This window comes from Megascapheus bottae, chromosome 13, assembly GCF_031878675.1.
Source record: "Megascapheus bottae isolate mThoBot1 chromosome 13, mThoBot2.hap1, whole genome shotgun sequence".
NCBI classification, from domain to species: Eukaryota; Metazoa; Chordata; class Mammalia; order Rodentia; family Geomyidae; genus Megascapheus; species Megascapheus bottae.
Genome location: NC_143521.1, coordinates 28,988,805 through 29,059,615, shown reverse-complemented (window position 1 = coordinate 29,059,615; position 70,811 = coordinate 28,988,805). Strand labels below are relative to the sequence as shown.

The 70,811-nt window shown below is 43.4% G+C and overlaps 2 protein-coding genes and 1 pseudogene across 4 annotated transcripts in view; 2 read left to right on the top strand and 1 right to left on the bottom strand.

The window, feature by feature from the left end:
- Positions 1-2,805, bottom strand: part of LOC150055726 (sperm microtubule associated protein 2-like) — a 5,938-nt gene extending 3,133 nt beyond the window's left edge. The window contains exon 1 of one of the 2 annotated variants that reach the window (XR_016537456.1): positions 2,741-2,793. Coding sequence is in view for 1 of the 2 variants with exons in the window: in XM_090344063.1 (XP_090200189.1) it covers positions 2,741-2,766 (26 nt within the window). In the remaining variant the exon portion in view is untranslated. Of the gene's footprint in view, positions 1-2,740 lie in introns of both variants that reach the window. The other variant, XM_090344063.1, reaches the window with a different exon arrangement.
- A 16,985-nt stretch (positions 2,806-19,790) lies between these two features.
- On the top strand, positions 19,791-20,599 carry LOC150055725 (E3 ubiquitin-protein ligase CCNB1IP1 pseudogene; annotated as a pseudogene).
- Positions 20,600-41,768: 21,169 nt separating this feature from the next.
- Positions 41,769-65,270, top strand: LOC150055724 (RE1-silencing transcription factor-like). 2 transcript variants are annotated; one of them, XM_090343531.1, is made up of 4 exons: positions 41,769-41,872; positions 45,139-46,057; positions 53,443-53,526; positions 62,509-65,270. In XM_090343531.1, exons 2-4 carry the CDS (start codon positions 45,148-45,150, stop codon positions 64,599-64,601), a joined length of 3,087 nt encoding a protein of 1,028 aa, XP_090199657.1. In that variant the 5' UTR covers positions 41,769-41,872; positions 45,139-45,147; the 3' UTR covers positions 64,602-65,270. The 2 variants fall into 2 exon arrangements, with proteins under 2 accessions (XP_090199657.1, XP_090199658.1); XM_090343532.1 differs by lacking the exon at positions 41,769-41,872 and adding an exon at positions 43,642-43,715.
- The last annotated feature ends 5,541 nt before the right edge of the window (positions 65,271-70,811 follow it).

The following is a 70,811-nucleotide window of genomic DNA, read 5'->3' as shown; positions in this document are numbered from 1 at the left end:
AGGCCCTAAGGGTTAATCCAATGAGGTTTTTCCTTCCATTGTGCTCTGTGATGTAGATATTAACTTTAGTCTGAAAGTCTTATTAGTGGAAATTTAGAGTAGCTAATCAACCTTGGTCCTTGCATTTGACATAACAAGAATTCAGGCAAGTCTCCGTTATAGTAAAAATGATGAGAAAATTTCATTAGGGAAAAAATGTGGCAGAGAAAGGAAATTACATGTCATGATGCTATAGGAAGATGGAGCCTTAGCTCATCTTCAGCCATGTTCAGGATACAAACCTGGGCACTGGGTTGAATACAGGAAGAATTAGGGACAAGGGGACAAAGGTTTGCAAAACTGAAGATAGGTTACAGCTGGCTGGCTGTTATCTCAGTTCTCATTCTTCTAGGCCTTGGAGACTTGGTCAGCGTGTGAGGGAGCAATCTGGCTCCCATGAGATAACTTTCACAGGCTCCAGGGTACAGCTGGGTCTTTATCAGTGTTTATTTTCATCTGGGAGCTATTTGGCCTGCAACACTCTACTGTCCACAAGATGTTATAGTCAGTCCTGTCTTTGCTGCAGTGACTATGAGAGAATGCCTTAGAATAATGACAAACACAAACAGCATGCACAGAAATCAGGGATTACTCCTGCTTTCAGCTTAAGGACCCTTTTGTCAGCATCAGGCTCTGTTATAAATATACTTTCAATAGACTTTCTAGAATGAGAGCAGCGCCATTAGGCTTGGTAGTTTGAGTATTTATGGAGACTGCCATGAAGCAATTCATATCACTGTGTCCAGTCTACAGGATTTTGGAAGACCCACAGAGGAAAAGATCAGCATGACTTTCAGGTAAAGGTGAGGTTACTGGTTCACAGATCTGTACTTTGGGTGAAAGGGAGTAGGCTAGGACAAAAGTGTCTATGGAAAGATCTAGATCAAGAACTGTGTGGAGGGCTGGAAAGGTAGCTTAGTGATAGAGTAGAAGAAACTTGGGACATGTGAAAGGGTATTGATGTATGTGAATTAATGCACCTTCTATATGGCAAATATCATGTAACCCTTTTATTAATTATAATAAAAATATATTAAAAAAAGAAAAGAAAAGAAACTTGGGAGTGTTATATTCCAGCCATTTTGGGGTCCTCGAACCCCCAGCAAAGGAGTAGCTAGCACTCAGTGACTGGAGCTAGGAGTCAGTTTAATAGCAGCACAGGGGCTACTCTCCACCTTCAGGCTGACAGAGAGCTGCCTTGGCCTTCCGTGAGACTGAGCTTTTAAAAGAGAGCACCACCTCCAGGTGATCCTGCTCACTAGGAAAACACTACACCCCCGTGGTCACCCAGTGTAAGTAGTTTTACATAAAACAGAATTAGACAGCTAATCCTGACAGGTTACTACAAGGAACAGTGCCCAAACCTTGACTTTAAATATAATAGGCTTTAGAATGCGAATACTCTTCTAATAGGGTCTCACTATGTACCCCAGGCTGGCGTCAAACCCCCTGCTCAATTCTCCTGCTTCTGCCTCCTAAGTGTTGGAATATATAAATAGGCATGTACTGAATCAAAAGGAATCATTTGGGGGCCGGGAGTTTGGCCTAGTGGTAGAGTGCTTGCCTGGCATGCACAAAGACTCAGATTCAATTCCTCAGTAGAATATATACAGAAAAAAAAAAAAAGTGGTGCTGAGGCTCAAGTGGTAGAGCTCTAGCCTTGAAAAAAGCCCAAGGTCAGTGCTCCCGCTCTGAGCTCAAACCCAGGACTTGCAAAAAAAAAAAAAAAAAAAGAATCATTTGTTTGACACACGCATTAATCAAAAACATTCCTAAGAGCAAGTAAATGTTTCACTTCTTTGAAATAATTTATGAAAACCAGCCAGCATTCAGTGTTACAGAACTAAGGCAGTCTTCTAAAAGCTAGTTGAGCAAATCTCTACTTGGTGATATCTACTCCCACCTAGTGGAAATGAATTGATATAAGTACAACTTCAGTTTTATGCACTATGGCTTTAGTTTGGGGTTTTTTGCAGTCATGAGGCTTGAACTCCTGGGTGTTGCTCAAGGCTAGAATGAGCCACAGCTCCAGTTCCACTTTTCTGGCAATTAATTGGAGATAAGAGTCTCACAGCCTTTTCCTCAGATCTCAGCCTCTTGAGTAGCTAAGATTACAGGTGTGAGCCACCAGTGTTTTGCTTGGCTTTAGTTTTCAAATGGCTCTTCTTTTTTCTCCATAGCTATGAAATAGTTATAAATTCCAATTTTTAGTTTTATTTGTTTGTTTAGGTCACAGAGCTTGAACTTCAGACCTAGGGACTGTCCCTGAGCTCTTAGGCTCAAAGCTAGCAACCTACACGTTTAAGCATCAGCTCCCCTTCCAGTTTCCTGGTGGTTAATTGGAAATAAGAGTCTCACAAGGACTTTCCTGACCAGGCTAGCTTCCAACCGAAATCAGATTTCAGCCTCCTGAGTATGTAGGATTATAGGTGTGAGCCACTGATATTCAACTTTAGTTGAGGTTTTTTTGGTCCCCCCCCAATAAAACCCCAGGCCCTGTGCCAGCTCAGACGTACCTCCATGGGAAGGTCTGTGCCCCTCACTGTTCCTCAATGAACAGTTCTTGCCTGTTGACAATGGACTCTAGCCTATTCCGTTTCTGTTTTCCATTTTCTTAACATTTCTTAACCCAAGGGAGGAAAAGTCCCAGGAGTAATTGGGTCCCCTTCACTGCCTGGCCAACTCTCATCGAGCCTTTTACCTTCTCTTTCTGAGGCCTTTCTCCATTGGGAGTGCAGAGTCCACAGAGCTTACTTTTGGGCTAAACAGCTGCCAGACATGATGTCATAGACGTTGCCTATGTAAACAGCACAATGCCTTGTGGCCACCCCACATGACTTGAGGATCATAGTTTAAAGCCAGCCCCAAGCAGAATCTCCAATAAACGACTCAGAAAAAGCTGGAACTGGTGCTGTGGCTCAAGTGGTAGAGTGCTAGCCTTGAACACAAAGAGGCTTAGGAACAGTGTCCAGGCCCTGAGTTCAAGCCCCAGGACCTCCCTACCATCACCATCAAACAACAAACAAAAAATTCATGAAACAATCTGAGTGCTGATGGCTCACACCTATAATCCTAGCTAGTCATAAGGGTAAAATCTGAGGATTTTGGTTCAATCCCAGCCCAGGCAGGAAAATCCATGTGACTCTTATCCCCAAGTAACCGCTAAAAAACTGGAAATAGAGCTGTGGTTTGAACTGGCAGAAGGCTAGCCTTGAGTGACTGTGCCCAGACCCTGAGTTCAAGCCCCACAACCACTTTAAAAAAAATTCAGGCGGGCGTGATGGCTCACACCTGTAATCCTATCTACTCAGGAGGCTGAGATCTGAGGATCAAGGTTCAAAGTCAACCTGGGCAAAAAAGGACCTGAGACTCTTATCTCCAATTAATCTTGATAATGGGAAGTGGGGCTTGGCTCAAGCCTAGGGCGATAGCCTTGAGCTGAAATGCTTAGAGACAATGCCCAGGCCCAGGGGTAGGGTGGTAGCCTTGGGCCAAAGAGCTCAAGTCCCATGACCCACCAAAAAAAAAAAAAAAATCCAAGCCTAAGAGTTTGGCCTAGTGGTAGAGTACTTGCCTAGCATGCACAAAGACCTAGGTTCAGTTCCTCAGTATCACATACATAGAAAAGCCAGAAGTGGTGGTGGCTCAAATAGTAGAATGCTAGCCTTGAGGAAAGCCCAAGAACAGCACTCAGGTTCTGAGTTCAAGCCCCAGGACTGGCAAAAAAAAAAAAAATCCATGAAACTAAGAAGTGGGAGAGAGTTTCTCATAATGCTTTCATTTTCCATGGTGGTATAGGAGTTTGAACTCAAGAGCCTCAAGCTCTCATTTGGCTTTTCCCATTCAAGGCTGGCACTCAGTATTACCTACACACATAGCATGAGAGGACAGCAGTGTGTCTCTAAGGAAATGATGACCAAGATGAGGCCATGGGATAGTATGTGGGGGTAAGTGAATGGGTCTACACATAGAGGCAGAAAAGTGATTTTTGAGCTGAATAATTTCTGCCTCACCCTAATTGGGTTACATTTGAAGACAGGATGCCAGTGGGCCAAAATTTCCTCTTGAGGTGAGGGAGCTAGGATGGCTGCAACAGTGATCTGTGTCTGGAATGATTTAAGAGTTGAAGAGTTGAAGGGAGGACCAGAGGATCCCTTACACTGAAAGTGGGTCTTTGTGAAGGAGCATGTGTATACGTAACAGTTTTCCAACTGTATCTATCCCCACAATTCATTGTTATGACAGCAATGAATGCAACACATAAATGACACCTTAATGACAGGCTTCTCCTAAAAGTTCACTTAAGGACAGACAAGTGTAATACTGTACAGGAGCCATTGAGTTTTATTTTGCTGAGCAAGCATCTTGTCATTGTTCTCAGGCACAGGCTGCCCACTTGTCTGGCCCTTTAGACACTCATTTGTTTGTTTTTGTCAGTAGTGGAGCTTGAACTCTGGGCCTGGGCACTATCCTTTAGCTCTTCAGCTCAAGGCTACTGCTCTACTACTTGAACCATAGTGCCATTTCTGGTTCTCTGGTGATTAAGTGGAGATAAGAGTCTCACATTTTTGGGTGCCAGGGCTGGCTTTGAACTACAGTCCTCAGATCTCAGCCTCCTGGGTAGCTAGGATTATAGGCATCAGCCACCAGCACCAGCCTATTAGTATTTTTTGATCGTCTCAAGATGAGTATTTAGGAGAGGTCATGAGGTGGGCCTTGGGCAGGGGAGGATTTCTGGGCCAGTCCTCCCAGACTGACAACCAACATCCAGTTTTACCTGCTTGCCTCACATTTGCCTGATAAATGACACATTCTCCACTGGCCAGCATAGTTGACTATAGCCCCAGGACAAACGGTAAAAGGAGTGAAAAGAAGGAGAGCATAAATTTTGGAACAAGTTCTTCCTCTGCCAAGTACTGGTGGTTTGTGCCTGTAATCCTAGCTACTTGGAAGGTTGAGATCTGAGGATTGAGGTTCAAAGCCAGCTGAGGCACAAAAGTCTGTGAGACTCGTATCTCCAACGAACCACCAGAAAACCAGAAATGGCACTGTGGCTCAGAGTGGTAAAGTACTAACCTTAAGCTGCCTTGCTCAGGGACAGGGCCCAAACTCAGAGTTCAAGCCCTACAACCGACAAAAGAAGGAACCCCTTTCTTGATTTCCCCTAATATAGAGACCCCTTTGAGGCCCCTCTTCCATCCCCTATAGGCATTTCTCATCTTCATGACAAAGGAGTAACTTGACTCTCAAGCTGGGGGCTGTAAATTCCCTGATAACAGAGCTCAGATTACTAGAACAGCTTAACTGGGTGGTTACCAGAATTCCTCCCCCACCCTACTCCCTTCACCTGCCAAGAAACTCCCTCCCTTTCCTTTGTAGTCAGAGCAGTGCACCAGAAGCCCACTGAGATGGTAGGTCAGCTCAAACAGCAAAGGTGTCAATGGTTGCCCCAGCCATCACTCAAGTATGTTGAGATTCCATTGGTCACCTGTGCATGGCCAAGCCCAACCACATGGCTGGTGGCCTGTAAAAGTAGCCTATCTGATTAGACGGGGCTGCTCTCTCACTCACATCTTAGAGATGGCCCTGACCAGTCAGTATGATTCTCCATGCTAGGTGCAGAATAAAACTGTTTAACTTACGCTTTTGTGTCAGACTCATTCCTTTGATCACGGACGCTAATATTGGGGGACTGGACCCTAATACTTTTTCCAGAAAAACCTGGACACTCCTTTCGTATATTAGCTTCCCATTCCATCATTTCTTTTCTTTCTTTTTATTTTTTTTTCTCCATTCATCCATTTTATTTTTCCATTGAAACAGGGTCTCTCCAATCCAGCCCCAAACACTAGGTCTTCCTACCTCCACCTCCAGAGTATTCCAGGTAGGGTCTATAAATTCCCCAGCATCCAAGTTGACTTGCAAGTCTACTTCTATACTTGACCAAGAATAAAACTTCTTAGCCAGGAGTTTGGCCTAGTGGTAGAGTGCTTGCCTAGCATGTAGGAAGACCTGGGTTTGATTCCCCTGCACCACAAAGATAGAAAAATCCAGAAGTGGTACTATGGCTCAAGTGATAGGGCTCTAGACTTGAGAAAGCCCAAGGAAAGTTCTTAGGCCCTGAGTTCAAGCCCCATGACTGACCAAAAAAAAAAAAAGACTTCTTAACAGGTCAACTGGCTCGGTGTCATTAATGGTTACAAAATCAGAGCTTCAAAAAGAACTCAGCTTTTGGTTAAATATTGGTAACAATTCGGCATTGGGGCACATTTACAGATCAGGAGCAACCACAAAATCTCCAACCCCTTGGTAGTAACTGAGGAGAAGTTCTGCCCTATTGGTGACAGACTGGGGGTTCAGAGGTAAAGGAACAGTAGGGAGACTTAGAGTAAGGGAAGGAAGGATTCAAGCAAAAACCTGATAATTTCACTCTCCCTAGTCTTCTCAACCTACACACAGCAAAAAGAGAATACAAATAAGCCATCATGGATAGCTCATGTCTTAATCCTAGCTTGAAGGCAGCCCAGGCAGAAAGTCCCCATGAGAATCTTATCTCTCATCACCAGGAAACTGGAAGTGGAGCTATGGCTAACGTGGTAGAGTTCATGTCCAGACCCTGAGTTCAAGCCCCACAATGGGCCCCAAAATAAGTCAGGCCCCACAGCCCACACAACAGTCCAGTCTATTAAATCATTCAGGAACTTCTCAATGAGTAAACCCCCTGCAAATCCGAGCCCACCTGGGAACTTGAATAACCAGGATCTTTTCTGTGTCCCTGCCATCTACAGATATTCTGAAAAGTAAACTCTGAGCAGATCTCTAGTCAAAATGCTCATCTCCCCTCCGTAGCTTTCACAGTGACTGCATGCTTACAGAAACACTAATAACAGATTCCAGCCATTCATCTTCCTGAGACATTCCTGTAGGTCCCAGTCAGCCCTACTCTGCCTTGCTCTCTGAGCCATTCTCTCCAGAATTGCTTCCCCTTCTCACCAATTATCCGTGGCTGGGGCAGGTTGGCCATCTAAGGGAAACAGGCCCACAAAGGAGCCGTGCGTGCATGGGTGTGTGTGGGGTGGGGGTGGGGGTGTGGGGGGGTGTGGTGTGTGTGCAGGGCCCTAGTTTTTTTTTTTTTTTTTTTTTTTTTTTGCACACGACTCTATGACTTTGAGACCCATCTCCACTTTCAGCTTTTTCTGGTGGTTAAATGGGAAGTCTTAAGGACTTTCTACCCTAACTGGCTTTGAACTTTGATCCTTAATTCAAGTCTCAGTTCCAGCTCTCCCCCCAACACACACACACACACACACACACACACACACACACACACACACACACACACAAGCACACACACGAACACATCTGAGAGCACACTCCATATGTAAAGGTTTCACTACAAATTCCAAAATGGGCTGGGCGTGGTGGCTCACACCTGTAATCCTAGCTACTCAGGAGGCTGAGATTTGAGGCTCAAGGTTCAAAGCCAGCCTGGGCACAAAAGGACTTGAGACTCTTATCTCCCATTAACCTCTAGAAAATGGGAAGTGGGGCTTAGCTCAAGCGTAGGGTGGTAAACTTGAGCAGAAGAGCTCAGGGACAGTGCCCAGGCTGAGTTCAAGCCCCATGACCCACAAAAAAAAAAAAAAAAAAAAAAGGACATTCCTACTTTTTAGGAACTTAAGTTTAGCAAGAGAAGAGTGAGGAAATATATTACTATATGATCAACGCTATGGGTCAAATTGTCTAGGAAAAAAAAAATGTTGGCCCTTTACATTGCTTTGCAGACATGCAGATCTAGAATACAAACAGACCTTTGACCATTTGTCAATCTCTGCTGACCGGTACAACAGAAAGCCTTCCCCCAACTGCCCAGAAATGGGATTGCATCTAATTCCTTTGTTACAAGTTAGTTTAGTATTTGCCAGTTCCTGACTAATTCCTGACTAACAAATGATGTCATTGCTGATTCCTTTAGGTTTAAAGAGATAAACACCTTGTAAAATGTCAGAACACATGTTCAAGATTGCTTGAATCTGTACTTTCCCAATTGCAATCTTAATTAGCCCCTAAATAAATGTCATTTTCAGCTGGGCACTGGTGCTCTCCCCTGGAAAAGCTACCTACTCAAGAGGCTGAGATCTGAGGATTGTGATTTCCTTGACAGGAAAGGCTTAGAGACTCTTTGTTTTTGTGCCCATCCTGGGACTTGATCTCAGGACTGGATGCTGTCACTTAGCTTTTGTGCTCAAGGTTAGTATTCTGCCACTTGAGCCACAACTCTACTTCTGCCTTTTCGCTAGTTAATTGGAAATAAGAGTCTCAGAATTTCCTGCCTGGAATGGTTTTGATTCTCAGATCTCCATTTTCTGAGTAGTTAGGATTAGAGACATGAACCAGAAATAGAGCTGTGGCTCAAGTGGTAGAGCACCAGCCTTGAGCAAAAGAACCAAATGACAACACCCAGACTCAGTTCAAGCCTCAGTACCAGGCTCACACCTGCAATCCTAACTACTCAGGAGGCTGAGATCTAAGGATTGAGGTTCAAAGCCAGCCAGGGCACAAAAGGACCTGAGACTCTTATCTCCAATTAATCCCTAGAAAATGGGAAGTGGGGCTTGGCTCAAGGGAAGGGTGGTAGCCTTGAGCTGAAGAGCTCAGTGACAGTGCTCAGGCAAAGTTCAAGCCCCATAACCCACAAAAAAAAGAGAGAAAGAGAAAGAGAGAAAAGAAAAAAAGAATAATTTCCTTTGTTCTCAACCTAATTGATTTTATTCTGCATTGGTGTTTTCCAAATACCAAAAAGTCCAGGATGGTCATACAAACCTGTAATCTCAGCAATTGGGAGTCTGAGGTAGGAGGATTAAGAGTTCAAATCCAACCCTGACTGTAGAGGAAGACTCTACAGAAGAGGGGGGAAACATACCATGGAAAGCCCTCACAGACTTGGGGATCTTGGAAGAGGAAAGGGGAAGGACATCCTAGGTGGGCAGAATAGTCTGAGAAAAGACTGGAGAGAGGCTTGGCCTACTCAAGGAAGAGCAGCAAGTCAGCTCTCCTGGAGGGTAAAGGTATCCTGGGCGTTCTCTGATGGTTCAGGAGCCCTGGGACCAGAGCTTAGGGGCGTGCTAGGAAGTCAGGCCTGACACTCTTGGGCAGAAGACAGCCCTCTGTGGCCTAGTGATGCAGTGGACGGGGGAGGCCCTCGCAGGGTCAAACACATATAGGAGCTAAGTCGTAGCTCTTGCATGAGGAAGCAGCCAGAAGGATGCTAGTTATCCAGATGAGAGTGTGTTCGGCTGAAGCTAAACGGACGACTGTCATTGGAGCGACAAGCTTTATCTCTCTAGTTCTATGGAATTTGAACACGTTTTGGTTGTCCTTTGGCTCAGGATGTCACACAAAGAAGCAATGATGGGATGGGGTCACTTAGGGCTTCAGTCATCTGAAGAATGGACTAGGAAAGGACCCACCTGTTTAAAATTAGTATACAGAGGCCGGGAGTTTGGCCTAGTGGTAGAGTGCTTGCCTAGCATGCACGAAGGCCCAGGTTCGATTCCTCAGTACTACATACATAGAAAAAAAAGCCGGAAGTGGTGCTGAGGCTCAAGTGGTAGAGCTCAAGCCTTGAGAAAGTCCAAGGACAGTGCTCAGGCCTGAGTTCAACCCCCAGTACTGTCAAAAGAAAAACCAAAACATTACATCATAGCTCTTCAAGAGTCTGGGATCTGAGTCTGCTCATGGCAGCTTGGGCAGGAGAACCCAGGAGACTCTTATTTCTAGTTAACCACTGAAAACTGGAAGTGGCTCAAAGGGGTAGAGTGCTAGCCTGGAATGAGGAAGCTCAGGGACAGCGCCTAGTGCCTGAGTTCAAGCCTCACAACTGAGAAAAACAAAACAAAAGTTCTCTCTTGAATCTGTAGGTAGACAGGCCTCCGCAGCCAGTTAGCTAAGAGGCGTCAGTTCTTATCACGGAGGCCTTGCTATGTGCTGCTCATAGCATGGTAACTGGCATCCCTCTGCCCCCCAACAGTTGTAGCCAAGACAGAGGAAGAAAAAGGTGGAAGCCACAGAGTCTCCTTTTGCATGATAATGTTACAGGCTTAGCTGCCAAATTGTTTTTGTTTTTGAAAATAATGCTTAACCTGCTCGACCACCCGCCAGTGGTTATGACCACCTGAGTATAGTCTCGTCCTTGTGGTTATTGACTGTGGGCATCATAAAGTGACATCTTACGACAGTGACTACCCACCTGCATGTGGTGTTTACCCTTTTGTTTGGTCAGTCATGGGGCTTGAACTCTAGGCCTGGGTGCTGTCCCTGAGCTCTTCAGCTCAAAGCTACCACCCTCTTCAGCTACAGCACCATTTCCAGGTGTTTACCTTTAAAAGCTCAGCCCTACTGAAGCATGGAGCTGCTCTCTATCAGCCCGAAGGTGGAAAATAGCCACTGTGCTGCTATTCAACTGACTCTTAGCTCCGTTCACTATGAGTTGGTGACTTCATTGTTGGGGGTTCAGGGCCCTCCAAATGGCTGGGATACTACACAGTAGACTCTGGACAGAATGGAATATACAAGAGGATGGGGGATGGGACTGTGGCCTAGTGGTAGAGTGCTTGTGTACCATTGCAGGAAGTCCTGGGTTTGATTCCCCGGTACCACATACATAGAAAAAATTGGAAGTGGTGCTGTGACTCAAGTGGGAGGGCTCTAGCCTTGAGAAAGCCCAAGGACAGTGCCTAGGCTCTGAGTTTTAAGCCCAGGACTAGCAAAAAATGAAAAAAAAAAAAAAAGCCAGAAGTGGAGTTGTGTCTCAAATGGTAGAGCACAACTCTTGAGCACAGAGGAACTCTGAGACAGAGCCCAGGCCCTGAGTACAAACTCCAGGACCACCAAAAAAAAAAAAAAGTAAGGCCCTTAGTTCAAGCCTCAGTACTGTCACCAAGGAAAAAGATACTTTCTTGTGTGGTCAGACTTTCTGTGCTCCTTGAGTCTTGTGCACTTAATGACAAGTTAAAAGTATATTTTATATAGCAATTAATCTATACACTCACAAAATATAACCGAAAAAAAGCCTATTTCTTTGATTATTTTGATGCTAGAGGTCAAACCCAAGGCCCCAACACATATTGGCAAGAGCTCTACTACTGACTACACAGAAAGTCACGAAGTACAAGGTTTATGAAAATAATACCTATCCTGATTATGCACTGTATTCTCATTCAGATGTGTATAGTGCTAGGGATTAAACCCAGAGCCTATGTATACTACATCGAAGTTCTACCATGCTTACTATGAAGTGAGATACATTCTAAGGTGCTAGATTTTTAAATTCTCAGTCTAATAATTAGAAACATATATCCTCAACAAGGTATTTTTTTGTTTATTGTTCTCTTTTCTTTTTTTCTTATTGGTTCATTTATCTGTCTTTGGGAGAGTAATCAGAGGCACACAGAAACAGAGAGACCCTTTAAAAAAAAGACCTGTCAGGGCCGAGAGTTTGGTCTAGTGGTAGAGTCTTTGCCTAGCATGCATGAAGACCCGGGTTCAATTCCTCGGTACCACATACATAGGAAAAAAGCCGGAAATGGTGCTGAGGCTCAAGTGGTAGAGCTCTAGCCTTGAGAAAGTCCAAGGACAGTGCTCAGGCCCCGAGCTCAAGCCCAGGACTGGCAAAAAAAAAAAAAAAAATCTGTCCTTAATGTACTATGTTATCTCTCATCTCTTTTGCTATCCCTTGGTTATCTCATATTGTTACAGTATTTTACCTTGTTAGCTGATATATTGTATATATGCTTATTTGGTTATTTGAAATAGGATAGGGAAGGGGACAAAACAAGATGGGGGTGAGGGTTGGGGGAGGGAAATGGGGACCAAGATATGAGAATGGGTATCAATGTTTGTGAAGTAATGCACCTTCTATCTGGTAAATATAAAGTAACCCTTCTATTAATTACAATAAAAAATATATGGAAAAAAAAAACTAAAAAAAAAACCCCAAAACCTAAAGTTTTAGAGTCATGACTCAAGTGGTAGAGTGACTGTAGACCCAAGATTTGGAATTCAAATTTCAGTACCATAAAAAAAGGCAGAATTTTTTTTAAAACTTCAAAGACATAAAGAACAAGCATGGAGAATACCTTTCATTCCTATCCTATGGCCACCATTGTCCTCAGGAAGTAACCAGTATTACACATTTCTCCCAGGCCTTCTAGAGATAGGGTAGGCATTATCTTAGCTCAGGTAAGTAAAGACTTTAGCATATAGACATCAGAGTTGGGTCCTGAAGCCGGGAAGTCCAGGATAAAGGCATTGGCAGATGTCATGTTGCAGGTTCATTGTGAACAGTTAGAGCCTTGTCCTAGAGCCACTCAGTTGTACATAACAGCCACTCTCTCTGGCTGTGATCTGTCCTGAGTGACTCTATTCACAAAGCGACAATTTTTGCTCCGTTTTAGAATGACTTGACATTTTGTTGGTGTTAATGAATAACCAACTTCCAGTGGCTGGACACACAGAACTTATTTCTTTTATTAGCATATACTAACTGAACGAAGGGATTTCATTGTGATATTTCTGTACACACGATCAAATTCAACCAACCCTTCTGTTACTCTTTCTTTCTTTCTTCTTCTTTTTTTTATTTTTTTGCCAATCCTGGGCTTGAAGACCAGAGCTCTACCACTTGATCCTCAGCACCACTTCTGGCTTCTTTCCATGTATGTGGGACCAAGGAATCGAACCTGGGTCTTCATGCATGCTAGACAAGCACTCTACCTCTAGGCCAAACTCCCAGCCCTCCCCCCCCCTCTTTTTCTTTGCCAGTCCTGAGTCCTGAACTCAGGGCCTGAGCACTGTCCTTGGACTTTCTCAAGGTCAGAGCTCTACCACTTGAGTCACCACTCCACTTCTGGCTTGTTCTATGTATGTGGTACCGGGGGATGGAACCTGGGTCTTCTTGCATACTAGGCAAGCACTCCACCACTAGGCCAAACTCTGGCCCGTCTGTTACTCTTTCCTATCTCCTACTCCCTTAATTACAAGGCAGAAACTAATAAATTAGTCATGGCTAGGGACGTGATTCAAAGTGGTGGTAGAACCTACCAAGTATGAGTCCTCGAATTTAATCTCCAACATTACAAAATAAATAACTGGAGCATGGTGGTTCACCCATACCATCCAAACTACTTGGAAAGCAGAGATTGGAAGGATTGTGGTTCAAGGCCAACCTAAGAAAGAATTCATGAGACCTTCTCAACCAATGAAAACCTGGGCATAATCCAGGAGCCACCGGCTCATACCTATAATTCTGGCTACCCAGGAAGCTGAGATCTGGGGATTGTGGTTTGAAGCCACTCTTACCTCTGATGAACCACCAAAAAGCTAGAAGTGGAGCTGTAGCTAGCATTGTAGTGAGCCATCTTTAGGTGAAAAAGTTAAGGGAAAATGTTAAAGGAAAGAAAGAAAGCTATGGATAAAGATGACAGAAAAATAAACATACAAATGCAAAGAAAGATTGTAACTTTTAGTCCTGAGTGTGATGCCCTAACATTAAGAAGAAAAGTTTAAAAATTCATAATTTGGGGGCCAAGAGTATGGCCTAGTGGTGGAGTGCTTGCCTAGCATGCACAAAGCCTTAGGTTCTATTCTTCAGAACCATATAAACAGAAAAAGCTAGAAGTGGTGCTGTGGCTCTAGTAGTAGAGTGCTAGCCTTGAGCAAAAGAAACTTAAGAACAATGCCTAGGCCCTGAGTTCAAGCCCAGGACTGGCAAATACTCTCTCTCTCTCTCTCTCTCTATATATATATATATATACATAGATAGATAGATAGATAGATATAGATATAGATATAGATAGATAGATAGATATAGATAGATAGATAAATAGATATAGATATGTTATATATATATTACATATATATAGTGTGTGTATGTGTGTGCTGGGAGTAGGACTTGAACTCGGGGCTTGAACTTGTCCCTTAGCTTTTTCACTCAAATAAGGTACTCGATCACAACTCCATTTTCAGCTTTTGATGGAGAGAGTATTCTCATGGAGTTTTATTTCTAGTTGGCTTTGAACCTTGACCCTCTCAGAGAACAGCCTCCCGGGTAGCTAGAATTACAGGCATGGGCCATTGGCTCACCAGGCTTGTGCTCAATTTTTCATAAAGCTCAGGAGATAAGACTGGGGAAGGGTAGCAAATAAATTATCTGCTTTACAGACCTGAGCCTGGTAGGAGAGAGGCAGCAAAGGTTTCTTGGCTGGATCCCCTCCTGCAGGTTCTTCCTGTCCTTGGGACATTTTTCTTGCTCAAATAAGAAGGAAAAGCATTTACCAGTTTTACATGGAGTGCAGAAATTATTCTTGGAATCACTTCCTTAATCCGTGAATTTGTTTTCATGGGGGTTTGGCAAAGGAAGCCAGACCTTCACTGTGACAACTAGAAGAACTTGATTGCTCCCACAGACAGCTGGTTTGGAAAAACTCCTTGCAAGGAAATTTCGAGAGAAACACTGGAGACCTAGCACTGCGTTCTGAAGCCCTGACTAGAGTATCACTAAAGTGCTAAGGGCTAGCAGAGATCCGAAGGTCTGAGTCATGTTCAGGGAATTCTTACAGAACACTAGACAGCAATCAAGTCCAGAAAGTTTTCTGAATGTTAGTGTCTAGTTCACATCTCCCCTTCTCTGTTTTCATTGTCTTTACCTGAGTGTGCTAGTCAAAGACCTGGGCCACCCGGCCTCTTCCTAGCTTTGTTCCTTGTTGGATGGGAGGACAAATAACATTATCTTCATTATACTGTCAAAATGAAGATTCAAGAAGTTTCAAGAAGATTCAGTAGCCAGACACTGGTGGCTCACGCCTGTAATCCTAGCTACTCAGGAGGCTGAGATCTGAAGTTCACAGTTTCGAGACAATGAGTGCAGCTGGGGCGCAAGTGGTAGAGCCTTGAGCAAAGAAGTTCAGTGAGGTCCAGGAGTATCGCTTAGTGGTAGAGTGCTTGTCTAGCATGCATAAAGCCCTGGGTTCATTCCTTGGCACCATATACACAGAAAAAGCCAGAGGTGGTGCTGTGGCTCAAGCTGTAGAGTGCTAGCCTTGAAAAAGTTCAAGGATGGTGCCCAAGCCCAGAGTTCAAGCCCCACGACAGGCAAAAAAAAAAAAAAAGCAGGAAGTGGAACTATAGCTCAAGTGGTTAAGCAGAAGAGCCAAGTAGGGCCGGGAGTTTGGCCTAGTGGTAGAGGGCTTGCCTAGCATGCATGAAGATTGGGGTTTGATTCCTCAGTACCACATGCATGAAAAAGTCAGAAGTGGTGCTGTGGCTCAAGTGGTAGGGCTCTAGCCTTGAGAAAGCCCAAGGACAGTGCTCAGACCCTGAGTTCAAGCCCAGGACCAGCACACACACAAAAAAAGAGCCAAGTAAAGCCAGGGGTGTGGCCTAGTGGTAGAGGTCTTGCCTAGCCATGCACAAAGCTCTGGATTTTATTCCTTGGTACCACACACACAGAAAAAGCCAGATATGGTCCTATGGCTCAACTGGTAGAGTGCTAGCCTTGAGAAAAACCCAAGGTAAAGCCTAGGACTGGCAAAAAAAAAAACACCAAAAAACTTGAAAACTCCAATATGGAGCTTGCACATACATACACACACACACTGCCTAGCCTAGTCCTAGGTATCCTTTAATTTGTGGTTTGCCCTCCAATGCCAATTACCTGTGATCAATTGTGATATGAACAATATTAAATGGGAAATTTCCAAAGTAAATCATTGTAAGTTTGTTTTGGTTTTTTTTTTGTCAGTCCTAGGCCTTGAATTCAGGGCCTGGGCACTGACCTTGGGCTTTCTCAAGGCTAGAGCTCTACCACTTGAGCCACAGCATCATTTCTGGCTTTTTCTATGTATGTGGCACCAAGGAATCGAACCCGGGTCTTCGTGCATGCTATGCAAGCCCTCTACCACTAGGCTAAACTCCTGGCCAATTGTAAGTTTTTAATTACAAATGATTTTGAGAAGCATGAGAAAATCTATGCCATTTCACCCATGACATGAAATCTTCCCTATGTCCAGTGTATCCACAGGATATATGCTATAGCCCCCAGTAACTGAGGTGCCTCCTGTGAAAAAGAATGGGCCATGTTCACATAAATTGTATTTCAGTGGATTGTAACCATTGCTCTATTATTGTATATCATTCATTGCTGATCTCTTATTGTGTATAATTTATAAATAAACTTAGGATAAATATAGATGGATAGGAAAAAGAAAGAATGTTGCATATATAGGAGTCAGTATCTTTTACTGAATCAGGTATCCACTGGGGCCTGTGTTGTGTGTGTGTATGTGTTGCCAGGAATTGAACCCAGGTTCTTGCACAACCACTGATAGCACTAAGATTCTTTTTTTTCTTTCATATATTTTTATTGTAATTAATAGAAGGGTTACATGATATTTGCCAGATAGATGGTGCATTAATTCCCATACATTGATACCCTTTCACATGTCTTGGTCCCCATTTCCCTCCTCCCTACCCCCACCCCTCATCTTGTTTTCCCCCGTTCCCTATCCAATTTCAAATAACCAAATACAAATATACCCGATATATCAGGTAACCAAGTGAGATATTGTAACAATATGAGATAACCAAGGGACAGCAAAAGAGATGAGAGATAACATAGTACCTTAAGAACAACAATCATTCATTATATGGCTTATGTTTCTATATCCTGGAGATCCTTTCATTTAGCGTCCTACTATATGGCCTTTTGTATCAAGGTTTTGCTCTGTTGCAAATCTCTGCTAGGAGAGCCCAAGGTTTCTACTGATTATGACAAATGAGGGAAACCATTGAGCCTAAGTTCCTTTGAGTCTGGCTTATTTCACTTAATATGATCTTTTCTAAGTCTTTCCATTTCCTAACAAATGGGGCAATGTCATTCTTTCTGATAGCAGCATAGAATTCCATTGTGTACAAATACCACATCTTGTTAATCCACTCATCAACTGAGGGACATCTAGGTTGGTTCCATATCTTTGCTATGGTAAATGGTGCTGCAATGAACATTGTTGTGCTGGTGGATTTAGTATGTCTTTGTTTCTGGATGATTGGGTAAATGCCAAGTAGTGGAATTGCTGGGTCATAGGGGAGTTCTATGTTTAGTCTTTTGAGGAACTGCCATACTGCTTTCCATAGTGGTTGAACGAGTTTGCACTCCCACCAACAGTGTAGTAGTGATCCCTCCTGGCCACATCCCCTCCAGCATCTGTTGTTACTAGTTTTCTTGATCCTGGCCATTCTAACTGGAGTGAGGTGGAATCTTAGAGTTGTTTTGATTTGCATTTCTTTTATGACCAGAGATGTTGAGCATTTCTTCATGTGTCTATAGGCCATTTTTGTTTCTTGTTCAGAGAAGACTCTCTTTAAGTCTTTGGCCCTCTTTTAATGGGATGGTTGTTACTTTGGAGATTAGTTTTGGACTGATTCAATTTTTTGAGCTGTTGACATATTTTAGATATGAGGCCTTTGTCTGTTGTATGGTTGGTGAAGATCTTCTCCCACTCTGTAGGCTTCCTAATTAGTTTACTAGCTATGTCCTTTGCCATACAAAAGCTCTGCAGTTTAATGCAGTCCCACTTATCCAGCCTTTCTCTGGTTTGTTGTGATTCTTGGTCCTTATTAAGAAAGTTTCGACCTGTGCCAAGGAGGTCTAGTGTATCTCCTATTCCTTCTTTTAAAGTTTTCAGAGTGTCGGCTTTTACCTCAAGGTCTTTGATCCATTTGGAGTTAATTCTAGTACAGGATGACAAAGAAGGATCCAACTTTAGTTTTCTGCAGGTGCTTAACCAGTTCTGCCAGCACAACTTGTTGAAGAGGCTATCTTTCTTCCATTCTATTTTTTTGGCTCCCTTGTGAAAGATTAGGTGGCCATAGGTCTGTGGTTTAATATTTGGGTCTTCAGTTCTATTCCATTGGTCTTCAGGCCTGTTCTTGTGCCAGTACCAAGCTGTTTTGATAATTATATCTCTGTAATAGAGTCTAAAGTTTGGTATTGAAATTCCTCCTGTGCTGTTCTTTCTGCTAAGAAGTGTTTTTGCTATACGGGGTCTTTTATTATTCCATATGAAATTTTGGATTGCCTCTTCTATTTCTTTTTTTTTTTTTTTTGCCAGTCCTGGGCTTGAGCTCAGGGCCTGAGCACTGTCCTTGGACTTTCTCAAGACTAGAGCTCTACCACTTGAGCCTCAGCACCACTTCTGGCTTTTTTCTATGTATGTGGTACCGAGGAATTGAACCTGGGTCTTCATGCATGCTAGGCAAGCACTTTAACCACTAGGCCAAACTCCCGGCCCCTGCCTCTTCTATTTCTTTAAAAGAATGACATTGGGATGTTGATGGGTATTGCGTTGAATTTGTAGATAGCCCTTGCCAAGATTGTCATTTTCACGATATTGATTCTTCCAATCCAGGAGCATGGGAGGTTTTTCCATTTCCTTAGTTCTACTTCAATTTCCTTTTTCACGATTTTAAAGTTTTCATCAAAAAGGTCCTTTACATTCTTAGTTAAGGTAATTCCTAGGTACTTTATTTTCTTTGAGGCTATTGCGAAAGGAGTTGCTTTCCTGATTGTTGCCTCATTCCTCTCACTGTTGGTGTAGAGGAAGGCAGTTGATTTTTGAGGGTTGATTTTATAGCCTGCTACCCTTCCAAAGTTTTGAATCAGCTCAAGGAGCTTGGGAGTAGAGTCTATAGGATTCTTTAAATACAGGATCATGTCATCTGCAAAGAGGGAAGGTTTTACTTCCTCTTTCCTTATTTGGATCCCCTTTATGCTTGCTTCTTGCCTTATTGCACTGTGATAGCACTAAGATTCTATAAATGAACATTTATCAAATCTTCTAGCTAATGATCTAAACTCATTCTTCTGGATATTAATCTCTGTTTCTGTCTCTGTCTCTGTCTCTCTCTGTCTGTCTCTCTCTGCCTCTGTCTCTCTTTGTCTCTCTGTCTCTCTCTTTCTCTTTCTCTCTTTGTAAGTCCTGGGGCTTGAACTCAGGGCCTGGGCACTGTCCCTGAACCAATTTAGCTCAAGGCTAGTATGCTACCGCTGGAGCCACAGTGCTGCTTCCAGCTTTTTCTGTGTATGTGGTACTGAGGAATCAAACCCAGGGCTTCATGTATGCTAGGCAAACACTCTACCTCTACCACTAAGTCACATTCTCAACCCCCAAATTGTGAATTTTTTGTCAGTCCTGGGGTTTGAACTCTGGACCTAGGCAATGTCCCTGAGCTCTTCAGCTCAAGGCTAGTGCTCTACTACTTTGATCCACAGTGGCACATCCTCCCTGAGCTTCTTTTGCTTAAAGATAGCACTCTGCTCTTCTTGATTTTGGTGGGCTGGTGGAAGATGAAAACTACTGAGGAAGACCTGGATCATCTGTGCCTGAGATGACACTTGATGGCTTATCTGTTTTTCAACCTGATTTCTGGACTGGAGCTGAATTTGTTGGCTATCAGAGAAGAGACCAGAACTGGAAGAACCACATATGAGTCACATTCCCATTATGGATTTGTTCAGAACCAATGACTGACTTTTTTTTTTTTTTGCATTTTTTTATTGTAATTAGTAAAAGGGTTACATGATATTTGCCAGATAGAAGGTGCATTAATTCACATACATTGATACCCTTTCACATGTCTTGGTACCCATTTTGACTTTTTCTTTTATGGACTTCTCAGCATCTGGCAACCTCCTTATGTCTTTGTGTGAAGATATGCTGCTGTGTAATTATCGAAAGTGCCGCTGCAAACTCTCTGGGTATGAATGGGTTACTGCCTGCTCTCACATCTTCTGTGATCAGCATAGTAGTGGTGAGTTTAGTCGTTCACCAGCTATTTGCCCTGCCTGTAACAGTACCCTTTCTGGAAAGCTAGATATTGTCCGCACAGAACTCAGTCCATCAGAGGAATATAAAGCTATGGTATTAGCAGGCCTGAGACCAGAGATCGTGTTGGACATTAGCTCCTGAGCACTGGCCTTCTGGACGTATCAGGTACATCAAGAACGTCTCTATCAGATGGAGAAGATATATATATTCAGCAAATACAGAGCAAGGATGTAGAATTGACCGCTATGAAAGGGGAGGTCACTTCTATGAAGAAAGTGCTAGAAGAATACAAGAAAAAATTTAGTGACATCTCTGAGAAACTTATGGAGCGAAATCGCCAGTATCAAAAGCTCCAGGGCCTCTATGATAGCCTTAGGCTGCGAAATATCACTATTGTTAATCAAGACAACACCCTTGAGCCATCTATGATTGCACAGTCTGGTGTCTTTAGCTTCCCAATAGGGAACAATTCCAAATTTCCTTTGGACAATACACCAGTTCGAAATCGGGGTGGTGATGAAGATTTTCAGTTCAGACCATTTTTTTGTGGGTTTTCTCACAGCACCTGAACCCAGTAACAGCTTTTTTAGTTTTGCATCTCAAAGTCATGAGTCAGAGCAGCAGCAAATGTCTAGTAGGGCCTTCAAAATGAAAAGAATTTAACTTACTTTATAGAGTGTTTCTCTGCTTTCAGTTGTTATGATCTTTATTGTAAATAGAAGTAACCCACTTTTTTGTGCTATTAAGTCTTTGAAGTTGACTTTACTTTTCAGTTTCAAGAAATTCACTGTTAGTGGGAAGGATGGCTGTAGTTTCTGGTTTTCTTGTCTTTAAAACACGAGCATTCTATTAGACTGTTTCTTCACTTGTTGAATTCAATTTTCATCACTGCTGAAAAGGTCACAACATGGTATGTCTTTATCAATCACTGTTTCAGCTTGGCAGGTTTTGGCCCATTTGTGTGTTAATGCATATGTGTATTAGCACCGGTGTTATGTCTATGTATCTTTGGTTGATGTTGGTATTTATGCACATATGTATATATTTGCCAGTACATTTATGTGAAGGTTTGGCCTTGTAAAATGATGGTTATTTGATTGAATCACTGTTTCCGTGTGTTATTTGATATGTTTATATAGTTGCGTTTTTTTGATGGTGTATTCATGCCAGTGAATGATGTTTGATATGTGTATGTTCAGTTACTGTTTGTATATGAAAATAATTTACACTGGTAGTTCTAAAGGTTTTGTCATTGTTTTAAAATAAAATTTGCAGTTATTTTAAGTAAAAAAAAAAAAAGATAGCACTCTGCCACTTGAGCCATGTTGCCATTTCTGGCTTTTTCTGTTTATGTGGTATTGAGGAACCAAACCCAGGGCTTCATGCATGCTGGGGAAGCACTCTACCACCAAGCCACATTCCCAGTTGTGGAGATGGCACTCTTGACCAGTTTTAAATTTTATAAAGAAGCTGGGGTAGGACTCAGAGATAGAACTTCTCATTTATGAGATCCTAGGTTTTATACCCACAACCATGCTAAAGAGAGGGAGATGCCAGGTGCTGGTGTGACCTAAGGATCACAGTTCAAAGCCCAAAACTCAGTGAGACTCTTATCTCTACCAAAACAGAAGTGGACCAAAAGTAAAAGCTCAAACACAGGGCACAGGCCCTGAGCTCAAGCCCCAGGATGAGCACTAAAATAAATGAATTGAAGCAAGAGCAGAAGGCCCTGCTTTATAGCTCCAGTATGAACACATACATACACACACATGTACTCATGCACACACACTTAAGCAAAAATACAAAAATATAACTCATAGTCTACAAAGCTAAAGTCATTCAGAATGATTACTGTTATCATTGTTGGTTTTTCATTTTCCTTCTGATCTTTGCTTGTTATTCTGAGATTTCTTTGTTCCCCCACAAGAAACAAAGGAAGAATACTGTTCTCTGTTCCTCATGTAGAGAGATCTATAAACACATTCTTAAGAAGCTACAACTTCAGCCCTTGCAGCTTGGTAAGCAACAGTGCCTGTACTCAAGGGAGGATTCTGAGCTGGACACAAAGAAGTTCATGTTTGTGGACGAGCAGTAGGAGCCAGGGAATCTTTCATGGAGCTGGTTGCTACAAGAGTCTAAATCTTTTTTATTTTTATTTTTTATTGTTGGGGTTATGTATAGAGGGGTTACAGTTACATTCTCCAGATAGTAGGTGCATTACTTCTCACACATTGCTACCCCTTCTCAGGTTTCTGTCCCTATTTCCGTGCCCTCACCCCCTCCCAATCATCTTGTTTTCCTCCCTTCCCTTTCCTATTTCAAATAAACATATATACAATATACCAGGTAACAAAGTCAGCTATAGTTAATATGAGATTAATGAAAGGGCAACAAAAGAGAAGAGAAATAACATAGCACATTAAGAACAACAATCATACAAGATAAAGCTCTTGTTTCCATATCCTAGAGATCCTTTCATTTAGTCTCTTCAAGAGCCTAAATCTTGTGTCTGTTCTTTTCTGTCCTTTTTTTTTTTTGTCAGTTGTGGGGCTTGAACTCTGAGCCTGGGAGTTGTCCCTGAGCTCTTTAGGTCAAGGCTACTGTCCTACCTCTTGAGTCACAGCACTGCTTCTGGTTTTTTGGTGGTTTATTGGAGATAAGAGTCTCACCGATGTTAGTGCTGGGCTGGCTTTGAACAGTGATCCTCAGATCTCAGCCTCCTGAGTGGCTAGGATTACACGCAGGAGCCACGGCTTTTTCTGCTGCCTATTATTATTATTATTATTATTATTATTATTATTATTGCTAGTCCTGGGCCTTGAGCTCAGGGCCTGAGCACTGTCCTTGGGCTTTCTCAAGGCTAGAACTCTACCACTTGAGCCACAGCACCACTTCTGGCTTTTTCTTTACATTTTAGTCATGAGAAGATTTCAATCATGATTTTTTGAAGAGAGTGTGTTATTTTGGGGCTGGGAATTTGGCTTAGTAGTAGAGTGCTTGTGGCATGCATGAAACCTTTGGTTCGATTCCTCAGTACCACATAAACACAAAAACCCAAAAGTGATGCTGTGGCTAATGTGGTAGAGTGCTAGCCTTGAGCAAAAGGAGATCAGGGTCAGTGGTCAGACCCTGAGTTCACTCTGAGTTCAAGCCCCAGGACTGACAAAATACAAAAGAAAAAATAAGTAGAAGAATATGTTATTTCTGGGATTGTTCAAGTTCACTTTATTAGAAGACCTCTCTTTTTTTGGCAGGGGAGAAGGTCGTCCTGGAGACTGAATTTAAGACCTCAGGTACACTCTACCCCAAATCAGCTTTTGTAAATGAATTTTTTTCCTTTCCCTAATTTATATTCAAAATTATTTCAAGGCTTTTTCTTTATTTTCTTTTTCTTTTTTAGGTGCCAGTCCTGGGGCTTAAACTCAGGGTCTGCACCCTTTCCCTGAGCTTCTTTTATTAAAGACTGGCACTCTTGGGCTAGGAGTTTGGCCTAGTGGTAGAGTGCTTGCCTAGCATGCACGAAGACCCGGGTTCGATTCTCAGTACCACATCCGTAGAAAAAAGCCAGAAGTGGTGCTAGGCTCAAGTGGTAGAGCTTTAGCCTTGAGAAAGCCCAAGAACAGTGCTCAGGCCCTGAGCTCAAGCCCAGGACTGACAAAAAAAAAAAAAAAAAAAGACTAGCACTCTTCAACTTAAGCCACAGAGCCACTTCTGGCTTTTTCTGTGTATGTGGTACTGAAGAATCAAACCCAGGGCGTTATGCAATGTTAGGCAAGCACTCTACCACTAAACCACATTCGCAGCCCTTGGTCTGGCTTTGAACCAATATTTTAACACCTCAGATCTCAGATTTTTGAGTAGCCAGGATTACAGATATGAGTCACTACTACCTGGCAAGCATTTTCTTTTTCTTCCTCCCTTTCTTCTTTCCTCCCCTCCCCACCCCCCCCTGCCCCTGTTCTGTCTGTCTGTCTGTCTGTCTGTCTGTCTGTCTGTCTGTCCATCTGTCTGTCTGTCTGCCTGTCTGTCTCTGTGTAGGTACTCGGGCTTGAACTCAGGATCTTACACTTTCTCTTGGCTTTTTCATTCACAACTGGCACTCTACCACTAGACCCATATCTCTCCTTTTATGAGACTCATAAAAATATATAGATACACTAAATATGAGTATATAATATACTAAAAAAATAAAAGGAGAGGCTAGGAAATGTGGCTTGGTGGTAGAGTGCTTGTATAAAACCCGGGGTTTGATTCCTCAGTACCACATGAACAGATTAATCTGGAAATGGCAGTATGGCTCAAGTCGTAGAGTACTAGCCTTGAGCAAAAGAAGCTCAGGAACAGTGTTCAGGCTCTGAGTTCAAGCCCCAGGACTGGCAAAAAAAAAAAAAAAAGTGTAAGGCACCAATACCAACACACACACACACACACACACACAAGTGACCATTTAAATATATATATTATTTGTAATATTAAGGAGCAGCACATCAAATCTGTTAGAGTTTATGACCATCTGGAGAGCATCTTTTTCCTCATGGCTTGGAGCCAGTACGGACAGGAGGAACAAGCAGGCGCACGAATGTGAGGTCTCTGGTTTCATTGCTGTGCCCTCCTCCTCTGCCCACCTCAGCAGGTTTTCCCGAATCCCCAAAGCCATGCCTGTGCATGGTGAGTGCTGTGCAGTCAACCTCTGGAGCTGGCAGGAAGGAATGTGTGAGCTTGCTGTGGAATGGGAAACAGATGTGGCCTCTTGGACAATGTAATCATGCAATGTTTGAAGTGCTGGAGAGGAGAGTGTTTACACACCAGGAAATAAGCGAACGCCCAGGGCCAGTGCTCACAGGCTGTAGGTGAACACACCTTCACAACAAGCCCAGGGGTTCCTTCTTTCCTTGGTAACCAACATGTTTTTTTTTTAATCTGCCCAATGAGTTTATCTCTAAAATGACATTACAAGTGTCTGCTTGTATCAGGGCAGACTGGGATTTGGGATATTTGCTTTTGATGACTGCGGGGTGGCTTTTCTCCCTGGCCCAACCCAGTTACAGTCATTGACTTAGGAAAGCTGTCCACAACAGTGGAAAGCTTTGCCTCCTCACTTCCTGGGACCAGCGAGGCAAAGGCAAGGAGCCTCTGAAAAACATTTTCCCCTTGTTCTGTTTGCCCATTGTCACACCATTTTAGGTGGTAATGCCCTCTCGGAACCCATCTAGATTTCCCCAACTGCCTGAGCTATAGGAAAAGTGTTTTAAATATTTCTTTATTTAGTGCTAGCACTGAAGCTTGAACTCAAGCACTTGTATTCTCCCTTAACTTTTTCCTCCAGGCTGGTGGTATTCTACCACTGGAGCTATACCTCCACTCCCAATGTTTAGTTGGCATGAGACCGTGTGTGCCTGCTTAGATCGTCAGATCTCAGCCTCCTCAGTAGCTAGAATTACACCTAGCCTGGGCAGCAAAGTCTCAGAGACTCTTATCTCCAATTAACTAGCAAAAGGCCAGAGATGAAGGTATGGTTTATTTGGTAGAGCAACAGGCTTGAGTTAAAAAAGGTCCAGTAAGGGTGTGAGGCTTTGAGTTCATACCTCAATTTCAGCACTTAAATAAATAAATAATGAATAGACTTAACAAAGCGTTTCCTATGAGCATTGGTGGCTCACTCCTGTAGTCCCCACGATTCAGGAGGCTGAATTCTGAGAATCATAGTTTGAAGCCAGCTTGGGCAGAAAAGTTCGTGATATGCTCATCTCCAATAAACTACTTTGAAAAGGCTGGAAATTGGTGCTGTGGCTCTAGTGGTAGAGCACCAGCCTTGAGCACGGAGGCTTAGGAGCAGCACCTAAGCAGTGAGTTCCAGCACCAGGACTGGCAAGGAAAAAAAAAAAAACAAAAGGAAGAGCAATAAGCTGGGAATACAGCTTAGTGGTAGAGTACTTGCCTCGCATGCATGAAGCTCTGGGTTCAATTCCTCAGTACCATGTAAATAGAAAAAGCCAGAAGTGATACTGTGGCTCAAGTGGTAGGGTGCTAGTCTTGAGTAAAAGAGGCTCAGAGATAGTGCCCAGGCCCTGAGTTCAAGCCCCAGGACTAGTAAAACTAAACAAATAAAAACCCACCACTTTACAAATCTGACAACAGAGTTACAGAAAGCAGACATAGTGGATAGTGGTACATATCTGTAATCCTAGCACTCTAGAGATGAAAGCAGGAGGATCATAAATTTAAGGCTGGCCTGGACTATATAATGTGACCTTGGTGGCAGCAGTGAACAGGAGTTTGAGATAAAGTTACTGAAACAAAATCTATAAAACTAAAAAAGCTCACAGATAGAAAAAAAAAGTTTCCAATATTGTTTTTTTTTTTTTTTCCCTGTGTTGGTACCAGGAAAAAGCTTTTTCTATTCATGGCTGGGCCTATAAGCCCCCAGTTCAGCATTTATTTGTGTGTGCGTGTGCGTGTGCGTGTGCGTGTGTGTGCCAGTTTGGAGTTTTATCACTTGAACCACAACTCTCCTTCATCTTTTTAGTGATTAACTGGAGATGAGAGTTTCAGGGATTTTCCTGCCCACCTTGGCTTTAAACCATGATCTCAACCTTCTCATTAGCTATTATTGCAGGCATGAGCCAACACCACTCTCTGGCTAGTCCAGCTTTTTTTTGTTAGTAGATTGGAGGTAGAATCTAAGATTTTTCTTCCCCTGGCTGACTTGGAGTCTCAATTCTCAGATCTCAGACTCCTGAGTAGCTAAGATTCCAGGCCTGAGCCAAACCTGCCAGTGTCTCATAATGATTAAACAACAACTTAAAAACAAATAAATCTATCTTAGAGTGCTTGCCTAGCATGCACAAAGACCTAGGTTTGGTTCCTCAGAACCACATACATAGAAAAAAGCCGGAAGTGGTGCTGAAGCTCAGTGGTAGAGCTCTAGCCTTGAGAAAGTCCAAGGACAGGGCTCAGGCCTTGTTCTTGCTGAGCTCAAGCCCAGGACTGGAAAAAAAGAAAAGAAAGAAAGAAAAAGAAAAAGAAAATCAATCTACGTTGCCAGGCACAAAGGCTCACGCCTGTAATCCTCCGGAGGCTGAGATCTGAGGATCAAGGTTCAAAGCCAACCCAGGCACAAAAGGACCTGAGATTCTTATCACCAATTAACCTCTAGAAAACGGGAAGTGGGGCTTGGCTCAAGGGTAGGGTGGTAGCCTTGAGCTGAAGAGCTCAAGGACAACGCCTACACCTAGTTCAAGCTCCATGACCCACACAAAAAAAGAGCAAAACAAACAAAAAAATTACCTTACTTTCTTGAATGGGTGAAATAGGAACGTACTATGGTATAAAATGAGAACCTTTCTACAAAAACTCTTTAGAAATGAAAACATTATTTTTTCAAAGGTGGTATAGTTGATTCTGAAAGGGAAAAACAATTTCACTCTTCCAACTGACCTTGAAGACAGACAGCTCTCCCAGGGCTGAGTCTTAAAAGAATATGTCCTTGTCTTTGTCCTGAAGTTGTACTTATCATTATGAAGTTGCAGCTGTCTGCAAAAAACTTAAAACTTAAAAGGAAGCTTAAACTTTGTAGCAGCTTACTGTACCAGTATCACAAATGTTATAATTTTTTGAGCCTCTGGTAGTTATGATTTCAAATCTGAGTTTTGAAAATATTTCCATGCTAGAATTAATTTTAATTTGCCATACTTCTGTAGAAAAAAAAAATCTCTTGAATCCCATACTCCAATTACCTGTTTTTCTTTTCATTTTGCTAGTCCTGGGGCTTGAACTCAGTGCCTGGGTGCTGTCCTTGGACACTTTTTGCTTAAGGTTAGTGCTCTGCCACTTGAGCCACAGCACCACTTCTGGCTTTTTTTCTGTGTATGTAGTACCAAGGAATTGAAGCGAGGGTTTCATGCATGCTAGGTGAGCACTCTTCCACGAGGCCACATCGCTGGCCCTTTTATTGGTTTTCTTAAAGTAGTCTTTGTCAAACTTTAAAGTTACTACATAGATGTTTAATTTCTGATCCAGTAGGTCGGGGTCACAAACTCTTTTTTTCTTTTTCTTTTTTTTCCTTTTTGCCAGTCGTGGCATGAACTCAGGGTCTGAGCATTATCCCTGGGCTTTCTCAATGCTAGAGCTCTACCACCTGAGCCACAGCACCACTTCCAGCTTAATTTTTTCTTATGTATGTGGTTCTGAGGAATTGAATCAGGGTCTAGGCAAGCACTGTACTACTAGGTCAAACTCCTGGCCCCATCAAGCTCTTTTTTTTTTTTTTTTTTTTTTGCCAGTACTAGGTCTTGAACTCAGGTCCTGAGCATTGTTCCTAAGCTTCTTTTGCACAATGCTATTACTACTACTTGATCACTACTACAGCACCATTTTCAGTTTTTTTTCTTTTCTTTTTTTTTTTTTTTTGCCAGTCCTGGGCTTGGGCTCAGGGCCTGAGCACTGTCCTTGGACTTTCTCAAGGCTAGAGCTCTACCACTTGAGCCTCAGCACCACTTCCAACTTTTTTGTATGTATGTGGTACCAAGGAATCGAACCTGGGTCTTCGTGCATGCTAGGCAAGCACTCTATCACTAGGCCAAACTCCCAGCCCCATTTTCAGTTGTTTTTTTTTTTTTTTTAAGGTTAATTGAACATAAAAGTCTCACAGATATTCCTGCTATGGCTGCCTTCCAACTATGATTCTCAAATCTCAGCCTCTGTTGGGAGCAAGAGTGGAATCAAACTGTACTTTGATTTGCATCAGATAATTGCTTGATTGTCTTATTGTTTTTTGGCCTTCTCCTGTTCAATTGATCTGAGATTTACCATATGAATGTAACCCCCAACGGTTCCCTGATTAACCATCTGGATGTAACACCTGGCAGTGCCCTGGTCTCAAGAAGGGATATAAGCTTTGAGTTGCTGCAGTTTTTGCCTGGGCTGCAGACCTCCCGGACCCGATGTGTTTGTCTCTCTTCTATTTTTTCCAGTCCCTGCCCCAGATTTCAGGAACCCCAATTTGCTGCCAGTAGGCCCCGGCAAGCCTCCTGTGTAGCTAGGATAATAGGCAAGAGCTGCCAATTTATTTATGAGCTGTCCATATTTATTTATGTATTTATTTATTCATTCATTTATTTATTTCCCATGGAGACACTGTACTAAAGGAATGTACTCAGGCTGAGAATACGGCTTAGTGCTTCCTTAGCATGCATGAAGCCCTGGGTTTGATTCCTTAATACCATATAAACAGTGAAGGCTGGAAGTGGCATTGTGGCAAAAAAAAGAAAAAAAAAAAAGAAAAAAAGCAAAAACAAAAACAAAAAACTAACAAGTTGTGATTACAAGATCCCTCACAAAAAAAATGGCAAAAGGCCTGGGGTAGGCCTTGATATCAAGTTAAAGATTTGTTTAATTTACTCCTAAGGTCAAAGGAAAGGAGTCATTCACTAGAGGGGCAGAGGCCCAGCAGCAGTAAAGAAAAAACAAAAAACACAGGGTGTGGTGGCTAGCTACTCAGAAGGCTGAGAGCTGAGGCTCAAGGTTCATAGCCAGCCCAGGCACAAAAGGACCTGAGACTCTTATCTCCAATTAACCTCTAGAAAATGGAAATGGGGCTTGGCTCAAGGGTAGGGTGGTAGACTTGAGCAGAAGAGCTCAGAGACAGCGCCCAGATTGAGTTCAAGCCCCATGACCCTCCCTCCAAAAACAACAACAACAACAAAAAAAAAACAGGAACATAGAAACATTCTGACCTCCTGAGGACTCCAAGAAAGGGAACAGGATGAGTGTGTGTGTGTGTGTGTGTGTGTGTGTGTGTGTGTGCACGCGCCAGCAGTTTAGCAGAGTGGTAGAGTGCTTGCCTAGCATGCACAAAGACCTGGGTTAAATTCCTTGGTACCACATACATAAAAAAGCCAGAAATAGTGCTGTGGTTCAAGTGGTAGAATGCTAACCTTGAGAAAGCCCAAGTACAGTGCTCAGGCCGTGAGTTTAAGCCCTGGGACTGGCAAAATCAAAACAAAACAAAACACCCCAGAAATTACACACACACACACACACACACACACACACACACACATGAAGCCAGACATGATAGTACATACCTTTAATCTGGGGGCTGAGGCAGGAAAATTGTAAATTTAGGCCAACATGGGCCATACAGTGAGTGGCTATCACAAAAACAAGCAATAATGCCAAGAGTGCAGCCTAATGGTAGAGTGTTTGCCTAGCATGCATGCAATCCCGAGTTTGATTCCTCAGTAACACATACTCAGAAAACGCCAGAGGTAGTGAAGTATCTTAGGGCTTTCTCAAGGCTAGAGTTCTACTACTTGAGCCACAGCACCACTTCTGGCTTCTTCTTCTTCTTTTTTTTTTTTTTTGCCAGTCCTGGGCTTGAGCTCAGGGTTTGAGCACTGTCCTTGGACTTTCTCAAGGCTAGCACTCTACCACTTGAGCCTCAGCACCATTTCCGGCTTTTTGCCATGTATGTGGAGTACCAAGGAATCGAACCTGGGTCTTTGTGCATGCTAGGCAAGCACCCACTTCTGGCTTCTTCTATGTATGTGATACCGAGGAATAGATCCCAGGTCTTAGTGCATGCTAGGCAAGCACTCTACCACTAGGCTAAACTCCCGCCCTATGTGCTGTTTTTCTTTTTCCAGTGGTGGGGTTTGAACTCTGGGCCTGGGCACTGTCCCTGAGCTCTTCAGCTAAAGGCTACTGCCCTATCCCTGGGCCTGGGCACTGTCCCTGAGCTCTTCAGGCTCAAGGCTACCACCCTACCCCTTGCACTACAGCACACTTCCAGTTTTCTGGTCATTAATTGGAGATAAGAGTCTCTCGGGCTTTGGTGCTGGGGCTGGTTTTGAACCGAGATCCTTAGATCTCAGCCTCCTGAGGGGCTAGGATTACAGGAATGAGCCACCGGGCCTGGCTATGCTGCTTTTTGTTTATTTCCTTTTCTATCTTGTGACAGTCCTGCAGCTTGAACTCAGGGCCTAGGTGCTGTCCTTGAGCATTTTTTGCCCAAGACTAGCACCCCACCATTTGAACCACAGCCCCTCTTCTACCCTTTTTGGTAGTTAATTGTAGATAAGAATCTTGCAGACTTTCCTTCCTAGGCTGGTTTTGAACTTCCATCATTAGATCTCACCTCCAGAGTTGCTAGAATTACAGGCTTGAGCCACAGGCAGCCAGCTAGTACTGGTCTTTTTGAACTCAGTCCCTGGGCACTGTCCTTGAGTTTTCCCATGGCTAGCCCTCTACCAATTGAGCTACAACACCACTTCCAGCTTTTTTGTGTGTATGTGGTACCAAGGAATTGAACCCAGGGCTTTGACCATGCTAGGCAAGCACTTTACCAGTAGGCCACACTCCTGGCCTACAAAGGATGTTTTTGCTGGACTCTGTGAATTAATTAAAATCCCCCAACTTTGTATCATCCCTTTGATCTGAACTATTCTCTGAGTCCCTTTACAGTCACTCACTTGGCAACTTATATGGAAGGCAGACTGCTTCAAACAGGCAATATCTTCTTATCTTCTTAAAGTAGCAGCCCACACATCAGGAGAGCACCTTGTTCCTGTTCTGTTCCAACAATAAAGTGATAACAATTCTCCCAAACTCCTCCAAGGACAAAGACTGAGCTAATGGTCAACCTGACCATACCTGAGACTTGCCCCTTCCTTAACTGTGCATTCTTTCCTCACCCTGCCCCCGCGCTCCCTATCTAACTGGAAGCCAAAGTCTATACCTGAGAAGATGACAGAAAATGTGTACTCAAGTACTGTCTTCCCACAGCTGCTATGTAATGAATACCTTTTCTACACCCTTCATTCTGGGGGAGAGCGGCCAGACCTAATTTGGAACTCCTGGGCTCTGAGCCTCGGGTCTAAAACACTTTCAGTTTGAACTCAGTCTTCCCACATAGCAAGTGCTCTTCCATTTGAGCCATGCCTGCAGCCCCCTTTTGATCTACAGGATTGTGTGTGTGTGTGTGTGTGTGTGTGTGTGTGTGTGTGTTACACTAGTATGGGGGTTTGAACTTCAGCTTTGCACACACTCTCCCTTGGCATTTTTGCCTATACTTATAGCTTTTTTTTTTTCTGATTAATTGGTTATAAAATTCTTAAGGATTTGTCTTCCAGAGCTAGTTTCAAATCTTTTTTGGGGGGGGGAAGGGGTGGGGTCATGGGGCTTGAACTCTGGCCTGGGTGCTATCCTTGAGCTCTTCAGCTCAAGGCTATCACCCTACCCTTGAGCCATAGCCCCACTTTCATTTTCTAGTGATTAATTGGAGATAAGAGTCTCAGGTCCTTTTGTGCCTGGGCTGGCTTTGAACCTTGATCCTCAGATCTCAGCCTCCTGAGTAGCTAGGATTACAGGAGTGAGCCACGTCACCGTCACCCAGCAAATCTTTTTTTTTTTTCCTTTTTCTTTTTGGTGTTGGGGCTTAAGCACAGACCCTATGCACTGTCCCTGATCCTTTTTGCTCAAGGCTAGTGCTCTACCACTTTGAGTCAAAGGCCACTTTTTCTGTCATTAATTAGCTGTTGGCTTTGGATCTATAGATCCAAATCTGGCCAGATGCATAGATCTCAGCCTCCTGAGTAGCTAAGATTAAAGGCAGGAGTCATTGGATTTTGTAGAGGTTGTGTATTGAAACTCACTTGGATTGCTACGCTTCCCTTTTTTTTTTTCTGAGACTTGAACTCAATAGCCTGGAAGCTACCTCAGAGCTTTTTTGCTCAATTGATCCACAGCTCTTGGCTCTTTGATGGTTAATTGGAGATAAGAATTTCACAGATTTTCCTGCTGGACAGATTTGAACCATAATTCTCAAATCTCAGCCTCTGGAGTAGCTAGGATTAAAAGTATGAAGCATTTATAGTTGGCTTCCTTATTAACCATCCCATAACATAAAGCCAAGTGACCTTTACACAGTTTAGAATTCATTACTTCCCATCTCCCACAGATTGGAATTTATTCTCATAAAGCATGTACAGAAGCTGGGTGCTGGTGGCTCATGCCTGTAATCCTTGCTACTCAGAAGGCTGAGAATTGAGGATCACAATTCAAAGCCAGCCTACATAGAAAAGTCTCTGTGAGACTGTTAACCTTAGAAAACCAGAAGTGGTGCTGTGGCTCAAAGTGAGAGAGCCTTGTGCGAAAAAGCTCAGGGACAGTGCCCAGGTCCTGAGTTCAAGCTCCAACACTAATTTAAAAACAATAACAACAACACAGACAGAGAAACAGAGATACATGAGTAGTCAGCAGTCTTCAAACAGGTTTTCACCTGTGGTAGGGAAGGTTCTAGGTAATGACAACCAGGCTGTAGAATCATCAAGGTCACTGGAAAGGATGTGTACTTGCAAACAAAAGTATTTTATCTGTTAAGTCAAAATTCGATCTCAGTCTGGGTGTGGCTCAGTGGAAACACCCCTGCCTAACCTGTGCTAGACCCCAAAGTCCAGGGTTCAATCCTCTGTACCATAACAAAACCACTTATAAAAGCACAGTCAATAATTAGATTAAACTTTATGATTAGGAACACACCCTTGCATGTGGGTGGCTGTTCTGTTCAAGATGACCCTATGAGTGCTAGGGGACAAATTTCCAGAGCTGACTAATCAAACAGGGCCTAATGCCCCCCCCCACCGGCATCCCTCAGGTGGGGTGGGTGATTAGTAGAGATGTCAACTTGAACTTTCTTTTTGTTGTTGTTGTTTTAGTTTCTGGTTTGTTTGTTGTTGCTGTTTTTGCCAGTCCTGGGGCTTGAACCTGTCCTGCGCTCTGTCCTTGATCACTTTTTTTTTTTTTTTTTTGGATCAAGGCTAGTGCTTTGCCACTTGAGCCACAGTGCCACCTGCAGCTTCTTCTGTGTATGTGGTACCTAGGAATTGAACCCGGGGCTTCGTGCATGCTTGGCGAGCACTCTATCACCAAGCCACATTCTTAACCCCTCTCACTGAGCTTTTGATCAAAGCTAGTGCTCTACTACTTGTTCTACAGCATAACTTTCCATTTTTTTTCTGAATGGTTTATTGGGTATATAGAATCTCATGGACTTTCTAAGGGCTGGTTTCAAACTATGATCCTCAGATCTCAATCTCCTGAGTAGCTAGGATTATAGATAGGAGCCATCAGTGCCTAGCACTCTTGTTTTTGTTCTGGCTCTGAGCTCAGGGTCTAGGTGCTGTGTGGGAGTGTGTGTGTGTGTGTGTGTGTGTGTGTTTTCTCTCTCTCTCTCCAAGGCTTGAGCCACAGCTACACTTTGTATGTTTTTTGGTAGTCATCTGCCTGGGCTGACTTGGCACCCTGATGCTCAGATTCTAGTCTTCCGAGTAGCTAGGATTACAGGCATGAATCACTAGAGCCTGGTGAGACTTGTGCTCTTGCTTGGCATTATTTGTTCGTAGATGCTATACTATGCCACTTCAGGCATGCCTTTACTTCTAACATTTTTTGCTGCTTAATTGAAGATAAAAGTCCCATAAGATGGTGGATCAAGCCTGTAATCCTGGCTACTCAAGAGGCTGAGATCTGAAGATCATAGTTCAAAACTAGCCCAGGCACGAAAGTCCTGGAGACTCTTATTTCCAAATAACCACCAGAAAACCGGAAGTGGCTCTAGGGGTAGGGCAGTAGCCTTGAGTTGAAGAGCTCAGGGACAATATCCAGGCCCACAGTTTAAGTCCTATAACTAACCCAAAAAAGTCACACAGACTTGTTTTCTCTGGGATGGCTGATATCTCAGTCTCCCATCTCCAAGTTCATTCTTTCAGGTAGATAACTATATGTATACTTCTAATAGGGTAAAAAAAAAAAAAAAGGATGGGTACAAGCTGAGTCCTAAAGGAAGAAGTGGAGCTGTGGCTCAAGTTGTAGAGTTCTAACCTTGAGCACAAAATCTCAGGGACAGCACTCGGGCCAGGTGTTCAAACCCCAGAGCCAGCACAAAAGCAAACAAAGAGTGTTAGACTTTATGGCTCTTGCCTGTAAACGTAGCTACTAAGGAGGCTGAGGTCTGAGACCCCAGTTTAAAGCCAGCCTAGGCAAGAAACTCCATGAGACTCTTACCTCCAGTAAGTTCAAGTTCTAGGACTCTCTCTCTCTCTCTCTCTCTCTCTCTCTCTCTCTCTCTCTCTCTCTCTCTCACACACACACACACACACACACACACACACAAAAAGGATGAGTATGGTCTATGCCTGTGCCTGTAATCGCAGCACTGGAGGAGGCTGAAAAAGGAAAATAGCAAGTATCAGACCTGACTGAGCTACACAGAAACACCTGGTCTCAACACAAGCAGGAAAAGTATCCTAGATGTTTAAACAGCTGAGAATTTAGGTAACGTTGGTGCTAGTGTCACATCTTCATCTGAAGACAAAACTTGTGATTTCTCAAAACAACAGAGTGTCAGTCTGAGTTCAGTGGAGGAGACCTTGCCGAATGTCTCCCTCATTCTAATCTTGTTTCATCTTTGAAGACTGGATGCCAGAAAGTTCTCTGTAGATGAACTGGCCAAAACCAGTTGTGTCTAAGACACAGTGACTGACTCCCAGACAACCTCTAACTTCATTGTCATGATATGGGTAGGATAAATGACAGACCTCAGCCCTGGGCCTAGGGGCTGCAAAGACATAAAAGGATCAAAGGATGGGCAGCTCTGAATGCCAGGAAAATCCTCACCTATTCCCAGAAAGTAGGAGGATATCCTCTCCTTCATTGGCCTGCCCTTCCTCTCCTCTGTGTGCACAGGCGCATGTGAGTGTGTGTGTGTGTGTGTGTGTGTGTGTGTGTGTGTGTGTGTGTGTGTGTGTGTATGTAGGAAAAAGACTCAGTTTGGAGCAAAAACTGGTTACTGGATATATAAGTCTCCAGCCTCCCTGACAGTGTTCTTTTTATAATTTCTATGGGAATTTTTGGCAATTTTCCTTTTCTTTCCCGCTAACCTTACAAGCAGTACTGGTGTGAACTCAAAGCTTCAGACTTGCTAGCCAGACACTCTACCACTTGAGCCATCCTCCCATCTCACAGAGATGTATCTGATTATTTGACCCAGGATCTTTCTTGCTTGTAGCCTAGGCTGGACTCCAACTTGCTGACTCAGCCTGCTGTGATACAGGCATGTACCACCATGTCAAACAATATTTACGTTGTTTAACTTTTTTTTGGCCAGTCCTGAGGCTTGAACTCAGGGCCTGAGCACTGTCCTTGGACTATCTCAACGCTAGCATTCTAGCACTTGAGCCACAGCACCACTTTCAGCTTTTTCTATGTATGTGGTACTGAGAAATTGAACCCAGGTCTTTGTGGATGCTAGGCAAGCACTCTACCATTAGGCCAAACTCCTGGCCCCAAATTGTTTAATTTTTAACTAAATAAATAGAACAATTTCAGAGACCCAGGTCTTCTCTAGCAGAATCGGTGATTTGGGAATGAGACAGGAACTACTTCCTGGAAATGTAGATATCTGAAAAAGGCCCAAACTTTACTCCTTCAAAGATCAATGTTTTAGCTGGACGCAGTGGCTCAAGCCTGTAATCCTAGCAACTCAGGAGGTTCAGATCTGAAGATCGAGGTTCAAAGCCAGCCTGGGCATGAAACTCTTATCTCCAATTATTTACAAGGTAACCGGAAGTGGGGCTGTGGCTCAAGGGGTAGAGCGGTACCCTTGAGCTGAAGAACTCAGGGATAGCCCCTGGGCCCAGAGTTCAAGCCCTATGACCTATTCTCCCCCCCCCCCCCAAAAAAAAAAGGCATTGAAAAAGCACATGAAAACCTAAAAAACAGAATTTAGCCTTTTTTTTTTTTTTTTTTTTTTTTTGCCAGTTGTGGGGCTTGAACTCAGGGCCTGGGCACTGTCTTTTGACTTTTCTCAAGGCTAGAGTTCTACCCTTGAGCCACAGCACCACTTTCAGCTTTTTTTCTATGTATGTGGTACTGAGGAATCCAACGTGGGCCTTGGTGCATGCTAGGCAAGAACTCTACCACTAGGCCAAACTCCCCGCCTGAGTCAAATTTTTAAAACAGAACCATAATGAAGTTTATATGACAATTAAAAATTTAAAACACTTGCATATGTAGAAAAGAACCCATAGTTAGGAACTTATTCAAATTTCAAAGTCTTTATCTTGAGGATCTTACATTTTGAATTCAGCATTGTAGATGAAAATTGAGAAGCAATTAGGAATTCAAGTTTATAGCACCAAATTCCCTCCTAAGAAAATCTATTGACTTGTAATTTGGCCTTAAATTTGACCTGTGCCCTTCCTATCATGACAATTTTGGTCACTCAGTCTACAACAAACGCAGCTGCTCACTTGTCATTTTATTATTTGCATGACAATGTGTGGGAATAGAATCACAATTAATAAAACATTTCCAGTAAGCAGTCAGACTGAGGAAGTGAAGGGTATTTCTCTAGTAAGTGTAAAAAGAAATATTTCATTTTTGCCTTACAGTAGACAAAAGAAAGTAGTGCATGTCTTTGACAATTTTAGTAAAGGCCAAAACTGTATGTTTGTAAAAAAAGTCATGTAGACTCAAACTAGATTTTAGTTAAGGAAAAAAAAAAGTAAAAATATAAAGAAGTCTGTACCATTTGTACCAAGCCTAATGTAGCTTGTTCTCTTCCTTATTTTTTTCCTCTTTTTTTTTTTTTTTTTTTTTTGTCAGTTGTGGGGCTTGAACTCTGGGCCTGGGTGTTGTCCCTGAGCTCTTCAGCTTAAGGCTGGTGCTCTACCACTTGAGCCACAGCACCACTTCTGGTTTTCTAGTGGTTAATTGGAGATAAGAGTCTCACAGACTTTGGTGTGTGGGCTGGCTTTGAACCGTGATCTGTAGAACTCAGCCTCAGAGTAGCTGGGATTACAGGCATGAGCCACTGTGCCTGGCTTCCTCATTCTTTTACTTTCTTTCCACTGGTTTTTTTTTTTTTTTTCCACTTAAAAGAGAAGGAATGCTATAGTTCCAGGGAGGGCTGGAAGTGCAAAGGAGTCCCGAGCTGAGATAGTGTTAGAATTCCAGCACTCAGGAGTTTAAGGCCGGTGGGAGGATCATGTGTTAGCTGCCAGCTCGGCTACATAGAAAGAGCCTGTCTAAAATTAAAAAAAAAAAAATCATAAAGTCACTGAAAGCTGTGGTGTTCACATGCCTTAGGGCTTTTCCATCTTATACTTGACTCTTTGTTAGTTATCTATATTTATTTCACTTACCTATGTCATATCAGGCAGGGCCTTGGTGGCAGGTAAAGCTATTATTTTTTTTTAATTTTCAGTGCTGAGGATCAAATCTAGTGCATGTGCAAGCTAGGCAAGAGCTCCTCCTCAGTATTATTATTTTTTGGTGCCAGTCCTGGAGCTTGAAATCAGGGCCTACGCACTGTCCCTGAGACTAGCACTCTACCACTTGAGCTACAGCACCACTTCTGGCTTTTTCTGTTTATGTGGTGCTGAGGAATTGTACTCAGGGTTTTGTGCATGCTAAGTAACCGCTCTACCATTATGCCACATTCCCAGACCTCAAAATTATTTATTATTATCATGATTATTTTTCTTTTTTTTAAATTTCTTTTTTTTTATTGTAATTAGTAAAAGGGTTACATGATATTTGCCAGATAGAAGGTGCATTAATTCACATACATTGATACCCTTTCACATGTCTTGGTACCCATTACCCTCCCCCCCACACCCCCCAGATTATTTTTCTTTTGTGTGCTAGTCCTGGGGCTTGAAATCAAGGCCTGAGCTCTATCGCTGAGATCTCTCTCTCTCTCTCTCTCTCTCTCTCTCTCTCTCTCTCTCTCTCTCTCTCTCTCTCTCTCTCTCTCTCTCTCTCTCTGTCTGTCTGTCTCACTCCTTCCTTCTTTGTTCTCAAAGCTAGCATTCTAGGGCTGGGAGTGTGGCCTAGTGGTAGAGTGCTTGCCTAGCATGCATGAGGCCCTGGGTTCAATTCCTTGGTACCACATACACAGAAAAAGCTGGAAGCTCAAGTGGTAGAGCACTAGCTTTAAGAAAGCTCAAGGACAGTGCTCAGGCCCTGAGGTTAAGGCCCATGACTGGCAAAAAGAAAAAAAATATAGCTCTGTACTACTTGAGCCACAGCTTCATTTCCAGCTTTTTGATGAGAAATTGGAGGTAAGAGTGTCATGGACTTTCCTGCCCTGGGTGGCTCTGAACTTGATCCTCACACCTCAGCATCTAGAGTAGCTAGGATTATAGGTATAAACCACCAGCACCTTTTTTTTTTTTTTTTGGCTTTTAGTAGGGCCTAGCCATAGTCTCTTAGGGTTTTCACTCAAGGCTGACATTCTACCACTTGAGCTATGTAATATTCCACCCGTTTTTGGGGTTCCCAACCCCCCCCAGCAATAGAGTCATCAGCACTCAGCGAATGGAGCTAGGAGTCAGTTTAATAGCGTGGCAGTATCTACTCTCCACCTTTGGGCTGATAAAAGAGCAGCCCGGACCTTCAGTGGGGCTGAGCTTTTAAAGGCAAACACCACCCGCAGGTGGTAGTCACTATATGACGTTACCTTATGACATCCACAGTCAATAACCACAAAGATGAGACCACACACAGGTGGTCGTCACCACTCGCTAGTGGTGGAGCAGGTTAAGCATTTTTACAAAAACAAAAACAACTTGGCAGCTAAGCCTGCCAGGTTATTACAAGCTAGAGCTCCACTTTGGACATATCCGAGCGTAGCTGGAAATAAGAGTTTCACAGACCTTCCTTCCCTAGCTTGGCTTCCAACCACAATCCTCAGATTTCTGCCGGCAGAGTTGTGAGGATTACAGATGTGAGCTATAGGCCTTAGGTTTGCAACTCTATTTTAGGAAAGGTATCCAAGGTGGGCTAAACAATATTTCAGGTGAAAGCAGATGAAATCCTTGATTCTCTGACCTCCTCAACCCTGTGAATTACTATATGCCAGGCAGGCATCAAGTATGGTTACCGTGCTTTACAGATATAGAAGTTGACATGGAATGTGGCTTAGTGGTAGAATGCTTGCCTAGCATGCATGAAGCCTTGGGTTCGTATTCCTCAGTACCACATACACAGAAAAGCCAGAAATGATGATGTGGCACCATCGGTAAAGTGCTAGCCTTGAGCACAGAGGGGCTCAGTGACAGTACCTAGGCCTTGAGTTCAAGTCCCAGGACTAGCCCCTGCCCCATACACAAAAGAATATAGAAGTCAGTCCAGTCTCCAACCTAACAGTCCCACGTCAGCCACTACCATCCTTGCCCCTGTAATTTCAGAATAATTCCTCCATCAAAATAAGGATTTTTCCAGCATATAAAGCCACATCTAAGGAATTAGTTTTTTTTTTTTAATAAATTTACTCTTAAATTCTCTTTAATTCTACAAAGAGGTTTCAATTCAATTCAGCATGTCAATTTATGTGGGTCACGACAGTTGGCTGTGATTTTTTTTTTTTCTGCCAGTGCTGGGGCTTGAACTCAGGGTATGGGCACTGTCCTTGGACACTTTTTTGCTCTAGGCTAGCGCTCTGCCACTTGAGCCACAGCACCACTTCTGGCTTTTTCTGTGTATGGGGTTCTGGGGACTCGAACCCAGGGCTTCGTGCATGCTAGGCAAGCACTCTACCCCTAGGCCTCGCTCCTGCCGCCCCCCCCCCTTTTATACAAGGTTTCATGGGTGATCCTCTTCCTGTCTCAGCCTCCTGAGGGCTAGGTTGCAAAATGAGTCATTGCCCATGGTGCTGGTTCCTCTTAATCTTTATTCTAACCTCTTTAGAATAGAATGAAACGTTATCTATATTCTGTTGAAAGGCATAAACCTGTTTGTGGATACGTTTTCGTCTTCCAACTCTCAAGATGATTTAATTTTCCCCATTGAAACTTAGAAGGCGGGGGCCAGGAGTTTGGCCTAGTGGTAGAGTACTTGCCTAGCATGCACAAAGACCGGGGTTCGATTCCTTGGTACCACATACCTAGAAAAAAGCCAGAAAGTGGTGCTGAGGCTCAAGTGGTAGAGCTCTAGCCTTGAGAAAGTCCAAGGACAGGGCTCAGGCCCTGAGCTCAAGCCCAGGACTGGCAAAAAAAATAAATAAAAAAAATAAAATTAGAAGGTGTTTTACTGTAGCTTAAAAACCAACTAAGGGTAGTGAAGGATGGAGAATTCAAAAGGTCCTGCCTGGGGCTCCCTGAGGCTTTTTTGTTGTTGTTGTTGTTGGTTAATGGATTGTCTCAAGGACTTTTCTTCCCTTGCAGGCTTTGAACCGAGATCCTTGGCTCCTGGCCTCGGAGCAGCTAGGGTGGCAGGCTTGAGCCGGCGGCGCCCCGCGCTGCACAGTTAGTAACAACTCTATTCTGCACTCAGCCAGGTCTAAAGGCAGCATTTTTTTTTTTTTGTCGGTTTATAAAAGAAATTGAGGAAGTGTGTGCCCCGCCCCTTTAATGACCTGGGGCAGGAGGATTAGGCGGGTCTCCCACCCTGCCACCTCCCTCCTCGCCCCACCCCGGCGCGCCCCCAGCCCCACTGACCGCCGGACCACGCCCCTGCCCCGAGGGGCGGGGCGCGCCTAGCGGTCACGCGCGCGGGCGACGGAGGGGGCGTGGCCGCGGGCGCGCGCGGGCGGCGGGAGGCGTGTCCGGCGGGCGGCGGCAGCGGCGGCGGCGGCGACGCGGGCCGGGTGCGCGGCGCAGCGTCCTGTGCTGGAATGTGCGGCTCCCGCGAGCTCGCGGCGCAACTGCAGACCGAGCGCCGCCAAGGCCCCGGGCCCGAGACCCGGTCGGCGGCGGCGGCTGGGACGGCAGATCGAGGGCCGGAGGCTTGAGCAGGCTGTGTTTTCTCAGTCCGGGGCCTTCGCGCTCCCGGACGGCCCGGACTCCTAACTTTTCTCCTCTCTCCCGAAACTCCAGCAACAAAGAAAAGTAGTCGGAGCGGGAGCGGCGGCGCAGGCCCCGCGCGCCCCAGGGAGCCGAGGAAGGCCGGTGAGGCGCGCGCGAGGCCGGGGGCCGCCGGGGTGGGGGAGGGCCCGCGGCGGCGGCGGCGGCGGCGGCGCGAGGGAGGGGAGGGCGCGGAAGGACGCGGCGCGAGGCGCTGTCCAGGGCTGATTTGCAGATACAGCGGCGGCGGCGGTGCTGCCGCGCCCGACGGGGGCGGGCGGGATCGGGTTACAGCGCGGCGGGCCGGGGGCTGGGCCGGGGGTGTCGGCGGGGCGCAGCCCGTCGCGGGGACCCCTCCCCAGCCGAGGCCAGGCCTCCGCCGCCTGGGCGCGGGCCGCACGGGTCTCCGGATCGCGACCTCGGAGGCAGAGAGTGGAGCTGCTCGAGGCCCCAGTCCTGAAACTTGCTCGTGGATCGCCCCCCCCTCCCCCAGTCTCGCTGCGCCCCGCGCCCCCTCCCCCAGTCGGTGCCCCCGGCCGGAAGGCGCCGAGCGGCGCGCGGCCGGGCGCGTTGAGTCAGCCCCGGGGCGCGGGCGGAGTCCCCCGCGGGCTGGACAGCGATTTGGGCGGCGCTGCCCGGGCCGGGGCCCGCGTCCGGCCGGGCGCTGTGGGGGAGCGAAGTTCGCAAACTTCCGGGGTGCGGGGGCGGCCCGCGTGGGGCTCCCCGGGGCCAGCGGGGCCCGACGCCTCGTGGGGGCGCCGCCGAGCCTCGGCGGAGGTCGGGAAGCCCCGGCGTTCGGCGGATCTCGGACCCCTTAACCACTCGGTAACTTTGCGTCTCTTCCCGGACGCGGGCCCCGGGAGGGGGCTGCGGGGTCGGTGTTGAGCGGGCGGCGCGCCGAGGTGTCGCTCCCCCTCCCCCTCCGTGCCGGCTGGCGGTGTTGGGGGGCCGGGGAGGAGCGACGGGACGGCGTGGGGCGGCTCCTCGAGTTGTGGGTGACTGCGTGCCGGGCGCGGGCCGAGCGGAGAGGAAGCGGGAGCGCCCGAGCTCCAAAGAGCTGCTTTGTGCTGGGTATTTGGAGAAAATGGCCGAATGCCGAGTGGAGCTCGGAATGCCGCCGCCGAGGCCGGCGCGGGCGGCGGAGAACGGAGGAATTTGGTGCCGCACGTTGGCCTTGGGGGCCGGGCTGGCCCGTCTTCCCGAGAAAAGCTAAAATCGCGCGGAGGGGAAGTGCGCGGAGGGCTGGGGCTCCGAGAAGGTGCAGGTCGGGGCCGCTTTCGGTGCCCTGGGCCGGGCGGCGGTGGGACGGCCCGCACCGTGGTCTGTGATGGCATTCGGCTCCAACTTTGGTTGGTGCGCCTCAGTAAACGGGCTGGCGCTCTACGCGTGGGTGAAACGCATCGCCTTTTGTGTTTTCGGCTTCTTATGTTGGGGGTACCTCCCAATGTGTTTCTTTTTCCGATTTGCAAGAGGAGGCCGAGTTTGAGAAGTAGCACCTCTTCGGCTGGGGAGTAACTTGGTTGAGACGATTAGAAAACCCAACTTGTTTTCAAGAAGGTGATCTTGTAATGGCTTCCACTAGCCAACTAGGCCAAGACGAACACAATGCCGAAAGTTGCTGATTGGCTTGTGGAGTTGTAGGATTTAATTGGGGGTGTTAGGAAAAAAGTAACCTCTTTATTTTGAATAGACTTTTGCAATAATCTTTTTTTTTAAATTGTCTTTTAGATTTGGGGTGCCATCAAAAATTGAGGGGTGAAGTGCTTTACCCAGTAGTTTGTTCTTTGTTGGTAGTTAGTCCAGTTCTTAAGAGATTCAACTAAATTGAGCAGTTTTTACATATTTTCTTCCAGACTACTAACTTTACCTACCTTGGGCAAAAAATCGTTTGTGATTTCCCAGGCTTTCATGTTCCTATCACTGCACTGTTGAAGGACAAAAGTAGAAGGTCTGTTTACTTCTCTGGTTTTACATTAGAAATTTAGTTTGTATAAAAATAAAGAACACCCCCCCACACACACCTTTAAGAAATATTTTGAGCACTTGCAAGACATTGGTAGACCTACTTGATAGTTATGTTAAACAAGTGGTAAGATATTTTTTGTAGATGAGGGATTTATTTTGTGAGTGATTTCAGTGAAGAGAATGAGAATTAACATCTGTATGTCTCACCATCTTAATGCTTGTACTGGGGGGCCTGGGCACTGTCCCTCAGCTATTCTTGCTCAGAGTTGGTACTCTTATTACTGGAGTCTCAACTCCTTTCTGGCTTTTTGGTGGTTAATTGAAAATGGGAATCTTGTTGCCTTTTCTGCCTTGGTTAGGTTGCAATCAAGATCTTCTGATTTCAGTCTCTATAGTAGTTAGGATTACAGGTGGGATCTTGCCTGGTTTATTTTATTTTTTTTGGGGTCATGGGGCTTGAACCCGGCCTGGGCGCTGTCCCTGAGCTCTTCAGCTCAAGGCTACCACCCTACTCTTGAGCTAAACCCCACATCCCATTTTCTAGAGGTTAATTGGAGATTGGAGTCTCAAGTCCTTTTGTGCCTGGGCTGTCTTTGAACTTTGATCCCTCACATCTCAGCCTCCTGAGTAGCTAGGATTACTAGTGTGAGCCATCACCTCCAGCTTTTGCCTGGTTTAAATAAAGTTCCTTTTTTTGTGTTTGTGTGTGTGCCTGTCCTGAGGCTTGAACTAAGGGATTGGGTGTTGTCCCTGAGTTTCTTTAGCTCAAGGCTACTGCTCTATTACTTGAGTTACACATCGACTTTCTCCTTTTTGGTAGTTTAATGGAGATGAAAGTCTCACAGACTTTACTGCCCAGCATGGGTTGTGAACAGGGATCTTCAGATCTTAGCCTCCTGAGTAGCTAAGATTACAGAGAGAGTCTCCAGCACCCAGCTTATATGGCTTTTTGAGGCACAATCTTACTCTTTTGATTTCTTTTGGGGGCCCAGTCCTGAGCCTGAATTATGGACTTGGACTCTGTCCTGGACTCCTTTTGCTCAAGGCTAACTGTATACCACTTGAGCCAGAGCCACAGGATCATTTCTGGCTTTTTCTGTGATTAGTTGAATCCCAGGGACTTTCCTGCCCAGTCTGGCTTTGAACCTTCATCTTTGGATCTTAGTCTCCTGAGTAGCTAGGATTACCGGGGTGAGCCACCAGTGCCCAGCCTGTCCTGCATCTTGATCACCTCAGTCTTAGGAATGGTCCCCAGGTTTGTTGTTAGCACTTAATGCATGTCATTGCATGTTAGAGACTGTGTCCAAAAATCAGTTGTTTTAGATCACGTGAAGCCTGAATGATGCTCTAACTTTCCTCTTAGAGTTGGTTTTTAACAGGTGCTCTTTTGTTTGTTCTTCATTCAGAGTGCAGTTATGGCTACCCAAGTGATGGGCCAGTCTTCTGGAGGAGGAGGTCTGTTCAGCGGCAGTGGCAACATGGGCATGGCCTTAACTAACGACATGTATGACTTGCATGACCTCTCCAAAGCTGAGCTGGCCGCCCCTCAGCTTATCATGTTAGCAAACGTCGCCTTAACAGGGGAAGTAAATGGCAGCTGCTGTGATTATCTGGTTGGGGAAGAGAGACAGATGGCAGAATTGATGCCTGTTGGGGATAACAATTTTTCAGATAGTGATGGAGAAGGACTTGGGGAAGGACTTGAGGAATCTGCTGAAATGAAAGGGGGAGCTGATGGGCTAGGAAGCATGGAACTGAGAAGTGTGGAGCTCAGTAGTGCAGAGCCACAGCCTGGTTTTGAGGCCTCGTCAGCTGCCCCCGAAGTCTACAGCTCCACTAAAGAGCTTCCTCCTGAAACACCTGGAGCAGAGGACAAATGCAAGAACTCAAAGAGCAAACCCTTCCGCTGTAAGCCATGCCAGTATGAAGCAGAATCCGAGGAGCAGTTTGTGCACCACATCAGAGTTCACAGTGCCAAGAAGTTTTTTGTGGAAGAAAGTGCCGAGAAGCAAGCCAAAGCCAGGGAATCTGGCTCTTCCACTCCGGAAGAGGGCGATTTCTCCAAGGGCCCCATTCGTTGTGACCGCTGTGGCTATAATACCAATCGATATGATCACTATACTGCACACTTGAAACACCACACCCGGGCTGGGGATAATGAGCGAGTCTACAAGTGCATCATTTGTACTTACACGACAGTAAGCGAGTATCACTGGAGGAAACACTTAAGAAACCATTTCCCAAGGAAAGTGTACACATGTGGCAAGTGCAACTACTTTTCCGACAGAAAAAACAATTATGTCCAACATGTTCGGACTCACACAGGTAAGGGAAGTTCTTAGTCCATTAAGTTGTACACTCCTGATTACTAGCCAGCGTTACTGAAGTAGTGCTTGGAAGAGTCTGGGTTCCCTTACTTGCTATCGTGGTGAAGTTGCACCCCTTTGTGCTTCATTTGTTTCACAGAGTAGAACATACCATATGGTTGGGCATGCAGTGAAGAAATGAACCATGGAGTGCACTGACTTTATTTCAAAGAACAGCGTCAAGAGGCCTGGCCTCGGTGGCTCATGCTGGTGATCCTAGCTACTCAGGAGGCTGAGAATTGAGATTTGAAGTCAGGGTTGGCCGACAAATCTGGGAGACTCTGATTTACAGTTACCCAGCTAAAAGACTGAAACTTGAGGTGTGACTCAAGTGGTTGGGCACCAGCCCTTGAACTGAGAATCTAGCCCCACAGTACCAACTTAGAAACAAGAACAGACACAGGAAATCTTCCTTTTCAGTTCTGGGTCTTGAACTCAGGTCCTAGGAGCTGTCCCTGATTTTTGTTTTTTGGTTTTTTTTTTTGGCCAGTCCTGGGCCTTGAACTCAGGGCCTGAGCACCATCCTTGGGCTTTCTCAAGGGTAGAACTCTAGCACTTGAGCCACAGTATCACTTCCGGCTTTTTCTACGTATGTGGTACTGAGGAATCGAACCTGGGTCTTCATGTATGCTAGGCAAGCACTCTACCACTAGGCCAAACTCCCGGCCCCTGTCCCTGATTTTTTAATTATTATTATAATTATATATTTTTTGCTGAGTGCTGGCACTCTACCATTTGAGCCATAGTTCTTTTGTGGTAAATTGGAGATAAGCCCTTTCTTGCTGTTTGGTGCCACACCTTAGCCTTAAGTAGCCTGGATTATATGCAAGGCTACCAGAAGACATCTTACTAGTGCACTTCAAGTACATCTTGTGTTATTAGAGCTTCATGATCCTTTGACTGCCTTTCTTTTCTCTTTTTAAATTGTCAGGCGATGTATACAGGGTTAACAGTTAAAGTATTAGGTAATGAGTGCATTACTTCTCTAACATTGTTACTCCTTCCCATGTTTTTCTCCCATTTTCCCTCTTCCCAACCCCTCCCAAGTTATAAAGTTCATTTCCAACATATTGTCTTGTGACTATTGTTACATTGGTTTACCCTTTGTCTTTTGTCTCTTGTTTTTTCCCTTCCCCGATTCAAATAAACTTATATACAATGCATCAGGCGAACAAACTCAGATACAGTAACAACAGGGGATAAACCATAAGGTGGATAAGAAACAAAAGAGAAAAGAAATAACTTTCCTTTTTTTAAAACTCAGGGCCTTGAACACATTTTGCTCAAGACTAGCGTGCCAATTGAGGCACAATGCTACTTCTGGCTTTTTCTGTGAGCGTGATACCGAGGAATTGAATCTTTGTGCATGGTAGGCAAGCACTCTACCACTAGGCCATGCTCCCAGCCTCTTTGACTGCTTTTTTAAGTTCCTGTGTGACAAGGACCACAGCTAATGTGTACTGTAGTTTCCCTGTGGAATTGAGAACTTAGACCAAAAGGAAAACCCAATGATAAATCTTATATAATTCATTTAAGTGAGCTGTCAAGCTTTAAAACACTTGACTGGTCGCATAGTCTCTAAGTGGAATAACATGTCTTTCTCATTAAATGTGAGAAGTTAGCTTGGAAAAGATGAGTGGAATTGCCACCAATTGAAGCCAGTTTCCTAAGAAAGCATACCTGTGGAAAATAGAACCCTTTTCAGACAAGAAACAATTATGTTTAATGTATTCCAATGCATACAGGTTAAGAGGATCTAGATAGTCCATAAGTATAAATCTGCCAAGAATTGAGGCTTATTAGAGGGTGGAGCTCAACTGGAGACCACATGCCTCTGGCCCTAGGGTCTAGCCTTGGCACCAAAAGGAAACCATTTAGAATTTCCTTTAAGTATATGAAAAAATTATAAGGAAAAAGGGAAATATGTTATATGAAGGAAAGTGGATGCAATTGGAGAAGCAAATAGTGAGTAAAATAAGCCATGCTCAAGAAGTCAAACAGTGGGGCTAGGTGTGTGGCCTAGTGGTAGAGTGCTTGCCTAGCATGCACGAAGCCCTGGGTTTAATTCTTCAGTCAGTACCACATACACAGAAAAAGCTGGAAGGGATGCTGTAGTTAGTGGTAAAAGTGAAGTCTTCAGAAAGCTCAAAGACAATCGTCAGGCCCTGAGTTCAAGATCCAAGTCTGGTAAAAAAAAAAAAAAAAAGTCAAGTCGGTATTCCTAGCCACTCAGGAGGCTGAGATCTGAAGATCACAGTTCGAAGCCAGCTCCAGCACTAAAAAGTCACTCTTACATCTAATTAATAACCAGAAAACCAGAAGTGGTAATGTGGCTCAAGGGGTAGGGCAGTAGCCTTGAGCTGAAGAGTTCAGGGATAGCACCCAGGCCGAGAGTTCAAGTCCCACGACCAAAAAGAAAAAAAAATAGTTGAATAGTGTGTTTTTTCTCTCCTGTAGAAGCTAGCCTTAAAATGAGATGTTCATAATCATGGACAAGTACATATGTATAGATCATGACTAACCACAGACCGTTTAAATGGAAGGAGCCTGGTGCTGGTGGCTCTTGCTTATAATCCTAGCTACTCAGGAGGCTGAGACCTGATGACTGAAGTTTGAAGCTATCTTTCGCAGGAATGTCTGTAAGATTCTTTTTGCTTTTCTTCTTTTTTTTTTTTTGGTCAGTCCTGGGGCTTGAACTCAGGGCCTGGTTACTGTTCCTGGGTTTATTTGCTCAAGACTAGCATTCTGCCGCTGAGTCACAGCACCACCCCTTGCCTTTTCTATTTATATGGTACTAAGGAATCCAACCCAGGGTTTCATGCACAATGAGGCAAGCACTCTACCACTAAGCTTACATTCCCAGCTCTGTAAGAGTCTTACCTCCATTAAGCTATCAAAAAAGCTGGAAGTGGAGCTGTGGCTCAAGTGGTAGAGTGCCAGCTTTGAACACAAAAGCTCAGGGACAGTGTCTAGGCCCAGATCTGCAAAAAATCCAAGGACCAGCAAAAATCAAAAACATGCAAATCGGTCAAACCTGGGAAGGTTGGGGAGAGTGAAAAAGAAAGATAGAGTGTAAATAACTTTGAAATATCCTTCAAATTAATGTGCATGACGATAATGTAAGAACTGCACTGACAGCTGTTAATCACTCGGTGGTGGTTGGGAGTTAGTACCAGGGGGTGAGTGAATGAGGTGGAGATATGGTCTGAGTATGTTCACATATATGAAAATAGAACAGTGAAATCTGATGATACTGTTTGAGGAAGGGGGCGTAATAAGGGAAAGGATAGAAATGGTGAGATTGTATACATCGTATGCATATATGAAAATTAACCATTAAATTCCATTTGTACAGCTGGTATAAGCTAATTAAAACTGAAAAATTTGGAGTGCTTGTCTAGTAAGTGTAATAAGGCCCAGAGTTCAGATGAACAAAAGAGAAGACACAAAGTATCAATATCAGGAATGGTACCAAACCCTACACCGATTAAAAGGATAATCAAAATAAGCTATTGTCCCAGCTCATGGTTTCAGCTCTAGTATGTGCATTCCCATTTTACATGTAGACATTATTTACCTTCAACCATATTCTTTGTTTCTCCTCTCAGGGTTTTGTTTTCTGTTTTTCAATTGTCTGGGTAATATATAGAGGGGTTATAGTTAAATTTCTCAGGTAGTGTGTACATTACTTCTTGAACATTGATACCCCATTCCATGTTTTTCTCTCACTTTCCTTCCCCCTCCACCCAGGCTTGGTTTTCATTTTTGGTGCTGGTATTGGGGTTTGAACTCAGGGTCTGGGTACTGTCCTGATAAGCCATGCTCCCAGCCCCATATCCCTTTTCTTTTTTCACTCAGGGCTAGTACTCCGCCATGTGAGCCTCACCTCCATTTCTGTCTGTTTCATGGTAAATTGAAGATAATAGTCTCAGTGGGCTTTTCCTTACTGGATTGGCTTTGAACTGTGATCTTCAGATCTCAAGCCTCCTGAGCAGCTAGGATTACAGATTTTTTTGGGGGGGGTTTGGGGGGTTTTGGGGAGTTGACTGTGGGACTTGAATTCTGGGCCTGGGCACTGTCCCTGAGCTCTTTAGCTCAAGGCTGCTGCCCTACCCCTTGAGCCACATTGCCACTTCCCATTTTCTGGTAATTAATTGGAGATAAGAGTCTCATAGACTTTTTAGTTTCTGGGCCGGCTTTGACTTTGAGCAGTGGATCCTCAGATCTCAGCGTCCTGAGTAGCCAGGATTACAGGTGTGAGCCCCCATGCCTGGCTGTTTTTTTTGTTTTTTGAAGTCCTGAGGCTTGAACTTAGGTTCTGGGTCTATCCCTGAGATTTTATGTTTGTTTATTTTTTTTGCCAGTCCTGGGCTTGAGCTCAGGGCCTGAGCACTGTCCTTGGACCTTCTCAAGGCTAGAGCTCTACCACTTGAGCCTCAGCACCACTTCCTGCTTTTTTTCTAGAATGTAGTACTGAGAAATAGTACCCCGGTCTTCATGCATGCTAGACAAAGCACTCTACCACTAGGCCAAACTCCCGCCCCTCTTTTTTTTTTTTTTTTTTGGCTAGTCCTGGATTGACCTCAGGGTCTGAGCACTGTCTTTGACTTTCTCAAGGCTAGCGCTCTACCACTTGAGCCTCTTTATGTTTAAAGCTAGCACTCTGCCATTTGAGCCACAGCTCTGTTTCCCACTTATTTTGGATCTGAGTATCGTCTCATGGACTGGAAAAGCCTTGAAATGGAGTTTGTCTGTGATCCTTAGATCTCAGTTTCCTGAGTAGCTAGGATTATAGGCGTAAGCCACCTATGCCTAGTGAGCCAGGGTCTTTATTCTTAGTGTGTAGAAGCCTTTCATCATCAGCCTCCACTCTATTACCCTAGCAGTTATTCTTTTTGCATTTTTTTGCACATCGTGGGGCTTGAACTCAGGGCTTGGGCTCTGCTTATAGTGCTCTACCACTTAAGCCACAGTGACATTTGTTTTTTTCTGTTTTTTTTTTTTTTTTTTTTTTCTGTTTATATGGTTTCATGCATGCTAGGCAAGCACTCTGCCCCTAAGCCACACTCCGAGCCTTACAGCTATTGTTTATTCAATTTTTTTTCACTAATAGATTCCAAAAAATGGGTCATTTAATAACCCCTGAAGAGTTTCTAGCTTCTTTTGCTCAAGGCTAGCACTCTACCACTTGAAGTAGACTACCCACTAATTATCCTGGAATGATTGTGGGAAATGCTTTGGCTCGTCATATATATATATATATATATATATATATATATATATTTTTTTTTTTTTTTTAAGTTTTTGCCAGTCATGGGCTTGAACTCAAGGCCTGGATACTGTCCCTGAACTTTCTCAAGGCTAGAGCTCTACCACTTGAGCCACAGCTACGCTTCTGGCTTTTTCTGTGTATGTGGTATTGAGGAATTGAACTCAGGGTTTCGTGCATGCTAGGCAAGCACTCTACCACTAGGCAAAGCTTGCTGGCCCTCATCACCATTCTTAAGACATCTTTGTTGATATATGATGGTGTCTAGAGTATATACCACCACGCCCAGCTTCTTCCTTATTCATGGTTTATAAGGCTAAAAAATTGCTCAAAATGATAGCATCAGGAAACATTTATTTATTTTTTTTGCCCTGTCCCTGAGCCTCTCTCTGCTCAAGATTAGAGCTCTACCACTTGAACCACAGTGCCACTTCTGTTCTTTTCTGTTTATGTGGTACTAAAGAAAAACTCAGGGCTTCATGCTATGCAAGCACTACACCATTAAGGCACATTCCCAGCCTGCTTTCCTCCCCCGCTTTGTAAACATTTTTATTTTTTGCTGTTGGAGTTTGAATGAAGTTCCTTGCCCTAGGCTAGGCACTGCTGGCTCATGCCTGTAACCCTAGCAGTCAGGAGGCAGAGATCTGAGGATTATATAATTCAAAGCCAGCCAAGGTAGGAAAGACTGTGAGATTCTCCTGTCCAATTAGCCAGCAGAAAACCAGAAGTGAAGCTGTGTGGCTCAAAGTGATAAGAGTGCCAGCTTTGAGCAAGAGTTTGGGGATAGTGCCCTGAGTTCAAGTCACATGATGTATCCTTAGCCAAGATTTTTCTTATACAGGGAATTCTAGTTAAAGTATTCCTTAAAGCCTGATTCGAGGTCATGCAGGTGTGCTTTTTATTCTGGAGGCTGAGGCAGGAGGATCTTGAGATGAAAGCCCCATCTCAGGAAAAAAAAAAACTCCACAAGGACAAAACAAAAACAAACCCTCCTGAATACTGTGAAAATAGCATCTCAGTGAAAATAGGACAAAGAATTTAGAAAGCTAGTAATGTCATCAGAGTTGCACATATGTAGTTATGTAAATTCTAAAGTAAATCATTTATTCTGCTTTATTTTCAAAAGAGGGTCTCCAAACTGGGTGCTGGTACCTCACATCTTCAATCCTTTTCAGGAGGTGGAGATCTGAGGTCTAATTCAAAGTCAGCACAGGCAGAAGAGTCTGAGCCTCATGTCATGTTAACACCAGTAAAAATCAAAAATGAAGTGTAATTTAATTGGTAATAAAATGCCAGCTTTGAATGGAAGAAATCAAAAAGCTAAGCCAAAATCCAAGTAATATTGGGAGACCCTGAGTTCAAATCCCCAATACTAGCACCCTCCACACCAAAGGATAAAAAAGAAAAAAGGGGTCTTGCTGGCAAAGCAGTCTGGGCTGGCTTTGAATCTGCCTCTGTGATTATAGGCATGAACTACCACCCCTGCTATCGTTTGTTCATTTCTTTGTAAAGGACAGGGTCTGGAGGCTTTAGTGTCTCAAGCCTATAATCCTTGCTTCTCAGCAGGCTGATATAGGAGAGGTTTGTGGTCAGTCTGGACTTATCTCCAATTTATTAGCAGAAAGCCTGTTGTGGAGGTATGACTTAAATGGTGGAGAGCTAGGTACGAGTGAAAAACCTGCATGAGAAGCCCTGAGTTCAAGGCCTAGTACCTACACAACAAACTAACCCTCCAAATCTTGTTCTGTCAGAGATAAGAAAAAGAGTAATTTTGTTAAAAAGTGGTCACTGTACTGATTACTGTTATATTATTGGGGCTTAAAAAAATTATGCTGGGGCTGGGAGTTTGGCCTAGTGGTAGAATGCTTCCCTAGCGTGCACTAGGCTCTGGGTTCTATTCCTCGGTACCACATACACTGAAAAAAGCCGGAAGTGGTGCTGTGGCTCAGGTGGTAGAGCACTAGCCTTGAGGAAAACCCAAAGACTGTGTTCAGGCTCTGAGTTCAAGCCCCAGGACTGGCCCCCCTGTAAAAAAAAAACCCCAAATTTATACATTGTTAATAATCTTTTTGCAGGAGAACGCCCATATAAATGTGAACTTTGTCCATATTCAAGTTCTCAGAAGACTCATCTAACCAGACACATGCGTACTCATTCAGGTTGGTAATAAATTGTGACTCTATTTTTGTTGTAAACTGTCCATTATGAAGTAAGTGCCTCCTTCCTTAATTACCTCCCTCCCTCCCTGTTTTTGGTGGTGCTGGGGATTGAGCCCATGCCTGTGTACATGTGATACATGCTGTCTACCACTGATCTACAGCTGTAGCCTAAGAAGTTCTATGTCTGGAGCTGAACCATTCATTCATGCCTTATTTTCAGTGTAATTTTGAAACATTAAAAATACTAAGCATATTAATGTAGAGCTATATTTACATGCAAGTTGTTACCAGGGCTGACATTCCACTACTAATCTAAGCATTTAGGTTGCTGAGGCAAGGAGGAATGAGGAGATGGAGATCATCTTGGACTATATACAAAGTTTCAGGCCAATGTGGGCCCATATAACAAACCTATTCTGTTCCTTACCTCTGTGCAACCCTTCCTCCTTAGCCCATTCTCTAACTACCTTGAGCTCCAGGAACGACCTACTTGTCTAGCTTGTTTGAAAGGTATTCCTTCTGAATTTCTTGAGCTTAAACAGTTGTGCCACTAAATTTCACTTCATTGTTAAGTGCTTTCCTGAGAGCATTCTCCAAAGGGTACCTTGGAGGCCCCCTACCCTTATTAGGTACAGCTATCAACATGGCCTGGGTTGCATCTGCACAGTTAGCACTGTGATGACCAATTGCTTACTATGTGCAAAGATCTCTAGCACTGCAAAAACAAAGCAAAGAATAGAAAAACAGCTGTGTGCGGTGGCTCATGCCTGTAATCCTAGCTACTCAGGAGGTTGAGATCTGAAGATATGAGTTCAAAGCCAGCCCAGGCACTAAAGATCCTGAGACTCTTATTTCTAGTTAACCATAAGAAAACTGGAAGTGGCCCTGTGGCTAGTGGCTACAGGGGTAGAGCAGTAGCTTTGAGCTGAAGAGTCTAGGGACAACACCCAGGCCCAGGGAGAGGGTGATAGGTAGCCTTGAGCTGAAGAGCTCAGGGACAGTGCCTAGGCCCAGAGTTCAAGCCCCACAACAACAACAAAACTAGAGACACAGGAAACCTTTTTGTTATTTAATTTTTGGGTCAGTTGTGGGACTTGAACTCTGGGCCTGGGCACTGTCCCTGAGCGCTTCAGCTCAAGGCTACTTCCCTACCCCTGGAGCCACAACACCACTTCCCATTTTGTAGTGGTTAATTGGAGATAAGAGTCTCACTGTTTTTAGTGCCTGGGCTTTCTTTGAATCTTGATCCTCAGATCTCAGCTTCCTGAGTAGCTAGGATTACAGACAAGAGCCACTACGTCTGGCTCATTATCATTTTTAAGTCTCATTATAACTAAAAGTACCTACTATTTATTGTCCATATACTTGGTATTGAAAATTTGTAATTGTTGTCTTTAATATCATAACGATAACTATCTTTATAGTTAAGCACACATGCTCAGGGAGGATAAGTAGTCTAAAGTTAAAATGAGAAGACTCATCTCCATATTTTCCTACTTCCCACTTTCACCAACTGTGTTCATATGTGGTTCAGAAGACTGGTGTAGTTGGGTGACATTGTAACCACAGTGCATTGTATTGGGAGAGCAGACCCATTGTAATTTACTTATTTGTTTGTTTATTTTTGCCAGTCCTGAGGCATGCATTCAGGGCCTGTGCACTGTCCTTGAGCTTCTCAAGGCTAGAGCTCTACTACTTGAACCACAGCACTATTTTTGGCTTTTTCTATATATGTGGCACCTAGGAATGGAACCTAGGTCTTCATGTATGCTAGGCAAGCACTTTCCTACTATGCCAAACTTCTGGCCCTGGACCCATTGTGTTTTATTGGATGTCACAAACAGGACATAAAATTGGTTGGCCTGTTTTGTGTGTAAGTGTTGAACTCTCAGCACTTTTTTTTTTTTTTTTTTTTTTTTTTTTGCCAGTCCTGGGACTTGAACCTAGGGCCTGGGCACTGTCCTCGAACATTTTTTGCTCAAGGCTAGAGCTCTGCCACTTGAGTCATAGCACCACTTCTGGCTTTTTCTATGTATGTGGTACCAAGGAATCAAATCTGGGTCTTTGTGCATGCTAGGCAAGCACTCTTAGCACTAGGCCAAACTCAGCATTTTTAAAAATTATAGAAATAATAGCTTTTATGATACTTTTATTCTTGTATATACCTCAGATGTCTTCTGTCTGTCTGTCTCTCTTTTTTTTTTTTTTTTTTTTGCCAGTCCTGGGTCTTGAACTCGGGCCTAGGCACCGGCCTTGTGCTTTCTCAAGGCTAGCGCTATACTAGATACTTGAGCCATAGCACCTCTTTCAGCTTTTTCTATGAATGTGGTACCTAGGAATCAAACCTAGGCTTCGTGAATTCTAGGCAAGCACTCTACCATTAGACCATGTTCCGGGCCCAAATGTTTCTCTTTTAATTAATGAATTATTTTATTTTTATTTTTTATTTTTTGCCAGTCCTGGGCCTGAGCTCAGAGCCTGAATACTGTCCTTGGACTTTCTCAGGGCTAGAGCTCTACCACTTGAGCCTTAGCACCACTTCCGGCTTTTTCTATGTGTGCAGTACTGAGGAATCAGACCTGGGTCTTCTTCATGCATGCTAGGCAAGCACTGTGCCAATAGGCCAAATTCCTGGCCCCTAATTAATATTTTGTTTATTTTTTGCCAGTCCTGGACTTGAACTCAGGGCCTGAACACTGTCCTTGGGCTTTCTCAAGGCTAGAGCTCTACCACTTGAGCCACAACACCACTTCCAGCTGTGGTACCAAGGAATTGAACCCAGGTCTTTGTGCATGTTATGCAAGCAGTCTACCACAAGGCCAAACTGCTGGCCATGTGTTTCTCTTTTAATTAGCATATATTAGTTATAGAAGGAGTGTGTACCTTGTGGTATTTTCATATATACTCTGCATTTAGGACAACTGTACCCCCTCTATCACTTCCTTTATCTCCTTAAAACAATTTCAACAAATTGCACTGTTCTGTTCATACATGGAGACAATAGTTTCTGCCTGTATTCATCCCTATTCAGCCCTCCTTTGTTAGTCCAACCCCCTCCTCCTGTTGGTGTCTACCGTCCAATAAAGTCCATTTGGACAGAATTTTCCAACAACATTTGCAATAAAGTGAGATGAGTTGTATCTTTCTGGGTTGTGGCCTTGCCTGGGGTGTTTTCTGTGTTGCTCAGTCTGTCTTGTTTTTGGGGGAGATTAGGATCTGTTAAATTTAAAAATAAATGCATTCTAGGAAGTAGCAGTGTGGTTCAAAGTAGTAGAGCGCTAGCATTGAGCTGAAGAGCTCAGGGACAGCGTCTCGGCCCATAGTTCAAACCCTATGACTGACAAAAACAAGAACATTCTAAAAATATTCTAGACTTTTTTTTTTGCCAGTCCTGGGATTGAGCTCAGGGCCTGAGGACTCTGAGGACTGTCTTCTGGACTTTCTCAAGGCTAGCGCTCTACTACTTGAACTTCAGCACCACTTCTGGCTTTTTTTTTTTTTTTTTCTCCTACGTATGTGGTGCCAAGGAATCAAACCCGGGTCTTTGTGCATGTTAGGCAAGTGCTCTACCACCAATGCCAAACTCCTGGCCCCATTCTAGACATTTTAATATGACAGTTTAAATGAAATAACATTGGTCATTCTCAGCCTCCTCAGTAGTTAGGATTACAGGTGTGAGCCACTGACACCTGGCTTGAAGTTTTTTTTTGGGCCAGTCCTAGCACTTGCTCTTAGGGTCTACCCACGGTCCGTGAGCTTTTTTTCTATTGAGGTGATAGTAAGGAAGTGAACGTAGGGCTTCATGCATGCTGGGCAGGCACTGTACCACTAAACCACATTTCCAATCTCTTGAAAAAAAAACAACAACTTTTTTTTTTTTTTTTTTGCCAGTCCTGGGCTTGGGCTCAGAGCCTGAGCACTGCCTTGAGTTTTCTCAAGGCTAGAGCTCTACCACTTGAGCCTCAGCACCACTTTTGGCTTTTTTTCTATGTATGTATGTAGTACTGAGGAATCGAACCTGACTCTGCGTGTGTTAGGCAAGCACTCTACTACTAGGCCAAACTCCTGGCCCAAAATACTCTTAAAATAATAATTCTTCTTAAAATAACTCCTATTAGTAAACTTTTAATTGCTGAGTGCTCTACCACTTTGAGACATTAGTCCATTTAAGTTTTTCTGGTGATTAATTGGAGATAAAGAGTCTGTGGACTTTCCTGCCTTGCCTGATTATCTAAAATTGTAAGCGTGAACCACTGGTACTTGGGTTGATGTGTAGTGTTTCTCCCCACCCCCCCCCCTTTTTTTTTTTGCCAGTCGTGGGCCTTGAAATCAGGGCTTGAGCACTGTCCTTGGACTTTCTCAAGGTTAGAGATCTACCACTTGAGCCATAGCACCATTTCTGGCTTTTTCTATGTATATGTGGTACTGAGGAATTGAGCCTGGGTCTTTATGCATGCTAGGCAAACACTCTACCACTAGGCCAAATCCCCGGCTTCTCTCTCTCTTTTTCAAATTGAATATCTGCTTCATTTTTGAGACAAGGTTGTGCTGTACAGCCTCTCTGAGTTCTGGGATTATGGGCATGTGCCAGTATGCCCAGCAGACCCCTCTTACTCTATTTAGTTAAGTAGTTCTGGATCTGTGCACGTACCTCATAGTGGATACTGGATTTGAGCACAAATCCTTTGTGAACTGTTCTGAAGGATATGTAAAGCTTGTGAAAATCTTTCCCTTTTTGGCTTCACTAACATGTTACTATTAACTTGGGAAAAATGAAAAAGACAACCTTCACTATCTGTTATAAAGGTGGGAAACATAGGTAACCATTAATATAATAGGAAAAGGCAAAACTATATATTCTGTTAGGTACTAGTCAGAAAACTTGGATAAGCACATATTCTACTATAACCAAGATTTATTGCAACAAAGCACAAGTTAAGGGAGAAGTTTAATGGCACAAGTAAATCATGCCAATACTTTTAAACAAAAAGCCTTGATTGCTTCTTAGGTATGGAGGCTTCTACCTTCCTTTATGCTTGCTGTGTAGATCCCCTTATTCAGTAGAAGTAGTAAAATGCTTTATGTTTTAATATTTGTTATTAACATATATCCTCATTAACATGTACAGTCCATGTATTGAGGTATTTATTTACTCAGAGGTAGGGTTTATGTAGGAGCAGCAGTAAATTCTTACTCTTCTCTTTTACTTTACCTACAAGGCAGTACCAATTAGTTCCAAAAGTGGGCAGTTATGGGGTTTGCATATTGGCTACTTTCTCTATGCTAATTGCTATACATAGTTCAAATTATTTACAGTGTATAGCACTTAGAAAGTATTCTGTAGATGAAGAAATTGAGACCTAGGAAGCTCTTAGAGTCTTATACTAAGCAAATTGTAGAGCTCAACATCTTCTAGACAGTCTATGGAAAAAGATCTTTCCTTCCTTTCTCAGTACTGATGGTTGAACACAGGACCTCATACATGCTAGGCAAGTGTTCTACACTGAGCTGCATCTCTAGCCTTTTGAAAACTTTTTTTCTGTCCTGGCCTCATGCTCAGAGCCTGAGCCTGTCCTTGGGTTTGTTCTCAAGGCTAGAGCTCTACCACTTGAGCCACAACACTACTCCTGGCTTTTTTTCTATGTATAAGGTACCGAGGAATCGAACCTGGGTCTTCATGCATGCTAGGGAAGCACCCTACCACTAGACCAAACTCCCGGCCCCAAACTTTTTGCACTTGAAAAGAGAAGGTCTTGCCAAGCCAGGCACTTAGCTCATACCTGTAACCCTAACTACTCAGGAGGCTGAGATCTGAGGGTCATGGTTCAAAGTCAGCCTGGGCACTGAAGTCCAAAGTTTGTGAGACTCTTACCTCCAGTTAACCACAAGAAAACCAGAAGTAGCCCTGTGGCTGAAGGGGTAGGATAGTAGCCTTGAGCTGAAGAGCTCAGGGACAACACTCAGGACGAGTGACCCACAAACAAAGATTTGCCAAAGACTGGCCTTGAGCTTAGTGATCCTCTTGCCTCAGTCTCCTTAGTACATTTGTCAGTAAGTCTTGTTTGAAACTATCCTGTTTCTGACATGGTCAGAAACATGTCTCACATATTTGGATGAATTTTTTCTTTGGTGCAAGAACAGGCTTTAACTCCCGGCCCTGGCGCTGGTGCTGTCTTTTGTTAGTCACAAGGCTATTGTTACACTACTTGAGTCATTGCTCCACTTTTTTAGTGGTTAACTGGATAGAAGAGACTTAGGGACTTTTTGCCTCATCTAGCTTCATACCATGGTCCTCAGATCTTAGCTTTTAGTAACTTGGATTATAGGCATGAACTACTAATGCTTGGCTGGATAAGATTTGTTTATTTATTTAAATCAATTGTAGGACTTGAACTCTGGGCCTGTGCACTGTCTCTGAACTCTTCAGCTCAAGACTACTGCTCTACCATTTGAGCCACAGAGCCACTTCTGGTTTTCTGGTGGTTAATTAGAGATTGGAATCTTATAGACTTCAGTGCCCAAGCTGGCTTTAAAGCCCAATCCTTAGACCTCAGCCTCTTGAGTAGCTAGGATTACAGGCATGAGCCACCTGCTGGCTTGGATTAGTTTTTCCTTTTGTGATTTATGCCTTTTTTTCTCCCCCTGTGGGTTGAAGTCTGGGCTTGGGCTTTTCAGCTCAAGGCTGACACTCTTACCCCTTGTGCTACAGTGCCCCTTCCAGTTTTTTCTAAATAATTTATTGGAGATAAGAGTATCTCAGACTTTCCTGCCTGGGTTGGATTTGAATTGAGGTCTTTGGATCTCAGTCTCCTCAGTAGCTAGGATTATAGGTGTGAGCCATTGGTGTCTGGCTTAATTTTTTTTTCCCCTGGGTACAGTCTTGAGGCTTAAACTCAGGGCCTGGCATTGTCTCTGAACTTCTTTTGTTCAAGGCTAGCACTCTACCCCTTGAGCTACAGCATCATTCCAGCATTTTCTGTTTATATGGTACTGAAGAATTGAACCCAGGGATTCATGCTGTTAGGCAATCACTCTCCCACTAAGCCACATTCCCAGGCTTGGCCCAGTCCTGGGGCTTGAACTCAGGGCCTAAGTACTGTTCTTGGGCTTTCTCAAGACTAGAGCCCTACTACTTGAGCCACAGCACCATTTCCTGCTTTTTTTTTTTTTGGTATGTGGTACTGAGGATTCAAACCTGGATCTTTATGCATGCTTGGCAAGCATTCTACCTATAGGCCAAAATTCTGGTCCCCTGGCTTAAATTTTTAACTTAAATTTTATATTGTTATTATAGAAGTGATAAGCGTGGGGTTATAGTTATACAAATCAGGTAAAGAATACATTTCTTTTTGGACAATGTCACCCCTTCCCTTTATGACCATTTTGTAATTGTGTAAAACTTTTAACATCTATCTGGGTTTGCTTCATATCTGAGTCTTTATGAAAACTTTGTGGAATGAATTTGAGAATGTTTGAGAGATAAATTTTCATGAATGTCAATTTCCATTTCTCTACTATGCATTCCATTGGACCAGTGGGGTATGGATACCATTTGGTAATATTTGCTAGAATGTGATCTAGATGGGTATGTATTGAGGTAGAATGTGTTATTACACTTCTAAGTGTGGGGGTGGGGGCTGGTTCTGGTTTTATGTGTATCTGTGATTTTGTTTGGTTATGTTACATACCATATCTATTTGTATGCAGGCATTTTCAATTTATTAACTAGTTGGTTTGTTCATTGTGTAGAAGAGATGAGAGGAGGAAAAGAATCTAATTTTCTAAGTAAATGCCTTGGATTTCCTCCCCCCCCCCCAAAAAGAAAAATAAACAACAAACTTGGTAAAACAGCTCTGGGTTGGGGAACCATTCTTCTCTCCTCCCCCTTGCCACTCCCTCCCCTCCCCTTTCTTTTCTTTTCTTTTTTTTTTTTTCTTTTTGCCAGTTCTGGGCTTGGGCTTAGAGCCTGAGCACTGTCCTTGGAGACTAGAGCTCTACCACTTGAGCCACAGTACCACTCCTGGCTTTTTTCTATGTATGTATGTGTTACCAGGGAATCAAACCTGGGTCTTTGTGCATGCTACGCAAGTACTTTACCAGTAGGCCAAACTTCTGGACCCTAATTTTTTTTTTTTGGACCCTGGGCCTGAGAGTATATAGCCCAGAGTAAAAGATATTTCTCTCAAAGATTTACCTTAAAAATAGATGGGAAGATTATATTTGATTCCATTCTATGCGTGTACCTGAACATGAAGGCTTTTTGAACTGTTTTCTCCTAGTGTCTGAGACCAGATGAGCTTGCTACTAAGTTTATATTTACCTCACTTCTTTTCCTAGTGCTCATGAGTGCCTAGCTTGAACTTTTTTTTTTTTTTTTTTTTAAACTGGTCCTGGGCCATAAACTAAGGGGCTGGGCACTGCTCCTGAGCTGCTTTTGGCCTTTACTGTTTATGTGCTACTGAGAATCGAACCCAGGGGTTTTCATGCATGCTAGGCAAGCACTGTATGACTAAGCCACATTCCCAGCTACTTTCTTTTTTCCTCTCTTTCTCTTTCTTGTGGGTTGTGGGGCTTGAACTCTGGGCCTAGATGCTATCCTTGAGCTTTTCAGCTCAAGGCTAGTGTTCTACCACTTGAGCCACAGCACCACTTCTGGTTTTCTGGTGGTTAATTGGAGTCTTAGGGACTTTAGTTCCCTGGCTGGCCATGGTCCTCAGCTCTCACCTCTTGAGTAGCTAGGATTACAGTCGTGAGCCACCGGGTGCCTGCCTGAACTTTTTTGAAGAGGGTAGTTGAGAGTCAATGTTAAGGGATTTAAAAAAAAAAGTTATACAAATAAATATGGTAAATGTAATGTGCATGATCCAGCCTTTTCAACAAACAAATTGTCTTTGTGGTTATTTTATATTTTATGATTTCTGAGTTTTATATATATATATTTCTGAAGTATATTTTAATCTTGGGTCTTTTGTTCATCTTCAGGTGAGAAGCCATTTAAATGTGATCAGTGCAGTTATGTGGCCTCTAATCAACATGAAGTTACCCGCCACGCAAGACAGGTTCATAATGGGCCTAAACCTCTTAATTGCCCTCACTGTGATTACAAAACAGCAGATAGAAGCAACTTCAAAAAACATGTAGAGCTCCATGTTAACCCACGGCAGTTCAATTGCCCTGTATGTGACTATGCAGCTTCCAAGAAATGTAACTTACAGTATCATTTCAAATCAAAACATCCTACTTGTCCTAATAAAACAATGGATGTCTCAAAAGTGAAACTAAAGAAAACCAAAAAACGAGAGGCTGACTTGACTGATAATAATGCTACCAATGAAAAATCAGAATCAGAGCAGGCAAAAACAAAGGGAGATGTGACTGGAAAGAAAAATGAAAAACCTGTAAAGGTGGAGAAAAAAGAGAAGAAGTCTTCTAGTAACGTCTCAGTCGTTCAAGTCACTACCAGAACTCGCAAAGCCGCCACAGAGACTAAAGAAATGGATGTGCACCCAGGAAACAATTTGGAAAAATCCTGTAAAACCAAGAAGAGCAAAAGAAAGATGGAAGCTCGTTCCTCGCATGATCCTATAAATGAGGAAGAACCTGTGATGAAAAAGAAAAAGAAAGCTGAAAGCAAATCCAAAAATAGTCAAGAAATGCCAAAGGGAGACAGCAAAATGGAGAAGGAGGACAACAAAAAACAAAATACCTGCATGAAAAGAAGCTCAAAGAAGAAAGCTCAGAAAAACAAATCAAGTAAAAAGAGCAAGTCTACACTGAAGGAGGCAATTCAGGAGCCTGTACGGGAGGGGCCTGCTGAGACAGAGATTCCCCAGGGGGATCCCGCCCCAAGGGGGCTTCCTCAAATGGAGACTCAGCTGGAGCTGTCTCTTAAGGATCCTGCCCACATGGAGGTGGGTCAGAAGGGGACCTCCCAGGAGGAACTGCCTCTGCCCACGGAGCCTGCCCACATGGAGGTGGCCCAGGAGGAACTGCCTCTGCCCCTGGAGCCTGCCCACATGGAGGAAGAGGAGGCTCTGAAGGGGACGGCTCAGGAGGAACTGGCTCAGGAGGAATTGTCTCTTTCCAGGGAGCCTGATCAGATGGAGGTGACCTCGCCTGAGCCTGCTGCTCCCTTGGAGCCAGAATGTATGGAAGTTGTTCCAGAGTCAGCTCAGACAGAGCCTCTCCTTCATCCCATAGAGACCCCTTTCCAGACAGAGGCAGTTTCCAAAAGGTCATCTCCCAGGAAAGACAATAAAAAGGAAAAGTCCAACATTCAGAGTGAAATGGTAAGGCAGGAGCAAGTCCTTATTGAAGTTGGCTTAGTGCCTGTTAAAGGTAGCCGCCTCCTAAAGGAAAGTGCAAGCACACAGGATCTCTTAGCACCATCACCACCACTTCCAAAGGAAAACGCAGTAGAAGAGTCAAAAACCCCCAAACTCTTCTCTGAAAACGAAGGAAATGAAGAAGCCCATCCACAGGAAGGAATGGAAGAGGCAGATAAGAGTCCAGCTGATCTTCCTGCTTCCAAGGAATCTACCAGTGTTTTATCCAGTGAACAAAACGTGAATATGCCAGGTGGTGAAACTTCAGATGACAAATATCAGACTGACTCAGCTGTGGCTTGTGAGAAGGAAATGAGCACTGAACAGAGCACAACAGAGAATGTCCCTGGTAAAGACCCAGCCGGTGAAGAGCCCTTGCTTCTTCCACCAGTGGAAGAATGCCCCGCAGTGTCCAAAACAGCTTTGGCTTCACCTCCTGTTACTGTGGCAGTAAATGATCCTCAGGAAATGGATGAAGATGAAGGCATCCACAGTCATGATGGAAGTGACCTGAGTGACAACATGTCAGAAGGGAGTGATGACTCTGGACTACACGGAGCTCGGCCTGTTCCACAGGAAACTAGTACAAAAAGTCCAAAGGAAGCTTTGGCAGGGAAAGTGGCTGAGGGAGATTTTGTTTGTATCTTCTGTGATCGGTCTTTTAGAAAGGAGAAAGATTACAGCAAACACCTCAATCGCCATTTGGTTAATGTGTACTTCCTTGAAAAGGCAGCTAAAGGGCAAGAGTAAACTTTGGACTAGGTTGCATTTCTTAGTAAGAGCTTGCATTTAAAAAAAAAAATCACTTATGGAAGTAGACAAATTTTTTAAGATTGCTTTAATTAGTGACCAGTGTTGATTTTTAAGTGACGTTCTTTTCCTTAAGACTTTATGTGTATCTGTTGATTAGCAAATCCAGTGGAGTTAATGAAACCAAGCAGATACCTAAATCTTAGCCATACTTAGCCTGTTGAAGTGAGAAAGTCAGCATGATATATAGCATTCTGTTGCTTTGTCCAACTGCTTGTCATTTTTTTGTCTTCTCTTTCATTTCAGTTTCTTGTGCTTGATAAAAATTGGCTTACTAGCAAATTACTTGAAGAATTTGCCTGCTTTATGTAAAGTTAGCACTTTAAGATTTCTTTAGAGATGAAAAAGGTATTTACATGGAAGAAAAATGCTCCCAAATAGTGGATGTTGTATCAGTCAAGGTATTTACTTCCTGAACTTTGATCACTATTTCTTGTTCATATGTTAATCATCTTTATGAAACTGATTTTGGTGGGGTTTGTTGGGGGGGGTGCTTTAATGGCTTAAGATGTTGCACATTTTTTTTAACCTATGCAGTTTTTTTTCTCTAGAAATAGCATTTGTGTTGAGCAGTAACACTTTATACATATATATGTGTGTGTGTGTGTGTGTGTGTGTGTGTGTGTGTATATATATATATATGCATGTTTATTTTTGCCTCTTTGGGGAGGGATGCTTTTAGGCTTGTTTGCAGAAGGGCAGTTGTTTTCTTTGAGGCTTTTTTTTTTTTCTTCAGAATAATAGTGTGTGAAAGTTTGTGAGCAGATAAAGCCTGAATATGCAGGTTAAATTGATTAATTTTGATTTTTGTATTTTATATCTATGCCAGAATGTTTCACTAGGTGTTATTTATTTTGAATGGACATAGTAATTTCACAGTTGAATTTGATTTTGCAATAAACCACTAGGTTCCATATTGAGCAATTTTTTTATCTCAAATTTTGACCATTAGGATTTTTTTTGAACCTTTTTTTTATCAGTTCTTAATTGTAGAGTGGTAAGTCATATCTTTGAGGGAAACCTTTTCTCACAGTTAGTGACTATATGGCTACTCAGTTGAATAATGATAAAGTATATTTGGAAAAGCAAAGCCAAAATTAAGATCACAATTATTTTCCCAACTTATACACAGTATGACTTGTGAGATTCTAAAGCCATAGCTGTTAGCAGGCAAATGTAGAGTGTGAGTTGGCGTGGGTTCTTTTGAGGGTAGGTGAAAAAGGTTGATGTTAATAAGTACAGTGCAGACTTAAAACCATACATTCTCAGGGATCTCCACAAAGTAGTGGGTGTCCTGGCTGTTGCGTGACAGCTTCTTTCTACAGTTGCAGTTTCAGTGAATTGCAGCTATCCTGGTGTTCCTATGGCTAGTCTGTGAAAAAAGGCATGTGTTCCAAAACTGTTCTTTGGCCTTTTGCCAATGAGTATGAAAGAATCCAACATAGGATTTTTTTTTTTTTAATTGTTAGCAGTTGTTCATTGCAGTCAAATAAAACATGTTCTCAATAGGGCTTCTTGAATTCTGACTCTTCATGTTCTATTTTGAAATAACTTTGATTTCTTAATTCTTTCTCTTCCCTTTCCCTCCCCTAAGTATTCTCATCTCTTTTCTTCCCTTTTCTCTTCCTTCCTCCTCTGTCCCCCTTTCATTAAAAAAAGTTATTTTGAGTTTTTGGATACTGGGTCTGGGTATGTAACCCAGGCTGGCATTGATCCTTTTTGCGTTAGCCTCCCAAGTGTTGGGATTATAGGTATGCATCACCACATGCAGCTATACAATTACCCTCTTCTCATGCTAGGGATCAAACCCAAGGCCTTAGACAAACTAAGCAAGCACTCTAAACAAGCACTCAGCTAATATATTTTTTTACCTAATGATCTCTTCGAGGCAGGTATATGATTTTGATAATATAACAGGAAAGATTAATTACAAGCCTTAGAATATGTACATGGAAAATCTGAAGTTAAAGTTTGAGTTAAAGGTTGTTTGAACCCAGGCAGCAGTGGCTCACACCTGTAATACTAGTTACTCAGAAGTCTGAGATCTGAGGATAGGTTTGGAAGCCAGATCAGGCAGGAAAATTAACCACCATTTTGGTGGAGCCGTGGCTCAAGTGACACAGCGCTAGCCTGGAGCACAAAAGTTCAGGGACAGTGCCCAGGCCCCGAGTTGAAGCCCTAGGACTGGTGCATATACACAAAAAAGTTGATTGAATTTGGAATTGACTGGGAGGCCAAAGATTTAAAGAAGCAAAAATTCTGTCAAGACATGAGTAAGTTGTGTGAGACTGGTTGGTGTGTGTTTTGTGTGCACGAGTGAGAATTTATAAATATTGACTTCTAGGCTCCGACAATCATTTTCAGTAGGAGATTCAGCTGCAAATATTTATGTTTTAAGACTTAAATTATAAAGCCAGTTAAATCTTTCTGATAACTAGTTTTAGTGTTCATGAGCACATGTTACCTAAATCTACCCTTTACATTTTTGAGAAAGAGTCGTTAGTTAATAACAAGTTAGAGATTGGGAATCTGGGGAAAGGGTCTTTGTGGATTCTTTCATACTGCAAAGGAAAAAAAAATGCCTTCTGGGAAATTAACTGAGTTTTAATCTAACCTTTAAGACTAAAAAAATAAAAAAAAAAATTAAAGCCCCCTTTTCAATTGAACTGTAAAAACACTTACTGGAAATGAATTGGGACTTTTGAGGCCTTTTTTTCAGAAAATGAAGACTTGTCAGGCCTATATTAGGTCTTGGACCTTAATGCCATGTATTTTTACTTATGAAAAGTTATTTCAATGAAAAGTGTATTAGTAATCAGAACTCTAGTCCACTTGAGAGTTCTATCATTTGACAGATGTGATACTTGCATGAAACTGTTTGAATCTTGTTAGTTTCCCCTTACTCCTAGAATTGAAGCTAGAATTTTTCCATTATGATAAAGGAAGAGAACAAGAGCATGTTATTTTGTAGTATATTGATTTATAGTAGCTAGTGATAAACTTGAAATGTTAGAATAGATTATGAACTTAATCTTAGTATAGACTTATGAAATGTATCTCTTAATTATTTTTGAACTATATTCACATTGTTTTTCAAGATATTTTAAGTTATGTATTTTTGTTTTCAGAGCTGCTTCTTATTTTGGGGCTACTTTTTTTTTGAGGTTTAATTCCTAAGGGGCTAAGTTGTCTGATAAAACTTCCTATAACTATGGCTGGATGTCTTCCAAGATGGACCATTTTACTCTTTAGAGTCATTTCTAAAGTTGTGTGGTCATTAACTTTGGGGACTGTTTTGCATATGAGTGCTGATAAAAATTAAAACCCAACTTGACCTCTGCTTACATCACCCCATTGAATGTTGACAATAGAAGGGCATATCTTGCCTTTAGAATGCTATCTTCTGGACTGTTAGATGAGGAAGAAACTTAATTTTCTTTGTTACATATGTCAGAAAAACCTCTAGCATTGTGTGTAGTGTCCTTATTCACCTCAGCAGATAAAGTGAGCTAGCTGATAGTGTTAATTCAGATTTAAGAAATTATCTGAATCCTGGTTTGTATAGATTTACAATATATTTGCAATGTCAACTAAATCAGATGGCTCTTACAGTTCCTTCTGTGTACATAATAGGCTCCCTCCCACATCCAGTACTTACCGAACTTGGTAAACTGGCATTGTAACATTACAACAATGTTTTGTTGCACCAATTTTATAAACTTTACAGTGCAATACTTGTTATTTTTCTGAGGCAAACCAAAGGTATATTTCTCAAGGTTCATGCTGCTTTCTTTAGCAGCATTTGATGTAGGATCTTTTTATACATTTGTAGTAGATTAAAAAAATGGCAAAGTTTTTAAAAAATTGTAAACCATGTACCAATTTTTTGGTTGAAATTGTGTAGGATAAGTTAAACTTAAATTGCATTCTATTAACTGATATGAGTATATTTCTGTAAGCATAGTTACGTTGAAATAAAGTTTTAAAAAACATTGTGTCTTTATTGATGCTAAGAATTATGGAAGCTAAATTTATTCCTCCTTTTCTTTTTATCTTTGCTGGGGATTAAGCAGTATCTATGTTTATATGCTGTTCCCCCACCCCCACTGGGATTGAACTCTGGACTTGAAGCCACATTCCAAGTGCCTTTAGTTTCTTTTTCATATAGAGTTGAAGTTTCTCTTCTCTCCGCTCTTCTCCCCTCCCCTCCCTGCTGTTCCTAGGGCTTGAACTCAGGGCCTGGGTGTTGTCTCTGTTTTTTTTTTTTTTTTTTTTTTGCTCGAGGATAGCATTCCATCATTTAACTACAGCTTGACTTCATCTTTTTGGCAATTTATTTGGAGATAAGAATTTCTTGGACTTTCCTGCCTAGGCTGGCTGTGAACCACCATCCTCACATCTTAGCCTCCTGAATAGTTTGGGTTACAGGTGGGAGCCATTGGCACCCTGCTTTCACCAGCTACCTCCCTTTTAGTGAATGGTGTCACTAGCAAAGGGTTGAGCACAAAGGTAAGAGTTGTTTAAACAAACTCGGGCCTAATTTGATTTTTGGATTTGCATGGGAACAGCAGTTCTATCACTAGTATTTTGACTAGTGTTAAATTAGTCTTGGAGGTCTGGGAATGTGGCTTGGTAGAGTGTTTGCTTAGCATGCATAAAACTGTGGGTTCAATTACTCAGTACCACATTAACAGAAAAAGCCAGAAATGGCACTGTGGCTTAATGTGGTAAGGCGCTAACCAAGCAAAAGAGCTTACGGACTGCATCCAGGCCCTGAGTTAAAAGCCCCAGGACTGCACACCACCCCACCCTCCTCAAAAAAAAAAAAAAGTCTTGGGTTTGGTGAGACAAGCAGGAAGGTGGAGTGTTCCAGTCCGGCTTGGACTACATAGTCCAAATCATAAAAAATGAAGCCAAACAAATGAGTCTGTTTGCTATGACAATTGAGTGATGTAATTCTTGGGTATTTGCATTCCAAATTTTGTGTCTACTCTGGATCAGAATTGTCGGTCAGGATCTCCACTCACACTGTGATCTGTCCGTGGTACTTGGCAAGTACATTAGCAGTGTGAAAGATTTCCAGTCTGCTCGGAAAAGCATAGTAATTCAAGGCTATCTGAGGTGGTGAGAGATTGGAAATCAGGTGGGGACATTTCCCTAGGTTTAGACAGTATTGCTGTAGTAAAACGGGGTTGGTGTAGCATATAATAACCCATATACAAACTTGTGATGGAGGAAGTAAATCAGGATTTTAGGTGGTGATATTGCAGACTTGAAATCCAGAGGCTGGGGCCAGGTGGATTAGACGGCTCTTGATCTCAAGGTTAGCTAGCACTACATTGCAAGACCTTGACACTCATTCCCCCACCCCCCCAAAAATCCCTCTTGAGAGAATTGTGCCCTCCTTTGGAGGTTCCAAATGTTTGTGGTTCCTTTGAATTGTTCTCACTTTCTGACTTTCAGGTGTTAGAATATGAGGTATTATGGGGGCCGGGAGTGTGGCCTAGTGGTAGAGTGCTTGCCTAACAGTCAAGAAAGCTCTGGGTTTGATTTCTCGGTACCACATACACAGAATAAGCTGGAAGTATTGCTGTGACTCAAGATGCAGAGCACTAGCCTTGAAAGCTCGAGGACAGTGCCTAGGCCCTGAGTTCAAGCCCCAGGACTGGCAAAAAAAGTATTGTGGGAGCTGCGGTTTGGGAGTATAATGGAAGGGGTGAAGTTGTTCAACCCTCCATACTCCCTGGGGAATGTATGATAATAAAAAAATTTTTACAGTTTTCTTGTCATTGTTGCTTTTTTGCCAGTCCTGGGGCATGAACTCAGGGCCTGGGCCCTGTCCGTGGACTTTTTCCTCAAGGCTAGCACTCTTACCTCTTGAGCCACAGCACCACTTCCGGCCTATTTTCTGTGTATGTGGAACTGAGCAATTGAACCCAGGTCTTCGTGCATGCTAGGCAAGCACTCTACCACAAAGCCAAACTCCCGGCCCTTAATAGGTATTTTGTACACTTATTTTTGGTGGGTCTTTGCTATATATCTTGATTGTACATTACATGCTAAAATAGAACTATATAAAAGGAGAAGTATGCTTTCTATTAAGTACCAATACCCCACGTGCGTACTGGAGCTAGACTTCCTAGTTTTCTG

What these genes read in the sequence shown, in the direction of transcription:
- LOC150055724 (XM_090343531.1), top strand. Translation starts at nt 45,148, where the DNA reads ATGGCTACCCAAGTGATGGGCCAGTCTTCTGGAGGAGGAGGTCTGTTC. An exon ending in ACATGTTCGGACTCACACAG is followed by an intron (nt 46,058 to 53,442) that starts GTAAGGGAAGTT and finishes ATCTTTTTGCAG; the next exon opens with GAGAACGCCCATATAAATGT. An exon ending in ACACATGCGTACTCATTCAG is followed by an intron (nt 53,527 to 62,508) that starts GTTGGTAATAAA and finishes GTTCATCTTCAG; the next exon opens with GTGAGAAGCCATTTAAATGT.